The 72,089-nt window shown below is 40.1% G+C and overlaps 1 protein-coding gene across 4 annotated transcripts; it reads left to right on the top strand.

Annotated features, from left to right (window-relative positions):
- Positions 1-20,166: 20,166 nt before the first annotated feature.
- On the top strand, positions 20,167-65,697 carry Slc27a6 (solute carrier family 27 member 6). Of its 4 annotated transcripts, none has more exons than XM_087896050.1 (11): positions 20,167-20,360; positions 20,723-21,347; positions 35,327-35,530; positions 43,440-43,598; positions 46,634-46,758; positions 49,415-49,609; positions 55,735-55,825; positions 59,094-59,292; positions 60,530-60,627; positions 61,593-61,723; positions 64,807-65,697. In XM_087896050.1, the coding sequence occupies exons 2-11, from the start codon at positions 20,867-20,869 to the stop codon at positions 64,981-64,983; spliced, it is 1,860 nt and encodes a 619-aa protein (XP_087752176.1). In that variant the 5' UTR covers positions 20,167-20,360; positions 20,723-20,866; the 3' UTR covers positions 64,984-65,697. The 4 variants fall into 4 exon arrangements, with proteins under 4 accessions (XP_087752176.1, XP_087752175.1, XP_087752174.1 ...); XM_087896049.1 differs by having other exon boundaries at positions 20,167-20,473; XM_087896048.1 differs by having other exon boundaries at positions 20,167-20,473; positions 20,637-21,347.
- The last annotated feature ends 6,392 nt before the right edge of the window (positions 65,698-72,089 follow it).

Below are 72,089 nucleotides of genomic sequence, written 5' to 3'. Positions count from 1 at the left end.
CAGAGTAGAAGGGCTACTGTAGGGGATCAATGCATGCTGTGTGCATGTATGGAAACAGACTGAATATTGCTAACATGCAGTTGGCATGTTAGCAAAGACTTAAGAAGAGTAGAATTTCAGCTTCTGGCCTTGGAGAAATGACACTGGGAAGAGAGCAGGGCTCTAGAGAGTTCTGGACCACATCCTAATTACGTTTCTTACAGAGCCCTGAAAGTGGCTCACGGAGCTCCAATTCTAGCCCAAGTCAGCTCTTTTGCGGTCATGACCTGTGTCTTCTCCTCGTTTACTGCCCTGTGCCCAAGCTGGTCTCTAGACGCTGAGTATGTAGTTGTCTGGGAGAGCACTTTTCATTGTTTGTTTTACTGTGATGATTAGCAATAAAAGCATTTGATGTCATAGCTTAATGAATATTTCCCTCCACACTTGCACACTGAAATAACTACCTGATAGATACATACAGACTTTGATATTTTTTACTCCATCCCATTAAAAGTATGATAACCACAACTTATTCAGCTGATTTAATGGTTGATATATAGGTCATACACCATGGTTCATGAACGAGCCATGCTCAGAAGAAATGGGGCTGAAGAAATGGTTCAGTAGTTAAGAGCACTTGCTGCTCATGTGAGAACCATAATCTGATTCCCAGAACCCACATGCCAGCTCACAACCACTTGAAACCCAAGCACAAGGAAATCTGACTTCTTTTTCTGACCTCTGCATGCACCCGTACGTGTGCGCCCCCCCCACACACACCCCACAAAACTAAAAATAGTTTAAAGATATCACAAAGGGTATTTTGTCTTTTCTGATTAACAAATATAGTAAGACAAATTTTAAAAATAAAACAAGTCATCTTCTAAATGACCAAATGGATAGCACCTGTCAAACACACCTAATTAGCCCTAGCTATCCCTCAAATATTAAATATGTGATTCTCCTGTTTCAGCGTCCCATGTGCTGAAATTACAGGAGTCTGCCTCTGAAAGTGGGAGTATTTTGGCTTTCGTAAGCCTTCCGATTAGAAATGAAACTTGGAAAAGCATGTGCTATTTAGCCATCCATGGTTTTTACTGTCCACACCCTCTTGCTCTGGTTCCCCAGAAGTGAAGAAAGAGCAAAGTCCCTTGAAGCCTTTGTTCTGGAACAACAACCCTTTCTGGCAAAATAAGTCACTAACTGGCCGTGTTGAGAAAGATATCCAGTGTGTACTGCTCACTGCCAATGAGCCTGAGTTCCAGATGCTGCTTTCTCTCTAGCAGGCAGGGCAGTGGTACTTGCAGGCAAATGGGTTTAGTGCTGTGGACTTCAATGTATTCATTTTGTCCAACTTCTTCTAGTCTCGTCGTGCTGGGGTCTGATTCTCCAAGCTGTGTTATTTCTTTTCCCTTTTATCTGTACAGCATGAATTGGTTTCTCTTTTGTAATCAATTGCTGTCATTTTCCTTAAAGTTTTACTAAACATTAGGGATCATATCTAGTTTATGCTAAAGAAGACTATTTTGGCAATTCTTTGCAATGTCCGTCTTGAAGGTTCCTCAAGAAAGGAAAGGGAGCCTGGAGGTGCAAGGATTGGAGAACTAATGTGGATTGCTGATGAGACAGTAAGTAGAGGAATCCATGTTGGGTTTTTTCCCCACTTTCCTTCCCCTTTTTAAAGTAACTTCCTCATTAATTCAACTTCGATCATCAAAACCTCACTTTGGAAGACACAAAAGACTGAACGAGGAGACAGGAAGGCAGTTGTAGACATATAACATGATGGATATCCCTAGGGAGGCCAGCTTCATGACCCTTGCTTCATTTCTCATCTTTGACACTAGCCAGGTGGCTTTGACAGGAACAGCACATGCAGTCATGGGAAGGCCAGAGAGAAGACGTGTGTTACCATGTGTGCCAGGAGAACAAAACATGATATCTGGCTTTATTCTTCCTAATCAAAAGACAGATGTATAGTATTAATTTCACGTTGAACTACACAGAGGGTACCATTACCCTTCCGCCATTCACGATGAATAGGATGAGAACAAAGAAGATTTCAACCCAAAAGATGCAGCTCTGAGCTGCTCTTTGACGTTGCCTTTGCAATTTTATGTTTTTACATTTCAAGCATCAGCATGGCGCAGGAGAATTCAGACCAATCATAAATTCAATACAGGCATATTACAAACTCACCCTCACCCAGAATATTAGCAGTTCTCCAAATCTGCACTGAATTAGCACACATGTGTAAATGTCGTGACTTTTTGTGCCTAATAGGAAGCCAAGTGAGGACAAATGTCTCCAACAAATAAATACTTGTGAAACATTTGATGAAATAAACATGAGACAAATTAAATTTAAAAAAGGAATCAAAAACGTTTTAACGATTTTAGTTTAAGTAGCTCGAATGTAGATATAATTAAGGTAAATTTTATTTTAAAACCAAAACATCAATCTTGATCTTAAAAATCTTTGGAAAACTGGTATTTATCAACATTGACCCTGTAAATTTCCATTTATAAATAAGATTGAACAAGGAGGATGATTTCAAGGTTGTTAGCCATTTCTGTGTGACTGTGAGGACGTTCACTAGAATTCCAGGAACCGCATAAAAGTTGGGTTACACACTTGTAACCCAGTACCGTGGGCTCACAGGAGGGTCTCTGGAATTTACTGGTTGTCAGCTGGCCTCAGGTTCATTGAAAGACCCTTTGTCAAGACAATGAATATGGGTATCCAACACTCTTCTTTAACTTCTTTATATATGCACAGACACACACACCCAAATATAGGCACATATAATACACACACACACATCACAAATTAAATTGAAAACAATAAAAACAGAAATTTAGAAATTTTTAAAAAAGTGTGTGTGTGTGTGTGTTGACATGCATATCTAAGTCAGAGAATAGTTTATAGGGACCAGTTATCTCCTTCCACTCTGGGGATTTAACCCAGGTTATTGAATCTAACCTCTGTGACCCTAATTTTGTCCAGAGCAGGAATACTGCTTGTCAGGCCTGAGAAACTTCTTTAAGACAGTTGTCTGTTTTGTTTTGCATTGTGTTTTGTTTACCCAGCTTCATTGTGATCACGAGAAACCAGTATAGATTACAGAGATGGTTCTCATACAGTGGGGATTTCACACACTATCAATTCAAAATTAATAGGCATTGCCTTTGGTTTCAGACTTGAGTGGGTCAGGATCAATGTCTTTGTTAGCATTTCTATTGCTGTGATAAACACCGTGACCTAAAGCAACGTGGGAGAAAGGTTTGATTTCATCGGACAGCTCGCAGTCCATCATCCAGGGCAGCCAGGGCAGGAACTTAAGGTAAGAGCCTAGAAGCAGGAGCTGATGCAGAGGCCCTGGAGGGGTGCTGTTCACTGGCTTACTCCGCATGGTTTGCTCAGTCTGCTTTCTTAAAGCATCCAAGACCACTAACTAGAGGTTGGCACTACCAACGATGAGCTGGGTCCTTCTCCAGTGATCATCAATCAAGAAAATGTAAGACAGATGTGCCCAGAGGCCAATCTGATAGGGGCACTTTCTCAGTTGAGGTTCTCTATCCCCAAATGATTCTAGTTTGTATCAAGTAGACATAAATCTGTCCAGCACAGCCAGATCACCCTTGCTTTTGAACTGTGGAGGTACACTGTGAAGACATAGCATGGGTTGTTGATTGCTTTACCAATGACGTCTTGGGTTTTGGAAAGAGCAGTTCTTATTCATGAGTCAAGTATTAAAGTTAGCACCCAGAAGTTGAGCACCAGAAAGGGAAAAAACAAAAAACCAATTTTCCTTAAGTTTAGAGGAGATAGTTTTAATCTTTGGTCAAAGCCACGAGAAAAATAATTGAAGTCATGCATGGTAGCATGTGCTGATCATCCCATGATTTGGGAGCCAGATGGGGGAGAGCAGAGGTTCCAGGTCAACTGTAACACTCTTTCTCAAACAATAACAGCAAATTTGAAAGTTTAGCAAACACACCACGAAGGCTAAAAACGTTTTCTTTAATCAGAAATTCCCAAGCGCTTTCTTAGTTAGAAACTGTAGCTCTGGGATCCAGGCTTGTTTAGTTTTCTGGGTTTTGTTTTGTCTTTTGTCTTTTTTTTTTTGAAAGAAAATGGAAAATTGTTTCAAGAAGACTTTTAAAAAGAAACTTCATAAATTGTTTCTGGTAACTAATTACTTGTGTGACTGTGGCTGGCCAGCCTCTTCATATCTGCTTCTCTTTATCTGTGAGTCTTGAACCAAGTGTCACAAGCCTCATTTCAAATTGGCCAGAAGAAATCCTGGTATCCGGTAGAAAAGAAAGCAAGAAGAGATAGTACGGACTAACAGCTTGTCATGTGGCTCCAGGCATTGTTCTTTACGTGTGCGTTGCCTCGGTCAATGCCAGCAAGAGCTGCTGCTGAGGTAAAGGCTATTAAGGCCACCTCCTTCTGCCACACCAAAGAGGACCAGGGGATTGTCCCGTGTCTGGGGCGGCACTGCTCCTACTCACTGAAAATAGAATGAAAAACCCAAAGAAACTCGTTTTAGGCATTGCTTCCTCTAGTAAGACTGCTGAGTTTCCTGTGCAACTCAGCAATATATATTAATATTGCATATTAATAATAAAATCTATGGCATACATTAAGCAATCGCATTGCAAAAAGGAACAGAGCTCAGCATAGGTTATCAGGAAGGTACTATCATTTAAACTCAGTACTCTTTTCACTGTTTGTTTCTTGTCAAATCCTTGATTCCCTCAAAACAGAGTTTGGAATTCATCTAAAACACGAGTGTTATCTTTCTTTAGGCTTTGCTAGCTGGTCACGGCTGGAGAGCAGCATGGACGTACATCCTGAGGGTAGTCTATGTAGCTTGACACAGAAAGGATACAGCTGCATCTACTTCACTATCAGAAGGAGCTCATCCACCAGAAGCGGCCGCTTCTGCTAAAGTGGAATAAGTGGATCAATTAAACCTGTGTCTGACACTTCTTAAGAACGTCACAAACTTATGAAAAGAGCAGTATGCACCATTTGAGACAGTAAATCAGTCAACTGAGATTATTACAGACACTATCCATGACGGCGATACCAAAGCTAGCAAAGACATACAATTGTGCTCCGTGTGTTCAAGAAAGCAAAGGGCACGCTGAACATAAATAGAAACATAGGCTGGAAATATTGCTACTATCTATGCTACTATCAGACAAGGTAACAGACATAATGGGAAACCATATGAAGGTCATTTTTTAACGGTAAGGGTATCTATTCATCAAGGGGATATTAGCAGTTGTTAATACTTAGGAACCTAAAGTGTTAAAGCACATGAAGCAAAAAGTGATGGAACTGTGCAGCTGTAGTTAAAGATCCCAGCATCTCTCCCTCAATAAAATATATAGAGTATAACATATTATTATGCAATATTTTTGTAGGACAATTAACTGGCTTTAATGACACTCTCAGGAATATTAACCTGATTGAGGTTTTTATAACTTCCCCCCACCCAGAGAAGAAGACTAACACGTTCAAATGCCTTCGGAACATTTGTGGACCATAACTTGGGTCACAAAAGAACCTTGATAACTTTTTAAAAGTTCCAATTATAAAGTGTGTATATTTTGGCCACAGTAGAATTAAGTTAGATATTAATAAGAAGATAACATGGAAGCTCTTCACATTTGTAGGAACTAACAACACCTTTATAAATAAGTCAGGGGTCAAAGATACAACCAACAAGGGGTTTTAAATAATTTTGAATTGTAATGAACTTCAAAAGATACAATTTCAAAACATACAAAATGCAGTTAAAGCATTTTCTAATCAGAAAGTCAAACAGCCGGAGTTCCTCTTCAGAGAAAACCCAGGAAGGAAAAAACAAATTAGATCCAATCAGGGCTCCTAATTGCGGGCTCTCAGCCTCATTAACAAGAGAATTAAGAAACCGACTTGGAAGCGATCTGAGGCCTGTTCTACTAGGGTTGTGAATGCCTTAAATTTTTCTCTGCCTGTATGTTAAAAGAAACCACCTACCCCCTTCCAAGATACAGTCTCACTTTATAGCACAGGCTGGCCTTGGACTTGCTATGGAGCCTAGGCTGACCTCGAACTCATGACCTCCTTGCCTTAGCTTCTCAAGTACCAGGATTGTAGGCGTGCCCTGCCACACCAGCAGGGTCTTTACCTTTATCTCAGCTGTTGTCATCAAGCATGGATTTTCTGTAAAATCTTCCATAGTTTAAATCTTCATGAAAGTCAAGCAGGTTGTGAGAACATATTAAAAAAAAAAAAAAGGCATCCAGGATTGTCAAACAAGAAAACCCCCCAAAACAAGTAGTAGCATGTGTGACTATAATGAGCTTGGTGTTTTAAAGACAAACAAAACCAGAGCAGTGAAACTCAATGAAGTCATTTGCATGTTCAGACCTTTTTAATCTGTCTTCCAGAATGCACTGAACCTCTCTTCTGATCCCCAAATACATCACCAAGTAAGTAAGAAGTCTTAAGGAAGTCTTTGTGAAGGCTGCTCAATCCCTTTCTTGTGCTTTGTAAGGAATTTCAATCAGGTCTCAGCTATACCTTTGGGACCCCACGTGAAGAAATAGAGCTAGACCAAGATCTGTGTTGTTTGTTTTGCTCCAGGCTATTCTGCCCTCTGCCCAGCCATGGCTGCTCTCCCTGCTTTAATGGCTTCTGTTGCTGATATTTAAATGTGTAGCTAGCAGCAGTCTGCTCTTCTGGTCACATGACAGTTTCCCTGCTTCTGTGCAGGCTTTGCCACTCCTGTGGGTGCTTGACACGGCTGCGCCCATGTCACACAAGACACATTCACTCAGGGGTTCAGTCATTTAGGGTTTCCTCTGCATGCCAAAGCTGGCCATTGTCATACCTGAGAACAGGGTAATCAGGTCACAAATTCTGGCCCTCTACTCTAAGTACTAAGGCTCAGGAGGGAAAAGACACAATGGGATAGGGTTTTATGGGATAACCATAGGAAATAATGCTGAAACTAAATCTAAAGACATTACAGGCTGGGATTTTCCTGGTGGATTAGCTTGGACCCTGAGTATGAGCCAGGGGAACTGTTTAATATTGAATACAAGGTCCAAGCAGATTACCAAGAGATGAGAATTATATCTCATTTCTGGCCAGGATCCTTGGGATGTGTGGACATGAAGGCTGGATGATTATTGGCCATGGTTTATAGCTCTGATGTAACTTCCCTTTCAGGTGTCATGCAGCTTCTATATACCATGGTCACAACCTGCGGCAGGAGGAGTCACGACTGGTAGGAAGAAATGTTTGTGTTGATTCAATGACTGGAGAAAATTTATCTCAAAGAAGCTTGTGATATGCTAAATGACATGCCTCAGTCTGTAGTGGACTCTGGGGTAGCTATTGTTATTCCTTTGCGGTCACTTTAAGAGCTAGCCACGCCCACCCCCTAGCCACTTCTGACCTCCCTCGTCGCCATCTTTTCTCTCTCTTGTGTGTTTGTCTCTTGTCGTGTGTACGTGTCTCTGTTTTCTTTATGTTTCTCTTATGTCTCTCTGTTTTCCTCTTCTTTAAGCAATAAATGTCTCCCTCTTCTTTAAATAATACTATGTCCTGTGAGCCTTTTATCCGCCATAACCGCCCGCCTGATGGCGCTGCCACCCTGGAGATCTTGCAGGGACCCACAGCCACCCTTGTTGAACTAGCAGCTGCTCTGCGAGCCGCCCGGGGCATCCCATCATCATAATATTTTTAAAGAACAATAGCTATTAGCTAAGTCCTGGGTACTACATACTACTATGCATTTACTTGAATTTTTTGTTTGGTTTTTTGTTTGTTTGTTTGTTTTTCGAGAAAGGATTTCTTCGAGTAGCCTTGGGTGTCCTGAAACTCACTCTATAGACCAGGCTGGTCTCAAACTCACTGAGATCCACCTGTCTCTGCCTCTTAAATGCTGGGATTATAAGCGTGTGCCACCACTATCCAGTTTTGCTTGAATTTTTTTTTAAAAAAAATATCCACCAAGAAAGGAATATTACTTGAGCTTTTGGGGGTCTTATGTCATATGACCTTGGAAGTCAGAAAGGAAGAGGAACATGAAACTGAAAATGATCCATAGCAGGGTTTGATTGAGTCATCTTGCCCATTTTGAGTGTGAATGTGAACACGTAGGTCCACTGAAACCAAACCCACAGCGTTTGGTTGTCAGGAGCAAGCACATAAAACTCTTAGCCATCCTATCCAGATGAACAATGGCTCCTTATGTCCTGTGAGCATCATAGGTGGCCATGAAGCTCCAATTCTGTATGCTTGATGGTAGGGGCTCACCAGTATTATGCCAGGCAGACACGGTTCTCTGTGGCAAGATGATTTTTAAAAAAAAATAGCTCCACTTTCATGAATACTTCCTGTATCTGACCCTGACCTAATGGCTGGTCTTGTCTGAGCTTCCCCCTCCCCAGGTCAGTCTACCAGCCTGAGGCTGTAACCGCTGACAGGCACGAGTTTGTACTCTCTCCCTCTTTACTTCTGGGTCTCTCCTGCAACAGCCCCTGGCCATCTGGTTTTGACTCTGTTCCTGGAGACCCACAGCTGTGAAGCAACAGCAAGCTCGTCTTTTCTATCAGCTTTTTTTTTTTTTTTTAATCTTTTGTACATTGCTACACTGAAAAAAGTTTACAGTAGGCCTTTGGGGATACTCTCTGAGTGCGGAAGTAACTGTAGACCAGCAGGGCTGCCCTGATGTCAAACATCAGCTATCGGTCATAACTCTAGATTTTAATTTGGTGCTAACACAACACTGCTCATGTACATCGCTGATCTGCTGAGCCGCTTTCCCCATGCCTCCTGCAGCAGATCAGGAAACACACTTATTCTTATAACAGTTCAAAGAACAATGGCTCTTTGAAGTGTGTGGCCTAGATTTTTTCTTTTTATGCCATGTTGCTGTCATATCTCTCATCACTGGAAGATTTGTTTGTTTAGCTTGGTTTTTGTTTTAAACGTGTCTTTCTAATTTGGTACATAAATGCATGTAGGAAATTTAGTACTGTGAAAAGGATTAAAACATATGAATTTTGAATTGTGTAATTTCATGTCAACCAACATTTTATTCTATAGTAGAAAGCACATTAATGATGTTGTTAGAACACAGAATCACTTTGTTTTTTATATATAAGCATATATGTGTAGTATAATACAGATATATAATACATATAGAATTAACTTGACTAGATATATACATAAGAGATTGGATGGATTTGGATTCAGGCCACTGTAATAAATATAATAAATAAATACTTTGGTGAAGTGACTAACTTTTTTGTGGTTTTCCATTAAATGTAAAACTTATGATTGCTGGGAGGTGGTAGTGCACACCATTAATTCTAGCACTTGGGATGCAGAAGCGGCTGGATGTCTAGGAGTTCGAGACTAGCTGGTCTACAAAGGAGATCCAACACAGTCAGAGCTGTTACACAGAGAAACCCTTTCTCAAAAAAAAAGCTACAAAAACAAACAAAAATAAAACAAAAATCTTATAATTCCATTATATTGTAGACTACTGTGTGATCATTTTAGTAGAGAATGAACATTCTTTAATTAAAAATAATTTATTCCTAACAAATGCTGAAGTTTGGCTGATGAATGTCTTACTTTGATTCCTGATCAGGATGACTGAGGTAGACAGAAACGGAGGAAGTAGTCCGGAATTGTTTAAAATGAGACAGCAGCGATGTTTACATGGTCCATTAGCTTTCCCTCTCATGGAGAACCTTCCCGTAACAGACGAGCTACTCAACAGCGTGTTCGTCACATGGAGTCAGTTCCCTTAGACTCTGCTACGTCCTCAACTAGGCTTATATGATCATGTGACTCTCGTCCTCTGCAGAGCATCATCAATATCTCCGTTGGGGCAGATTTGATAGAAACAACTTCCATGTGTATGTTCACAAGAAGCACTGTCCCTCCACTAGCGTTTTTACTGTCGGTCATGACTTCACATTCTGCAAAAATTCAAGCTTCCCCTCACTGTGCCACAAGCAGAGTAACTTTTTGAAATGAAATCTGGAAGCTTTAAAAGTTACCCATGATGTTTAAATCATTTTTGTTGAAACTGCTTTTAACGTTGAGATTTTAACTTTAAGGAATTACAGATGCTCTTAATGTGACTTCCGATGGGGAATCTCACCCTAAAGGTCTTCAACTCTCTTGTCCCAGATAACTCACCGCCGACGACCTTACAAAATATAGTTCTTAAATAATAAGACTTAGCTGGGCGGTGGTGGTGCACACCTTTAATCCCAGCACTCGAGAGGCAGAGGCAGATGGATCTCTGTGAGTTCAAGACCAGCCTGGTGTGCAAGAACTAGTTCCAGGACTGGCTCCAAAACTACAAAAAAAAACCTTGTATTGGAAAAAACCAAAAAATAAAAATGAAAAAAAAAGACTTGAAAGTCCATAAATAAGCCTATAAAATGAAAATTTCATTACAAAATATTCTTATATTTGCAGAAAGAAACATTGAAATTATTAATTAAAAACATAGACAACTGTTAGGTGTCATAGGTTGAAAGAGTAAAATTAAATCCAAAATCTCTGAATCTCTCGTCTTATAGTATGCAAATTTTCAGACTAAATAACTTAAATATTTTAAATGTAATATATAGTTTAGGGTTTCTCAACATAACTTTAAAATGAACTGCCTGAGGACCCAACACTTCCACTCCTAGTCATATACCAGAAGGACTTCAAGACTTAAGAGATGTTTTCCTGTGCATTGCTGCTCTATTCACAATAGGTAGGAAATAATATCAATCTAGATGTCTACGGGTAAGATGTTGAACGGGTAAGGAAAATGTGGCACATATATAAAATGGAATATTACCCAACTATAAACAAGTTAAATCATTAATTTTGCAGGTAAATGGATGAAACTAAAAGAAAAGAAAAAAGACTATGCTGAGTGACATCACCCAGGTCCAGAAAGACAAGCGTTGCTGCTCTCTTTCATATAGAATCTTTTTGTGTGTGTGTTTAGCTTGAAGTATGTGTAGAATCCAGGAACCTAGAAGCACACTACTAGGGATGTATGAATTAAGGTATGTGAGACAGCGCAATGTACATAAAACGAAAATAGAAATGGTGGACCCTGGGAGAAGGAAGGTTCATAGTGGGGTGAGGGACCGGGAAAAGGATAATGGGAATAATCAAAAAATAAAAGATGTGTGAAAACGTCATATGGAAATGTACTACTGTGATCCCATTTAAGATCAAAGAGAGTGAACTATGCTCCTCCCAGAGTTATCAGTGAAAATCTCAGTGCCAAGGATAGGATGTCTCCCTGTGAATTCACAGAGGTTCCCCCAGACAATATTGGCTATGGCTATTGCTCCTGGTTGCCCACCATAGCTAGACAGTAAGAACTCTTTGTTGAAGACACCACTCACTCAGGGCACATGACATAAGGAACTCAATCATGAAATCAGCAAGAAACTCTCCAATTAGCTTTCATGATGCTGGAAAGTGATATGTGGAGTGCTATGGGGGAGAAAAGATTTCAGTGGTCTCTCTTAGCGCTGCACCTTGCACACCATAATAGCACCTCCTAGACAATATGTGCCCACTGCAATAGTGGCATGATGCTTATGAGGGTAACCAATCACTTTCTGATTGGTTCTGAGGCCTGTTCCACAGGAGGGATTTTTATGCCTGGTATTGTAAACCTGATCAAACGCCCATGCCTGAGGAGGTTCTGGGCCCCTAGGGAGAACCTACTGGTGTTGTTTAGCTAAGTGGTTATGTTTTCAAACTGCGTTCTAAGTACTTACGTTTATAAATTTAGATTTATGCTGCTTTCAACTTTGGTCAGAGAAGCTATTTTTCACAGTGGGTAGCAGTTCATGCAGAGATTTATCACTGGCTGATGTATTGAAAATAAATGACTCTGAGTGCTCAGGCATAAAAGGTTCATCCATATCAACCTTCTACCGCCCAAGATTTTGGAAACTTTGCAGAGAGCAGCAGACCCTGAAACATTGTAAGAGCTAGCTAGGAAGGATGACTAGGAAAAACTGACTTCTGGACACATATGGCAGTTAAGCCATTCAGCATTTCAGCCTGTATTGAGAAGAGGCATTGGGGGCTCCATCCCAAGCATGGGGTTCGTGACAGTTTATGACTGCTGACAGAGGGGAGTCACCTGTCATTGGGGTATGGCAGCAAGTAGGGTGTTCACGACTCAGAGGGTGGCCTCACATCCATGTACATGTGGACAGCACTAATTTGACTCATTGGATTATTATTTCTTTTTTCTTTTTTCTTTTTAAAAAAGAGGACATGAAATGGGAGAGAATCTCATTGGTGAGGAACCTTGGGGAAGCTTAAGGAAAGTAGTGGGGGGTGAATACGGTCAAGGGACAGTGCATGCATGTATGTGATTTTTTAAAAAATCAATAAAATATTATCTTTAAAATGCCATGCACAGTTTAAGACAAAAGCATATTTGTATTTTTCAATAATGAAGTTTCTGTTGCACATCGTTCCTTAACAGTTGGTTACTATAGAAAAGGAATTAAGCGTTTATCAAACATCTTTCTCAAAAATATTCAAAATGGTCATAAAGTCAACATGATTAAAATATCATCTAGCAATGCAGATGAATGAGAAAGTTAAGGGAATTCATTTAGGCAAGTATTGACTAATTGTTGATAAAATAATGGGGTGTCTGATAGAAGACTGGACATTGATGGAGAAGCAAAGGTCAGCTTGCTGGTGCTTGTGAAGCTGCACATCACAAAGACAAAAGCAAAATCAGGCATTACCACCTGAAAACATGAGGCAGTGTTGTCGTTGCCAATAGTGATTGCTAGCTGACTCACAGTGCCCAAATAGGCATAGCATCACCTATGAAGTTTTCTTATCAAAAGTTTTAATGCCAGTCCCATCAAGTTTCAAAAGACAGACGTTAAAAAAAGCAAGAAAAGCACTCTTCAAGATCTCTGATGCTCTATCAACCCATCTATCTATCTATCTATCTATCTATCTATCTATCTATCTATCTATCTATCTATTATCTATCTACCTACCTACCTACCTACCTACCTATTTTTCTGTGTCATAGAATCAGTTAGAAGCCTCAGTGAGAAGAGGGATTGCTTTCACCATACTTATATGAGCATTATCTGTGGAGTCATTCTCTTACTTGTTAAATTATGGAGGGGGCTTAGCCCACGTTGGGCAGTGTCATCCCTAAGCGCATGAGCCTGGACTATATAAGAAAAATCGCAGAGCCAGCCAGAGAAATTAAGCCAGTCAGCAGCGTTCCTCCATGCTCTCGCTTCAGTTCCTGCCTCGCGTGTCTGCCTTGGCTTCCCTGGATGATGGACTGTGAGCTAAATAAACCCCTCCCTCCTCAAGTTGCTTTGGATGAGTGCTTTATAACAGCAGCAAAGGGGAAAATTGGGGCAATTCTCTGTCTTTAATAAATTTATTTAATTTAAATTAGCAGAAAGCATTGCATTTCATTATCAATTTTTAAACAGAATGTTTTTGTTGCTTTTTCTTCCTTTCCCAATCCCTTGCATCCTTTCTTCCCTAGTAGCTTCCCTTTAACTTTTATGTTACATGTATCCTATTGCCTTTTCCTCAATACCTTTCCCCACCTCTTGTGAATGCCTTTATACTCCTACCGACTCATATTCATACATATGAAGACCGAAAGCTTAATGTGCATATAATAGGAACATGTAGTATTTGCCTTTTTGTGATGGAGTCACCTACTTTGATATAATACTTTTCAGGTCCACCCATTTTGGCAAATTTCATTATTTCGTTTTTATGTGGTTGAAAAATTCCCATTATCTATATATACTATGTTTTCATCACTCATTCATTTGCTGATGGGCAGCTGAGCTGAATCTATTTCTTTGCTCTTATGAAAAGAACTTCAATAAATATGAATGTGCAGGTGTCTCTGGTAGAATGTAGCTACAGCAGCCTTTGGATATATGCCCATTTGTGATGTAACTGGGTCATGTGGTAGCTCTACTTTTAATTTTTTGAGAACTATTCACATTTATTTCCATATGGCAGCACTAACCATATCCCACCAGCAGTAAATAAAGATTTTTGTTTTCATTTTTTATTCATCTTTGCGGACATTCAGTGTCATCTTTCTTGATGTTAACCAATATAATGTATGAGATGAACTATCAAAACAGTTCATCTTTGTGATGACTTTGAATGTTGAATACTTAAAAATCCCTATTGACAATTTGTATCTTTTCTTTTGAGGCCTTTCCCGTTCAGTTAATTGGCTCATTTGTTGATTGACAGACTTTTTAATGGCATTTGATTTTAGCAGTCATTTTTATCCTAGATACTCACCCTGCAACTGAGACAGCCAAAGTAATCCTAAGCAGAAAGAATAGTGACTGAGACATCACAAAACCTGACCTCAAATTATGCTATAGAGCCATAGTGGCAAAGGCAGCATTAAATTGAAATTAATGTAGACCAGTAAACAGAATATGAAGAAATAACACACCTAAGGTCATTCAGTTTTTGATAGGGACATATCAAAAACTATACTGAGAATAAAAACCAGCCTATTCAGCAAATGGTGCTGATAAAACTGGATATATTGACAAATACTGAAACTAGATTTGTGTTTCTGAAGCTACTTAATGAATTCCAAGTAGATCAAAGACTTTAACTTAAAAGCTGAAATGATGGAACTACAAGTAGAAAACATGAACATCAAGATATGTCTGGGCACAAACCATCTAAACAACATTCAAAAAGCACAGGGGATATCTATCAGAAATAACAAAGTGGACCAAATTAAATTAAAAAGTTTCTATATAGCAAAGGAAGTTATCAGATGATTCAATAATAGGAGAAAGTCTTAGCCTGTGTTCTTAAAAAATATAAACCTTGGGAAAAGGCAACAGAGGTTGTGACAGGGACTACAAAGTTAAATTTTTTTTTTTAAGCTTGGGTTGATTTCACAAGAAAACTAAACTATATTTTCAGAGATGTTACATGTGGTACAGAAGAAACAGTAATGAAACTCCCATGAGTTCTCAGTTAGTAATGAAACCTTACATAAATATCTTCTTCACAAAGTCGATTTTACCAATAATGAGAAAGAGAAGTGTTTCATAGAAGCATCTGAATCTAAGTAATACCATGAATAAAGCAAATGTAGAGAGAATCTTCTTAGGACTTTGATACGCATGAATTTCTAGGTTCCTTTTCAATTAGTGGTAAAATGATAGTTAAAGATTTAATTTGTTTGGGAGTTGCTCCCAGAACTATTATTATGGCATGGTTTAGTTAGTACTATAAATTTTTTTTTATATTTTAAGATGTGTTTGATGTGTCTCAGACATGTAGCAACAATAACAGGCCCCCAACTCTCTAACAGCGCTCCTTAACTTTAATGTTGTTTCATGAACCTTTGTGAGGGGGGAGTAGTATTCTGGGCAATAATTATTCATTAATGTAAATAAACATTGGATTACAGAATAAGTAAGTCTTCCACCAAAACCCAAGTTGGTGTCACAGTCTAAATGTAGGCGTTAAAAATTGTAAAACGCTACGGCTCCTGAGTGGAATTATAGAGTGGATGAGTTCCGCAGTCGGCATTTTCAACACTATTCTTCTCTCCTTTATAAAGTCACAATGAAAGAAGATAGACCGTGTCTCCTTGTTTCTGTGGAAGGGTAGGAGCTAAACTATCCATGAGCCCCTTCCTCTCAGTGGCAAACTGCTTCCTGTTCCTAAGACAGGAGACTTTCAACTTGCCTTTTGGGTGAGACCAATTAACCAACATAAATAGCCCTTCTTCCCCTGTCTTCCTCAACAACAGGCTTCCCTAGTGTTCTTGTCGTGTACACAACATGGGAGGCCTACAGGAAATGTGGCCACGGCTGAAACCTAGCTGTGAAAATTGGTCAGTCATCCATCATTAGAGACAAGAAAGAGGTGATCTGGGCAGAGCATTGTTGTGGCTCCAGTCCGTCATACTTCCTTCTCCGTGCATGATCCACAGAGACCCACTTCTGCAGGAATGTTTTCTGGAGGAGAAACTGAGAAGGCGCCATCCTTCATTTTTAGAGGCATACAACTCTTTAATATATGTGATGCCACTTCTCTCTTTTGCCCCAAGTCCTGGCAGGATTAAGTAGCCAGCCTCTGGATCCACAGCAAGTATCCATTGTGATGCTTTTCATCAATCTTGCATCCCCTGAAATCACCCTCAGGCTCTAGTTTCTCATCTCAACTTCCCAAAGTCCCAAGGCTGAATTACTCCTGCGTTACTGTATCAGAAAGCATGGGAGGAAAGTGGAGATTAGCGAGGCAGTGTCCTGGGGAAGTGCCGGTGCCCATCCCATGATGCTGTTTGTTCAGTTTGACATTCGTCATTTGCTACAGTTCATCCTCAGCAGAACTGAGTGTGCAGAAGGAACTGGAAAAAGGTTAGAGAGGAATGCCACGTCCGAAATAAGAAAGGGTTGAGAAGAGCATATGCAGACTAGGAAGACCCTTCTCTTCCTGTACTGATTTGTATTTAGTCATTTTTTTATTATTATTATTTTCAAATACCATTAGAGAAAATCATAACATTGATGTGTGTTCCAAGGGGAACCTGGGCAGTATTGCACTGTCCCTGATCAAAGGCACTCTCGGGACGGGTGTCTAAAGGAATTGCTTGCTCAGGTTTCTCTTTATTTTACTTAAGTCTTTGATCTTGTAGCCGTTGCTGTCTGCCAGCCATTGGACAAATAACTTGGTATTGTTACTTAAGTGACATTCATCTTTGGTAGCTGTCTTTGTAAATATTGAAAGTGTATACAAAACTTAGGGATGAGATAATTGATTCAGGTGCTGATAGAGAAATGCATAGGCCTCTTAAGAAGTGCTTCAAGATATTCACACAGTTCATCTTCTATGGGGAGAGTTCACATAGGAAGTTGGTGTAAGCCTGTAGAAGCTTTAATAACATAACCTTGAAGATCTTAATATGTTAGAGTTTAATAGATTAAGAGTCTAATGACGGGTTAGACTGCCTCACACTGATGGCTCTGTCCATTCTATATTCCCATTTATATTGACCATTGCTAAAAATTAGATGTTAGAAGATCAATAAGAAAAATTTAAAAAAATACATTTCCCCATGGAAAGAGACATTTACTCATATCAGTGAGCGAACCACCTGAGACACGGCCTGCTCTGTATTAACTTTGTGCCTCAAAGTGGTTTTCCAGGATGTTACTGAATCACTAAACCAAGAGGGCAAACAATGCCATTTCAGACACTCTCTTTAGGTCTAAAATGCTTACTGTTACCCGAAGAGATATCTCTGAATTGAAAAGATAAGAGCTTGTACTTCGAGTTATAAAGCATTCTATTCACCTTCGTGGGAGGATCTAGCAGTCTGTGACTCCGGGGACCGTTACTGTGGCGTCCAACAAACCAGGGCAAGAACAGCTTGTGTTTGGTTTTACCAAGGTTTTGTTATTATTTTGTTCTATTTTTTGTTTTTCCTTTTCTTTCTTTTCTTTTGTTCTTTCTTCTTTTTTCTTTCTTCCTTTCTTTCTTTCTTTCTCTCTCTTTCTTTCTTTCTTTCTATTTTTGTTCCTTAAAGAAACTGAAGTTAGCTAAGCCTGTTAATGGAGGGGGAAAAACGAGATAATGAGGCACTAATGATTATTTAAGCACACAATTAGCATTTAAAAGCAAAGAACCTGGCTGATGGTGTCTGCTAGCAACGAGTTTATGAGTAAGAGCTAGTGAGATGAGTCAAGTGCTTGCCCACCAGCATGAGGAAAAGGGTGTGGATCCCCTGCATTGATATGAAATATCAGGCTAGGTGGCACAAGGTTGTAGTCCCATTATTAGGGAACCAGATACTAGAGATCCACCTCCCCTGGGCTTATTGACCAGTCAATCTTGTTCATTTCACTAGGTTCAGTGAGAGCCCTCGTCTCAGCATCATCACCTTTACCATCATCATCATCAGAGTAATAATAAACAATAATATGGAGAATGATAAATGAAGATACCAAATATCAACCTCTGGCCCCCATAGCCAAGGTTACACACCAGTGTGTACATCTACTTGCAGTGTACATCCATGAACACATATACACACTTATAAACATGTTTTGTGCATGTAAATACATAAAAAGCCATTTAAAATACATAATTAAATGATCCTCTGTGTTTTATCTTTAGTAAAATTCTCTTTGCGTAAAAATATGTACTCTTTGAGGAAGGATGAATATGGGATCAGGGAAGAATATATTTCAAATAAGGGAGTCATTTTAGGGTTTACAGGAGACTTGATTATATATGGGATCCCAGGTCCAAGGAGAGATCCCCAGATTGTTCTCTGGACAGAGGAGAGGGTGCCTGAACCGGCCGTGGCCCATAACCATACTGATGTATATTTTGCTTATCACCATAGATCCTTCATCTGGCGAAGGACGGCGATACAGACGGAGACCCACATTGGAGCACCGGACTGAGCCCCCCAAGGTCCAAATGAGGAGCAGAAGGAGGAAGAACATGAAAAAGAAAATCAGGACTGCGAGGGATGCTATCACCCACTGATACAAGGGAACGGATCTAATGAGAGTTTACCAAGGCCAGTTGGACTGGGACTGAACGAGGACGTGATCTAACCAGATTCTCAGAATTTGGCCGGATTCTCTGAATGTGGCTGGCCCGAAGTCTTTCTGAAAAGCCATTGACTATGATACTGGGACTTGTTTCCTCTGCATATACTGGATTTTGGGGATCCAGTCTGTTTGGATACTCACCTCCCTGGACCTGGAGGGAGGGGGGAGGAACTTGAACTTCCCACAGGGCAGGAAACCCTGACTGCCCTAAGGGATGAAGAGGGAGGAGGAGAGGGAGTGGGGGGAGTGGGAGGGTGTTGGGAAGAGGGGCGGAAATGGAAACTTTTATAATTTAATAAAATTTACTCAAAAAAAATATGTACTCTTTTAATATAGTTCAATGTTTTCAACCTGTGGGTGGTAGCCCCGTTGGCAAACCTCTCTCTCTAAAAAGATTTGTACAATGACTCATAGCAGTAGCAAAAATATTGTTGTGAAATAACAGCAAAAATAATGTTATGGTTGGGGGTCACCACGACATGAGAAACTGTATTAAAGGGTCCCAGCATTGGGAAGACCGAGAACCACTGCCATAACTGCTTCCATTCCACGGCAAGCATACCTGAGAAATCCTCGGAGCTCTGACAATTGTTTAAACAACATAATTGAGAAAATTATACTGTTTTAAAATAGCTTATTGAAATTGTTCTTAGAGAATTCCATGTGCAGATTTCAAACGTTCTGATTGCTGCAACTCCCAGCTGCCTTCATGTTACCCATCCCTGTTACCCACTTCATCCCTACAAGCCCCCCTTCCAAAAATCCAGAATAGGCATCATTTCATACTTTTAAAAGTTACGGTGGTAACTTCAAATATTAAATCATTTTTTTTTGACATTGGCACACTAAGGATAGTGTTGCAACGGACAGGCCAACATTAACTTAACCATGGGCTTTAAAATTTGCCTCTTGTAAACAAAGACAACGGGAAACTTTCTTGAATGAGGTCAAGCATTCTACCTTTTCTCAGAAAATAATCATTTTGGGGCTCAACTTCTTCGTAAGTGTACACTCATCTCACGTTAACTTTTGCCAGGTTTTGCTTTGTTTATTGGGTGCTTTTACCTTAAACTCCATCAATAGTTTGCTAAATCTACTAACAACCCCCGCCTGGGGTGGCATTCTTTCACCTCACCAGGCTCTCCAGAGCTCCTCATCACCCCTGACCCAAGGCCAGTAGCTGGATCCTCCAGACACCCCCATACCGTGCTTTCCAGTATCTATGTTACTCTACATGAGACTGGGGGACATCCGGCCTGAGGTTCTTAAAGCATGATGTTGCCACCACACTCCTACGTGGAAGAGGCGGGTCATTTGCTCAGCAGGACCGCTGGCTGAGAGTCCAGGAAATCACTGCCATGCTGGCTGAGGGCTCGGGGAGGCAGGACACAGAGGGTGACTCTTCCAGTTCCAAGGACACTGGGAAGATCTTTAGCTTCTGTGGCCAGCAACTCCTTCCAGCAGACCAAACTTGTAGGGCGGGCGGGAGGGGTGGGAGAGCCTTGTCTTGGGCGGGGCTAGGGTGACTGGAGGAGAGTGACTCCGGCTGCAGCGTCTGTCTGGGGACTGCGAGGCGTGGCTGAGCCCCTGTGGGAGCACAGGCAGGAGCCCGGAACAAACCACTGCTTTTCTCTAGAATTCCAGCTCCAGTTCAGCCTCCAGATCCTGGCAATCAAAGGGGGGCATCTACCTGCGGAGGTACATACTAGCATAGCCTAGTTCTTGCAAGGACCAAGAGGTGCCAAAGACCTTCTCAGCTTGAAGCCCAGAGTTTCCTGCAACCAGCCCGCGCTTGCAGCAGTCGAGGATTGGTAACACTGGGCTGTGTGTGTGTGTGTGTGGGGGGGGGGGGGGGGTGGGAAGAAAGAGAGAAAGAGAGAGAGAGAGAGAGAGAGAGAGAGAGAGAGAGAGCGAGCGCTGTGTGTGCAGTCGCTTTTTTTTTTTTTTTTAAAAAAAAAAAAAAAGAAGACTCAGTGTTCTGCTCGACGGCGCTGCGGTGATCCAGTGTCCCAAGCCTTATCAGCAGCTTTCCTGTAGCCTTCGGGTGATTTCTTTTCCAGGATTCACACAGAAAGCCGAAGCCAGAACTGCAAGCTCCAACCCTGAGCTTTGAGGACAGGGATCTCCAGGGTAAAGGAGGTGAAGCCTTTGGAAAAGAAAGACACTAATAGGACCCATTGGGTTAGCTGGTGGCCAGGGCAGTCATGCTTCTGCCTTGGCTCACAGGGTTTGGGGCTGGTTTGCTCTTCCTGCACTTGGGGCAGAAACTTCTGTTCCCGTACTTCTGGGACGACTTGTGGTTCCTGCTGAAGGTGGTGCGCTATGGAATTCAGATGACGATATACAAAGTGAGAGGGGAGCTGGTCACCGTGCTGGATAAGTTCCTGAGCCACGCCAGGAGGCAACCCCAGAAAGCCTTCATCATTTATGAAGGAGACGTTTACACCTACGAGGACGTAGACAAGAGGAGCAACAGAGTCGCCCATGCCTTCCTGAACCACTCGTCGCTGAAAAGGGGGGATGTTGTGGCTCTGTTGATGAGCAACGAGCCTGACTTCATCCACGTGTGGTTTGGCCTGGCTAAGCTGGGCTGCGTGGTGGCCTTCCTCAACTCCAACATTCGCCTCAGTTCCCTCCTGCACTGCATCGGCACCTGTGAGCCCGCGGCTGTGGTGGTTGGCGGAGGTAGAGTATGGGCTGTGGTCTGCTGTGTACAAAGAGAACCCACCTGTTTCCCCGCCCCTTTTCTAAGTAACCATTTTTCATGTCTAATACTTTGAGGTGGGTGATAAGGTGTGTAAGTTATGCGTAGGCAAACGTTCTTCAATCCCATAGCCAGTGGCTTCCTCTCCCAGACCTCTTCAATCACGTACCTCATTGTAGGTTAGAAAATAGCAATACAATGGAAGAATTTGTTTGTGTGTGAAATCTCTGCTTCCTACCAATTTGGAAAGGGCAACTAGTACCTTCAGTCCCTGCAAGGACTCAAGAGGCGTGGGGTTGGGTCAGGTATTTTATCAGCCCTTGCAAAAGAAGTTTCATGAATAAGAAAGCTACCAATTAGTGATCTTATCAAGAATGAGGGCATTTGGATAACGGAAAATTTAAACATGAAATTCACAAATTCTTATCTTCACTCCTACATTTCCCTTGTACTCTGCAAGCTGGAGTTTGACAGAGCAAGACTAAGCTACCCTCTCAGCCAGGGGCAGAATCCTGGCAGACCATAGTCCTCTTCCTTGTTTGATCCAGCGCTGCTGTTTTCTCTCAGTTACCTTCTTCTTTCCCTGACGTGAGTTAAGATCCCTACGACTACGTACGTTCACACTGAGTGATGAAGGCAAATCTTTAGTCTAATGAGTAGTTAAAGAAGAAGCTGGGAAGAGGGTGGAGTAGCTCCATCCACTGAAATAGGAAGCAGGTTGCTTATTTGGTGTCACCTAAAGAAGGGCTTAGACAACTTCTTCTTTCACAGGGCTAAGAAGTCATAAAGGTGTCCAAAGCAAAGATCTTGGGAAAAAATACTTAAGTATTTTAGATTAATTGATGCATACTGGTTTTCATATAGAATTCCAGAATCCCGTAAGGGTGTGGAACATCATCTAATTTCTGCTTCATTGGTGACTAAAAACGTAGACGCTTCCAGTTCTCTTTTCTCCCGTACACATGACAAGAATAACTTAGACTGGGGACAGAAAGGGCTGGCCCTCAACACTGTCACTCTTCCTCTTTCTCTCGTCCTTCCAGCTTATCTTGTGGCCCAACCAAGTCAGAAGATGTTTATCTTCAAGGACTGGGTTCAGCTCATTTAGGGCCATAGAGGGTGGAGAAGCCAAAATGTGTTCCTTGGGTTCTGTCTGGTGGTTTTCTCAGTCTTGTCTTCCACTTCACTTTGTAAAGAGGCGTGTCTGTGTACTGAGTTTCCAGTGACCTAGAGTGACAAGCAGAACCCACGAAGAATGTTGACAGCATTGGTAAAACAGTGTTTATCAATGACTACAGGCTATGAATGCAGCAGAAAAATAAGCAAGGTTTATTGTCTGTGGACATAATCTGACATTTTATCCCATGGCTTCCATCGCTGCATATCATGTAGCATATTTCAACTCCCAATTATGCTAGAAAGCATTGTCTCCCTTCACAAGAGCAAACTAAGAGGGCCCCAGCGCCCCTGAAAAGATCTTTGTGGCTATGATGCTGAGGGCAATCTGAAAAGCTTCCCAGAGCAAATTGCTAAGGAGTCTCCCCCAGGGGCATAGTGCTGGGTCCTTCTCAAGTTGTTTTACAAACTTGGCTGTAGCATGAGGAGTTGCTTAATTATGTTCAATTAGTGTTACAGTTTATTTGTTCTAGCTTTGACTTTGCTCTCCCATAACTAATTGCAGTGTTTCCTTGTTTTTCTGTTTGAATGCCAACATCCCAGCATCCCCCACTTCCTATTTAGGACATGAAAGCTATGGAGACTGGGAACATTGCTAAGTCCAGTAAAGTACCATCCAGACATAAATGCCTAAATTTAATCCACAGAACCCAAGTTAGAAAAAAAAAAAGCTACATGTGGTAATCTCAGAGCTGAGAGGAAGATGAAGGTGGGTCCCTAGTGCTCCTGACTGTTTACCCTAGCTTACTAGCTGAGCTCCAGGCCAATGAGAGACTCCACTTCAAAATTAGTAAGGTGTAGCTCAGTGGAGAAATACATAAGACTGACCTCTGACCTCCACAGAAGACCATACATATGTACTTTCACAGATATTTGTACACAAAACACCACACATACTTGCAATTCACGCACATATGTGCATTCACACACATAGATGCACACATATGCATCCACACACATGCACACATATACACACAATATACATTCACACACATATATATGCATTCATACACACATATGCATTCTCACACACATAAACATACACACACACACGCAGACAACTACTTTGTCTTACTGGATGGAGTTTTAAGTCAATTCTATTGAGCAGGGTTTTCCAGCACAGTAGTTAACTGGAGAAATTAAACTTAAATCATATTAATCATTTATTTTAACATATCTCAAAACACAAACTACATGAATTTTAAGGTTGTAATAGTCATATTTTAATTAACAAATAGGTTGTTTGTTTAAGAACAGCCTAGATCTTAGTAAATTGTGTGCATGTAAAGTTCTTATCCTGGAATACTGTATCCTTGGTATTTTAGGCTGCATTGGTGAACACCATACTCATAACGATTAGGTTTATAAACTGCAGAATCTGTAGATTCCGACCAGCTATGCCTAGGGGAGATCCTTATGGTCCTAGGAGAGTGTACAGATGTGGAGAGCGGAGTGGTTTACACAGAGCAGCCAGGCAGACCTAGCTCATGGAGAGTTAGCCGCTTTGCAGCTGCTGGAATCTCTGTGAGTGTCAGTCTATTAAGCTGTGAGATGGTGATAATGCCATATACTTCACAGCGCACCTCTGAGGATGGAATGATTTGGCTTTTGTGAAGTGGCCAAGGGTCTGCTAGGTAGTAGCTCAATACTTAGTGACTGAAAGAATTTTTGCTGTGTTCATGAAGACATCCTACACCCGCAGGAATAGCACCCAGTTGGCTTGAAATGGTGTTTTAGAAAAATCGCACCTCTCTATATATCTAGTTATATCCGGATTATTGGGGTGTATGACAGTATGTGTGCAAATTTGTATATGCACATGTGTGCGAGTGTACATGCGTATGTGTGCACGTGGAGGCCACAGGACAACTTTCAAGGTCGTTCTTCACCTGTCATTCATTTTCCTTCGGAGACAGCGTATCTCTCATTGGCTGGAAATCATCAAATAGACTAGCTTGGCCAGCCACTAGACACCAGGTTTCTGCTTGTGTCTCTGTCTACCTGTGCTGGTATCAGAAATGTGCACTGTAATAATTTATTTGAAGGTGGATGCTTGAGGATAAAACTTAGACTCTGTGCTTCTAAGGTAAGCTCTTGACTAGCTCCAGAGATCTTTCTGGAATCCCAGAAGTAATCTACAATTTTAAACAAGCTTTATGGATCAGGTAAGATAAAGTCCTTGGAGATAGGTACAATTTCTGCCTTGACTTACTTATCTGGTAACCATATTCATGAGGAAGTCAGAGAAAAAATATCAATTAAACCACCATCAAGCATTATTCTTATTATTATCATAACAATGATGTCAACTGTTACCATTTCTCAAAGCCTGTAGGTATAGTTGAGGAGGTCCACGAGCACATGAAGATAGCAAGTTTATTGGGGAACACTCACAATAAGAAGGCCGTTGCATTCCTCTTCTGCTCTGTGGGTGCTGGGGGCTGCGAACCTAACTCTGACCACCAACCAAGGGAGAGATAAAAAGGGAGAGCCCGCTTCCTGGCTCCCTGTCTGTGCTTATATTGCCTCAGACCACGCTCTAATGATCTGCTATCTGAAAGGTTATTGGCTGAATGAATCCCCTCAACAAAGTCAACTCCTGTAAAGCCTGTCCCCAGGTGCTCTGAGAGGCAGATGCAGTGGTGTTAGGCAAAAAAATCAGGTAGCTTAGGTTGAGTAACTCATTTTAGTAGATTGCAGAACCATGATTCAAAACCTAACTTCCGATGTAGGATACTGACCTAATCACCATCTGGTTGTATAAGCACTGCAGTATAGTTATGAAAAAGTATGTGTTCTGGTTATGTTATAAGAAAACATTGCAAGATGGCAATGTCAACACATTAGGCTTTTAATAGACACTAATTAGAAAACTGTATATGATACTAGTCCTTCCAACAAAGCCTGAAGACTCACACGTACTTGCCAAACAGTCTCTTATCTGTGTTACAGTCTAGGGGTCTGGATCAGGTTCATGTTCTCTGACAGTCAAAGAATTAAAATTAAAAGTCAGGACAAATCTCAGACAGGAAGGTGACAGCCTAGACACTCTCCACACAGCTGACAGAATCTGTGGGTAAAGAAAATTTTTATTAGGGAAGAGGAAATACTGCTCCTAACAGAGAAGAAGTGCTCTGGGTAGACCTTGTGTCCACACGCTTACTGGAGAGTGTGCATTTTACTTTCTTAATGCACCATATATTAAATCACTAAAAACAGATAGCTTTAAAAAAAAAGTCTCATGTTATCCCAATCTCCTCTCCTTTAAGTGTGAAAGCACTTTGTGTATGAACTCATTTTAAAGGACTTCAGATTTCTCTTCAGGAGAAGGAACTGCTCGTGTTGGCAGTAAACACACTAACCTGTCCAGCCTGGCCCTGCTATTATGAGAAGTTGCCCTTAGACCGTGCAGAGTAAATGTTGAGGTTAGCAACAGAGCCTTTGCAATCTGGCAAATGCTATTTAATCATAAAAGCAACTGTTTCTTAATGCTCAACAGGAAGAGAGAAAAAAATAAAGTCCTTCTAAATTTTATTGACTGCTATATATACGGCAATACAGAAAGCAAAGGCTCCTGGGAACTTTATTACCTATCTTGTGTCCTGTGCTTCTTAATGCTCAACAGGAAGAGAGAAAAAAAATAAAGTCCTTCTAAATTTTATTGACTGTTATATGTACAGAGGCACAGAAAGCAAAGGCTCCTGGGAACTTTATTACCTACCTTGTGTCCTGTGATAGCCTCACACGGGATCCATGTCCATTTTCAGGATATTGTTTATTTTTTTCTTGTATTTATTAGAATGGTTGTATCATGTTTCCCCCATCTTAGATTTAGTAGGGTCTAGAAAGTTACCTTGTTACAGAAGAAAATAATTGATTTTATTCATTTAAAAGTAAGAGTGTAGCCAGGCAGTCATGTACACACCTTTCCTTCCAGCACTGAGGAGGCAGGCGGATCTCAGTGAGTTGGAATCTGGCCTGGTCTACAGAGCATGCTGAGTCCCAGGACAACCAGGGCTACACGGAGAAACCCTGTCTTGAAAAACAAACAAACAAACATATAAACAAAAGGTAGAGTGTAATTAAAAAATAAGAACAGCAACAAAAGCGACCTAGATAGAGAATCAATGAAACAGAATGGCTCAGACATATCACCTCTCTCGATGAAAAAGGCGAAATTACTTACCACAAGTCAAGAGAGGACTGCTGATTCTGAGAATAGTTATAATGCATAGAAATGTAGAATAGATGCTTATCAGGGGTGGGGGTGGAGATTTTGAGGTTCAGTGTGCCCGGATTAAAACAAGCCCAGTAGCTTGGGCAAGCTATTTTACCTTTTTCCCCTTGTTTTCAGATCCCTTGTGGTTCATTTTCAAGAAAGGAATAGCGCACAGTTCCTAAGTGTGCTGTGATTTGTAATAAGCAGTGTTCATAAAGTGCACATAAACAGTGTGCATAAGAGATAATACTGCGTGATAATAGTGAGCATAAATACGCAGAAATAGCACACACTTCCCAAGCGTCTGCGATTTGTAATAAACAGTGTTGACAAAAGTAGCTGCTGGAGCACTATTTATTCAGGACTGTGTTTCTGCACCTAACATGAAGCACTGGTACCATTATGTCTGAATAGTCCTTTATCACACTGCTTGCTTAAGCATCATTTCTTAAAAGCCAGAGCCTAGCCATGCCCTATAACAAGGTTATTGAGCTGTCCTACCCCGGAGAGTGTTGGCTACAAATATGTGATAAAATAGATACTTTCACCCTGACTTCTTTGTGAACATTGTTCTGCACTATAGAGAGATCAGGTTGCCTATTTGCAGTTGATTTTCATATTAGGTTCATTAATGTTTTTGGTGCTGGAAATCAAACCAAGGATCCTACAAATATCAGACAAGCATGCTACCATGGACCTATACCTTGAGTCATAAAAATTTAAAGGTAAGTGACCAATCTATTGAGAGCTATAATCAATTGACTCCTTTCCCACATATTTGATGCTACAGGTCTGTTAAATGTAGAGCAGAATGATATAGAGTTATTGAAACAAGATATAAGGCACAATTCTCATGGCATGTTAGAGGGACATGTGAAATTTTTGTTATTGATTTTGTAGTCTCAGAAAAGTGACTAAGAGGTGCAATGATGTTGTAAGAAGAATCCTTTTGTACCAAGGGTCCTGAGTGCTCACACACAGGATCATCACTTACTCATTATTACACTTGAGATTCCACCTAATGACCTGCCTGAAATTTTTTCATGTTTTTTTTCAAAGAACCACTTGGAAAAAACAAACAAATAAACAAACAAACAAACCAACCAACAAACCCAAATGCATTGAGTCTCCTTCTGCAATACAGACTTATTAAACAAGATAGGAAGCCTAGCTAACTCATGTTCTCACACACTTTACTACCAAGATCTGTACTTACTGTAGTCCCACAAATGCAGATCCTAACTCCTTTAACTAGAAATCTAGCCACAACGTGTGGTTCTAGCCTGGCAGGTGTGGTAAGCAGCAGACAGAGAAGGGCGTTGAAGTATCTGCGGCTCTGCAGAGGTCAAAGGGTTGGCACATTGCTATGAGGAGTAAATCTTAATGAGTTGAGTTTCATTAATGTATTGAAACAGCATTATTTAACAGCCTTAGCTGCTTTTCCAAAGGACCCAGGTTTGATTTCCGGCACACACATGGGGCTCGCACTTTTGTCTATAGCTCTAATTCCAGCGGATCTGAAAAGATGCCTTTTGGCCTCCGAAGGCACCAAGGGTGCACATGGTGCGAAGACAGGCATACAGGCAGAATACCCACACAAATGAAGCACCTGTAATTGAACAGTTTATTTTAAGTCATATCAATATTCTGAATTTTCTTTCAAAATGAAGGAACCCTTTTTTTATTCTTTTTCCTCCAACGGAAGACCTTTTCATGTTGTTCAAATGGATAGTGATAAGTAACTAGTGATTCTTTATCGAGTTTTTTGTTTGTTTGTTTTGGTTTTTGAGACAGGGTTTCTCTGTAGCTTTGGCGCCTGTCCTGGAGCTAGCTCTTGAAGACCAGGCTGGCCTCGGACTCACAGTGATCCGCTTGCCTCTGCCTTCCTAGTGCTGGGATTAAAGGCATACGCCACCACTGCCCAACCCTTCAGATATATTTTCTATTTCAGGCCTGGGGGTGGTGAATTCCATGTGTGTGTGAGCGTCCTCAGAGGCCAGAAAGAGGGTGTCAGACCTCTTGGAGCTGGGCATGCCATGTGGGTACTGGGTACTGAATTCTAGGCCTCTGGAGGAACAGGAAATGCTCTTACAACAGAAGCATCCTTCAGTCCCTCTTTGTTCTCGCACTGATGTGTCAACCTTTCATTACAGTACCCATGATTGTTTTCCACCACTGCTGAAAGGACTGTACCTGAGTTTCCCTCCTCAGCTAAATCAGCTGAATTTTAAGGCTATGAAATCGTGTTTCCTTTGACTTTTGCTCACTTCCTTCATTCTTGTGAACAGTACCATTCATTATAAACCCTCAGTCTTCCCTAGACTCTGCAGTTTCGGTAAAGATTCAGGCCACAGTCATATTGGAGCTTCCCGCTTGCATCCCAACTCATTAATAAGTTATAGAAGTTCAGCCGTTGGTTTATACTTAGACGGTTGATCTGAAATCATGATAACTACAATAAGTAGTTGAAAGAATTGTTAAGGTCAAAGAGTCATTTAAACAAAGTCTAGAGCTGTTGTTTTGAAAGACTAGATTCTCTGTGCTCTCTTTCTGTTTATGTCTCATCTTTCCTTCCTTCCAGCCAGTTTTCAGTTCTTGCCAAAACAGCCTGCACACAGCAGGATACCACATACCTGCATACACTCACCAGAACTGAGAACCAGAATACCACATACCTGCATACACTCACCAGAACTGAGAACCAGAATACCACATACCTGCATACACTCACCAGAACTGAGCATTCTCCTTGGATTTCCATATTTTGTTTAATTTATATTTATGGTAGAAGTAAAGATTAATAGGACATTTTAAGACCTAACCCCTAGCTCCCTGGCAATGTAATGCTTCATTATTTATGTGTTTGCTTTCAGTTTCTTACAGGTTCTATTTATGACTTATCTAGTGCCGTTTGACTCACTTATTAGTATTAATTAATTTTATTGAAAAAAGAATTTTTCATACAGTATGTTTTAATCATGGTTTTCCCCAGCCCCTCAGATCCTTCTGGCCTCCCTACTCACCCATCTTTATGTTTTTTGTTTTCCCTCGAACAACAACAACAACAGAGAAACAAAACCAAAACCAAGAAATACACACGCACACACACACACACACACACACACACACACACACATGCACACACACAGGCCCTACACACAAAAATGAAAACCAAACCAAACTAGCAAAGGACAAAAAAAAACAACAAAGTAACATTAAAAAGTCTACAAAATATTTATTATTAAGTTTGTTTATGCTGACCAGTGACTCCTGGCCTTGGGCCTGCCCTAAAGAGTGGTTGACACACCCAATGAGGCTCCATTGGAAAAAACTGACCTTCCCTTTACCAGCAGACAGCAACTGAAGATAGCTTTCCGGTTAAACATTGGATCCTATGTCTACCTAAAGTCTTAGTGCTGGGACCCCTTCTGACCCGAACCTGTGCAGGGCCAGTAGCCATCACAGTAGCCGTAAGTTCATATGTGCATCGGTCCTGTTGGGCGTGGAAGACACTTTTTGCTTGGAGTCTCCCATCACCTCTGGCTGTTACAATCTTTTCACCTGCTCCCCTCTGTGCCACTATTGCACCAGTATATCTTACAGCCAGGTCACTGTTGCTGGTCACACGGTTTGTAGCTGGGTGACATTAGTGTACCTTTCTTCACTTCTAGTACCATGAATGTTAGTCACTAGGACTGAAACATTTTAGGAAGCTTCTACAGTAGTAGGTTTCCATATAATATTTTAAATGGCCTTTAGTGTTCGTTGTCCCTTCCCATATTCCTTTGTTTACCCTGTACCCCCATCCCCTTTCTTATTTAATCTTCCTATTCTAGGTTCTGCTTGTCTCTCCATTATGCTTATTTTATTTCCTCTTCCTTGGGAGATCCTTTTCCTCCCCTCTGGTTCCATATTAGGAACCTAATCTCTATGGTTATTTGGATTAAAGCATACATTTTGAAAGCTAACATATATGAACGTTTAAAATCTAACATATACATAAAAGAGAAAACACAGAGTATTTGTCATTTGGGGCCTAGGTTACTTCACTCAGAATACTTTTGCCCTAGTTCCAGCCTTTTAAGTGAAAATTTCAGTAACCAGTTTTCCTAACAGCTGAATAGTATTCCATTCTGCAAACACACCATGTTTTCAGTATCCATTCATCAGTTGATGGACATCTAAGCTGTTTCTGATTTTTGGTTATTAGGAAAAGTCAGCAATGAGCTTGGTTAAGCTAATGCCTCTGTAATAGGACACAGAGTTCTTCCGGGATGTGCCCGAACATGGTATAGCTGGGTATTGAGGCAGATATATTTCCAGATTCTGGAGGAACTATGACATGGATTTCCCCAGTGGCTGTACAAGTTTGCACTCTCACTAGCAATAAATGAGTGTTCCCCTTATCCAACATCCTCATCAGTATGAGCTGCCATTTGTTTTATTAATCTTGGCCATTTGTTTTATTGATCTTGATCTTGGATTAAGATGAAATCTCAAAGGAGTTTTAATTTGCATTTCCCAGATGGCTAAAGATGTTGAACAATTCATTAAGTGTTTCTTTGCCTGTTGATTTTTATTTTTTAAGAACTCTCTGTGCCGGGTGGTTGTGACACACACCTTTAATTCCAGCACTCAGTAGACAAAGGTCAGTGGATCTCTATGAGTTTGAGGCCAGCCTAGTCTACAGACTGAGAGAGAGTGAGTGCCAGGACGAACTCCAAAGCTACACAGAGAGACCCTGTCTTGAAAAACAAAACAAAAAACAAAATAAAACAAACAAACAAACAAAAACTCAGCTTACTTCTATGCCCCATTTTTAACTGGGTTATTTATTTCTTGAAAAACTTGGTCAAGTTTTTATTTTAGCTCTTTATATGGTCTAGATACTAACTTCCTATCAGATGTATAATTGATAACAACCTTTTCCCATTCTGTAGACTTCTGCTTTGATGGAAAGATGTTGTCCTTTGTCATAAAGAAATTTTTTAGTTTTATGAGGTCATATTTATTAATTGTTAGTGACTGTGGTATTGAGATCCTGTGCTGCCAGTATCCTGCTCAGAAAGTTCTTTCTGTGCCAATAAGTTCAAGCTTACTTCTTACTTTCTTTTCTATCAGACTTTGGGTATCTGTTGCTCAATTTAGAGCTGATTATTTTTTCTGGGGGGGGGTGATAGAGATGGAACAATTTTCATTCTTCTACATGCCAATCATCCAGTTTGAACAGCACCCCTTGTGGATAATCCTGTTTTTTTCTCCAGTGTATTTTTGGCTTCTATGCTAAAAATCAGGTGTCCATAAGTGTGTAGATTTATCTCTGGGTCTTCAGCTTGATTCAGTTGATTATTGTGTCTATTTTTATGCCAATACTATCCTGTTTTTATTAATATAGCTCTGTCATACAATTTGAAGTCTGGAATGGTGATACCTCCAGGAGTTCCTTTATTATTCAGGATATATTAGCTCTCCTGAGTCTTTTGTGTTTCCATACAAAGTTGAAGACTGTTTTCTCAATATCTGTGAAAATTATAATGGAATTTTATTTATTAGTGTTTATTAATTTTATATATTAATGTTGGGGATTACATTGAATCTGTATGTTGCTTTTGGTAGGATGACCATTTTGACTATATTAATTCTATGGGTATATGAACATAGGCAATCTTTCCATCTTCTGGGGTCTTCTTCAATGTTTTTAATTTTTTCTTATTCAAGTCTTTTATTTGCCTGATTAGAGTTATCACAGGATATTACTTTTTATTTATTTATTGTTTGATTGAGGCTATTGTGATCTTAGGCAAGTGTGTTGGCTGCAGGCTCCTGGTAGAGGATAAATTTGTTGGTTAGTAGTTGACACAAAGGGATAAATATGGGCTAAGAGAAAAGGATGGGAGGGTTTGTTGGAAAGAGCTAAGGGGACCCTGGGTCTGCAGGAACTCCAAGAAATGCAGGTAAGGTAGGAGGAAAGGCTACTCGAGGCAGGCGCGGCAGGACTCAAAGAAAGCCTAGAGAGACAGGTATGAAATCTGACTCTTTCCTGTTGCTGCTTCTTTATGACTAATCTGAACTATAGAAACCAAATCAGAAGTCTTTCCAAATATGCTACAGGACTGGACAGTGATTGACAGGCAGCTCCTCTGAGCAATCGGGTAGCCATTCATGCTTCACAGCCTCATTCATGAGAATATGTGACAAAGTACTATAAATTCAGATTCAAAACAATATATAGTTTCGATAATGTTTCCAGTTTAATTTTAAGAATTAAATAACACACAGTTGCTTTTTATGTGCAGGCCAAATTTCATACATTCTAGAGCATTCTGGCCAGGGTCTACTGTACACTAAAAAGTATTATTAGTTTTTAGTAAATAATCACCATTTTTTAAAAGTATGTCTATTTGTGTGTATCTTTGTGGGGGTATTCGCACTTGAGCACAGGTGTCCAAAGATGCCAGAAGAGCATCTGGCCACAGGAGCTGGATTCCAGGCCATTGTGAGTGCCTGATGTAGGTGCTGGACCCTGAATTCAGGTCCTTTGCAAGAGCAATGCACATTCTTAACCTCTGAGCTGCAACTATTCGGTCCAAGTCACTGGTATCTTTTATGATGCAAACGTGGTTTGAGAATTGGTTTCATTTCCTTTTGATTACCAGTCACACTGGGCATCATGTTCAGAACTTGGTTTATTAGCCCCCTAGAGACGCTATGATAAATATCCTGCACTGGGAGTTTAAAATAGAGAAGTGTTTCTGGCCTAGTTCTGAAGGCTGCTAACGCCAAGGAGGCTTCAGGGTCATGCTCACAGGAAAGTGTAAGCAAGACTTTTTGCCTTTACTTTGGCTCTGGGGGCTACCAGTGGTCCTTGGCCAGTGGGTGTCATTGTGTAGCTGCACCTATAATGTTAGTGTTGACGTCCAGTTAACATAAGCAATACAGCAATCAGGAAGTCCCTCACGCCTGGAAAACAGAAACATCCTGGAAATACGGGAAAAAGCTAACAACTATAGCAAATGTAAAACTTGTACCCTATTCTTAGAGACCCATGTTAAACAAAGGCAAAATTCCAGCAAAAAGAATGTGACATACACAGCTCTTTCTCTATTCTGGAAAAAAGAGTTTTCAGGAAGGGTGGATTGTGTTTCTTTTCTATACTGTTGAGTGCTGGGTATCTTAATATCTAAGGCTTCCTCCTGAGGGGCTCACCACTGCCTTATCTCCTTTCTCCCCCACCAGTGACCTTCTTTACAGTATGGCATTTTATCCTACATTCGTGGCCAAATGAGAGTTTCAAATAATTTAGTCTACCCTCACCTCAGCCGTTGCCTTTGTGTATTATTACTCCTGGAAACACGGAGTTTCCTGACCCCTGACTGTTGTTCTTCCAGCCCTCAACACTCAGACCCTTGAACTAACTGCGCTCCTCAGCTTTTCAGTTGTGAATACTCAAGCTCTCGACACCAATTGCTCCTTTTTTTTTCCTGCCTCACTTTGGTTCTGTCCTTGGTCTTGAGGTCCAGCTGCTGCTGAAGGCTCTGCTGTCACTGCGCTCTCAGCTGGCCCTGTCACATCTTTTCCTGCATAGCAGATGTTTCTGGAAGGCAGTCTTTTCTTCCCCCCCTCTGCTTCAGGGGTTTGTAACTTTACTTATGTTGCCTAGAGAACAGGTCTCTCTCTGAATTCATTAACCTTTGGCTTCAAAATGGCCTGGAAACCACAATGATCTTAGGACTCCAGAGTAGCCAAGGGATTTCCTCAAGTGTGTTTCATGAAGGAGGAGCAATTTAACACCCAGGTGTTCTGGAATAATTAAAACCAAGTTGTATTTAGAAGAAAATGTCTACTGTAGTATCCTAAATTTAAATGTGAAGAGGCTCTAGGAAGTAGCTTTATTTAAAAATTGGGAAACTATAACAATTGTAGTAATGGAATCCATTAGATTATTTAAGGTAGCTGTAAAGAGATAGACGGCAGGAAGAAAGAGAAACTTGGTCTGACCTCAGGTGACGGGGCAAATGTGTGGATGACCAAGATGTCTACAGAAGAAGATGGATCTGGTCTCTTACAGCTGCAGAAACTATTACCACACCATAGCCCCTCTCTTCAGGGCCGGCTGAGCCTGGCCTGGAAGCTGGGAAGTGTAGTCTTTTAGCAGGAAGGTGTCAAAACCACCAACATTTAATGTGAATCCACCTTGTGTTGTTCAATCAGATGTGACAAAATTGTCCCTTCAGTTATTCCTGTTGAAAGAGAGACACAGAGCCCTGTTGAAACAGAGAAACGGACCTTGGAAAGGTGGCTCATGCTCACAGTTCCTGGACTTTGCAAACTGAGATGGGAAATTGCAAATTCAAGGACAAACTTGGGGCATTTGGGGTGACAAAGTTTCCCAAACCAACTATAAGTCCCAAATAACCTTGCTGCCCTTCAATCAGGCAGAGAAGATACTTTATTTCCATCTTATCTCTGTCCCAACATGTGAAAGAAACCCAACATGAAATTTGAGATTCCAGGTTTGTTTGTTTCTTTTTTAACCTATTTCTAACCGCTTGCTTTGCTTTTCAGATTTGCTTGGAAGCATAGAAGAAATCCTTCCCAGCCTCCCCAAGCACATTCGTGTCTGGGGTATGAAGGATTCTGTTCCACGAGGTGTAGTTTCTCTTACAGCAAAGATGAGCCTGGCCTCTGATGAGCCAGTGCCCACAAGCCATCACGTCGCCTCAAGCCTCAAGTCTACCTGCCTCTATATTTTTACCTCTGGAACAACAGGTATGCTCGCTCTCTCTCGCTCTCTCTCTCTCTCTCTCTCTCTCTCTCTCTTTCTCTGTGTGTGTGTGTCTGTCTGTCTGTCTGTCTGTGTATGTGTCTGTCGGTGTATGTGTGTGTGTGTATGTGTGTGTGCATCTGTATTACCAATTCTGAATCTGCACAGACATGTACATACAAATAATTAAAAATCATAAAATCTTAGGTCTGTTGTATAAGATCTCAAACTCAGGACTGATATCTAACTGAGGTGTCTATTTACATACTAGAGTGGACCTGGTCACCAGGTTCTCCCAGCATCTCTCAGTACCTGTTACAGAGTAACACCGCCCCTTTTCCTTCCCCCAGTTTCCACATAGAACCTAGCCATTTTGGCTAGGTCTCTTGGTCCTTGGCTCCTCTCTTGCCTCTCTCTCTTCTGTCTTCCTCCTTTGTTTCCCCACCCCCTTTCTCCTCTCATGGCCTGGTCCAGTCTGAACTCTTCCAGATGCCTCTGCCTACACTCTCCCTCATAGCTACAATAAACCTCCCCCTTCTGCCACTAATCTAGGAGTGTGGTTTTTTTTTTTCATTCATGATCCCAGCACTTGGGAGGCAGAGGCAGGCAGTACTCTATATTATGAGTTCAAGGCCAGCTCAGTCTACAGAATGAGTTCTAGGCCAAAGAGTGAAACATAGAGAGACAGTGAGAGCCTGTCTCAAAAACAATAATATATTTTCCAGTCATTTGTAACAAATTAATATCTGAGAAATCATGCCTGAAAGACCTATGGTTCTCAGGTCTAGAAGCTTTCGAATGCAGGGGGTGGGAGGGAGTTAGTTGCTTTGGCTTTAAAAGGTGGCTTGTTTCGATTTTGGCAGATGCCTGTGCTCATTGGCCTTAATCTCGTTTGAGATTTCCTTAGGGTGTGAAGTCGAAGGGTGCTGGCATTTCTGAGGAGGTCAACCCAGTCCCAGAGCTTAGCCAATTCCTTTCACACTATTGTTGCTCTTTTTCTGGACCTCAGACTCTGGTACCTAATAATGAAGAGAATCATTTAGGTAGCTGCTAGTTACCTTCCCTTCCCTTTCAAACCCTGGCCAAAGGCCTAGTGAGGTGCCTATTTAACACACCAAATCAGACCTGGCTGCCGGGTTCTTTGGCTGCCAGGTTCTTCAGCATCTCTCAGTTTCTGCCAGTTACAGGGTATGGCTGGCATACCCTGCCCTCTACACTCTCCACTCCAGGCCCTGGGCTGCTCTTACCCGAGAGGCTCTTCCCTCTAAAGGCAGCCATTTTGGTTACCTACCCTTTTGTACATTTGCCCTCTTAGCTGTTGCAGCTTGTCCCCCCTCCCTTTCCCTTCCCAACGTGGGGAGGTCACAGCTCCGCCACATCAAGTCTGCTCTGGACTCCCCACATGGTCCAGTCTCTGCCTACACTCTCCCTTTCATCTATAAGACGTTTTCTCCTCCTTCATACCTAGGAGTGGTCGTATTCCTTTCCTTTTCAGGTCTCTTTTTCATTCCCCTTGTGTGTTTAAGAACCTGATAATGGACTCTAAAGCAGTTCTTTCTATTCCTGACTTGTGGTGCAGGTGACAACTCTCCTAACTTTCCCAGAATAACTGAGTCTTGTGATTCCCCGCAAGTCTTGAAGGCTTAGTGAGTCCCGAGAAACACACAAAATGGGCTTAAGTGACTCAGCTTTTCTTACTGGGGGGAAAGGTTAAATGGTGCTGACCAAAAAAAGATAATGAAACTGCTTGAGAATGCACGATAATTCTTTAACTTTTAGGAAGCCCTAAAAACTGTGAACAACAAACCAGAGAGGCTCTGTTGGGATTTTGTTTCCATGTTTCAATATTGCTATTACCTATGTGTGTGCCATGCCCTAAGCAAAACTACTATTACACATGAATTAAAAAAAAAAAAACTGACCAGCCAGTAATTTGGTGCATCTTCTCCCTTTTAGTTCTTTAGGAAGCAGACTATATTTTAAAATATGATTAGAATAAACAAACTAAAAAATACTGGTATGTATATTTGTTAGTACAATTTTAGTTGGATATTGGTATTTGAAAGAGAATAGCTTTAGAAAAGAGAATTTGTTTATATTTCAGTAGAAAGTGCTTAGCCAGTTTGGTGACTTTGTGATTGTGTTCTTATGACAAGTCAGGGGAGACTTAAAGACAAGTCTCTACCTGTCCACTCCAATGACAGCAGACTGGAGCAGATTGTAACAGGCATGCATTTCATCTTCAGGGTCAAAACTGAGGCATTTTGTGCCGCTCCACAACTGGCTGAGAGAGAAAGCACCACTAATTTTACATTTATTATATGACTATTATATAGCAGAGAATTGGAAAAAAGTTGTGGATCTGTGAGAGAAAAGCTCTGTATTTATTTCTTAATTTTGCTTCAAAGGCAGAAAGTATTGGCATAATCTTTCTTTAAACAAACGTGCTTCTCTACGTCTAGCAAGAACAGGTAATTTAGCAGACACTTAGCACCCATCTACAAACATCTACAAATGGTTCTTGGTTCCCCTGCACCCGGTCCCTTCACCCACTCCTTTACAATGTAGGCGCTTCCCCTTCCTATCGTACTTAGATCAGTATCACAACAGTAGACACTTTCTGACTGAGCCATATGGAATCCAGATCACATGGTCCTCTCTTACCATTGTCGGGAAGCGAAGATGGCGGCTAGCTTCAGGGAACTGTTAGCTGGAAGGAGTGTTACTTGTGTGTAGCAGATGAGACAAGATGAAGGATGAAAACAAAAGATAGCAAAGAGACGGAATGGACTACCCACAGGTCTAGAGAGGTTAGGGATGTCAGTGGGAGGTCAAGGGGCAGTAAGGAACCCTACCTCAAGTGCTGTGTGGGAGAGGGGCCAGTAGATAAAAGCTTATTGAAGCCGAGGGGCATTATCCCTTTGGTTACTCTATAGGGATCATGTACGGGATAGTTAAAAAAAAAAAACACTCATGGGTTTCACATGGCCCTGGTATTGATCATTGTGCTTGTCATGACACGAGGAACATGTTACTGGAGCAGTCTCCTGGTGATAGAAAATTGTCAGAAGCGGAAAGAGATAACTGGGTTTCCAACAACATGGATCCTGAGATATCAATCATGTTGAACTGGTTTGCGATGCCACCTATTCCGCAATGAAAATGTAGCTGTAGATACTGAAGGAGTCCCATGCATTCTGTCAAGTCAATATATAGTCACCCCTGTTCCAGACACGCTTCTTCCCCTTCCTCTCCAGCTGCTGTGTTGTTATCGTATATTTGTTCTTCACCTTCACCTTGGGAATTCCTTCAGCGTTTTCTTTTCTTGGTTCCCTACTAACTAGAGTCTCGGTTATTTCTTCAGTCTTTCTCCCTCTGCCCTGCTCTCTGCAGCATCTTGGCAAGGGTCACGAGGATGGGAACACTTTTACAAATTTTTATACATTCCCAAAGGGTCACGAGGATGGGAACACTTTTACAAAGTTTTATACATTCCCAAACATTTGTTTTCTGTCCTTACAGATGGAAGACTGTTTTAGAAATGTATGCTGGAAAATCTTTTTGTTCGGGGTTTTGACTTTGGCCTTCCTGGGTACACATTGAGAAGTCTTATCTTTGACTCTTCAGCAGTTCCCAGGCTTCTGATGACTTACGCTGGGACTGGTCCTGTTTTCTCATTTGCTTGGATGCTAATAGTTATTTTCAATCTAGAAATTCATGTCTTAACAGTTCTATGTGCTTTCGTAATTAAGAAAAAATACACCTCTCCTCTTTGATTGTTCCTTTCTGTTATTCTCCCTCTTTCCTCTTACCTACTACTGCAGGGGCTTTGTTCATCGTTCCTCTTTGGGGCCTTTCCATTTTATACTGAGCCTCTTAAGCTAAGTCATTAATTCCCTGTTTTTTATTTGTTGCTATTATCCTTCTCTTTATTTTTGATTTACTCTCTAAGAGATTTACTTCCCCATCTTGTATTCCTTGACTATTCTATTAGAAACTTATTACTGTACTCTTGATAATTTGTTGTCTAATATCTTTCAAATTCCTTTATCTTGTCTGTTTTTCCCATCTTTTTGTGTTGTGGCTTTCATTGCTTTCTTTTACACTAGAAAATTTTCTTAAGCGTTAGATTTTCTTTGACTGCCAGTTTATACATAAAAGTTTAGGTAATAAAACCCAAAGCAAATTACCTTAGGAGAGGTCATCATGCCTGGGTTGAATTTATTTACTGGTTGGTTTCGTCATCTAAGCTTTGATTTCTCTCTCTCTCTCTCTCTCTCTCTCTCTCTCTCTCTCTGTGTGTGTGTGTGTGTGTGTGTGTGTGTGCGCGCGTGCATGCCTGTGTGTAGCTTGTCTTTATCTTCAGCTTGGGTGTGTGTGTGGAGGAGGATACCCTGACTTCTTGTCTTCATCTTGACCTTGTGAGTGTTTGGAGCACGCTGCTTGTTTTTATCTGAGATCTATTAAAATGTCTCAGAAAAGAATTTCCAAAAAAGAAAAATAACAGTGTTAAAGGTGGAGTGGGAAGTTAGCAATGTTTCTACACTTCCTCTTATCTCCCTGATTTAGCCTCTATTTTTTTTTAAAGAAAAAAGAAACCTCTTCTCTCTACAGAGTTGACGGGCAGCTCATGACTAGAACTTTCACAAACAGCTTTCCACACCGTCGCCCATTTATGGTCACACCTTTATCTTCTACTCCCTATTTGTGAGCCTTTCTGGGCCTTGGAAGAGACAAACCAGCTTTCTTCTGACTTCTCCTTAAGTTTGGCTTTCATAGATGCATGCCATGACTCAGTACACACTCATCTCTTTAATGAAACTCTGCGGCTGTTATCTTCGGTCTGTCTCCTTTGTGTGTAGGGCCTGCAGATGATTTCGGTCTAGTCCTGCCGTTACTAGATGGACTTGAAAGAGAGGGATTGGGAACCACGAACAAGACCACCTTAGTCTGAATAGGGCAGCAATAATTCAATATATTGCTATATATTCCAATATATAGCAATATATTCAAATAAGTCTCAGGAGGAAACCAAGCCTCAGCCCTCAGCTGGTTTTCTGTGTCTGGAACAAGGTATTGTTACCATATAGAGAGTTCTGCATTTACATACTTCTTTGTGGGTCCCTGCTCATTTTGTCCAACATCATAATCAAGCTTCACAGACAATTCCCAAGCTGTACTTCCCTTGAAAGTGACTTTTTTTTTTTCATGCATGCGCTAGCCTTTCTTACCTTTCTCTTAACTCTACAATCACCAAACAGATGAGCAGAATTACTCCTTTCCTTCCTGGGCTCTGCCTCAATCGTCCTTTCACTCAGATTACATTTGAAGAGTTCCAGTGTCAGGATTCAGAAAAGCTTAAAAGTGTCAAGAAGTGTGGCGCCCACCTACGTAACCTTTCTCAAGAATAAGTTCACCAAGACAGATGCAAACAGGGTCTTTACACTATATTAGTTTGAGAAATACCAGTGCTGTCTTTTCCAAAGTTTCTATGCTTCTTGAATCTTAAGCTCTTTAATGTGTTAATATTTTTGCATTAGCATAGTGTGTTAACAAGAGCTAATCAGGTTTGATTTAGTCTCCTGTTTATTTTCATCATTTGTAGCCAAACCTCATAAATATTTGAACTTTTTTTCCTATAAGTTCCTATCTCTTGTCTCCTTTATCCAATAATGTACTTCCATCTTTTCAGGTAAGCAAATGAGTTTATTACTAAACTAGTAAGGGCAGCAAGCTCAAAAAGTACATTAAAGTTGACAGGAGCATGGGTTGTAGTGTTGCTGGTTCTGGACCACTCTCTCCATGACAGGCATTTAATTTGAGAGCTGTTTTCAGTGTGGTGACAAAGGCATAGAACGTCTCTGTTGAAGAAAAAGTAAGAATATTTGCTCCTCCAGATGAGGAACAAAAAGCTGTTCTTTAGAATCATGACTGAGGAGGAAGTCTGGAGGGATTCTCGGTAGAGGATGTAAAAGTCCAAGCTATTGGGAGCAGTTGCAAAGGATTCTTTTTAAGAAAGACCACGACTTTAAGATAGTAGTGAATATTATCCCAACTTCACACATGAGGGCAAGTCTAATCCCATTAGTGAAATAGAGCACAAAGTCTGTCAGGATTTTCAGAGCTGGTACAGAACGAGGCAGGCTTGAGACTTTCTGGAGGGCACTTGAAGTCTCTGTGGACTGTGACCCTTCCTTTGATGTCTTCCGTGGTCCCCTGTCACCTCCGACTTTGCCTCTCTGCCTGCATCCAGGAAAAGCCCCCATTTGGCCTCATCCCCTTAGCATTTAATAATGCGAACAAGTTTATTAATGAGATTGGTCCGTTAGTTTCTGTTGCTCAGGGGATGGAATTCAGTGCCGCATGCTCTTTTATGCTGACAGGGTGAGCCCTTTACCACCAAGCCCCACCTCAAGCCACAGTGAGAGAGATTCAAAATGGCCGCCTGTGCAGGAACTCATTTGAAAAACTAAAACCCTTTAAACTCTAAGAATAGGATGCAAAAGATCTAAGGAATTAATTGAAGTGGTGACTGTTATCATAAGGAAGACAGGTTGTGTTCCATGATACAGACATATTGCTGGAAAGACACAGAAGTGCTAATGGTCAACCATGATCTTACAATGTCAGATGGTTTAACCGATCAGATATTTTTTAATGGATGAATTTCTTACACTGACATTATTATTTTCTATAACAATAGCAAATTCCAAAACAGTAAGGAAAATATCTACCTGTAGATGCCAGTACCAAGCCTCTATGCAAAATGCAGACATTTTCTGTATTACTGACAACTGTATATTTTCATAAGAAACTAATTATGTGTGAAAGAAGACTAGACAGAGAAGGAATGTGTTTGGCTCATGAAATGTGTGGAACCATTGCAACATATTTCATGAACCTTGCATTTTTAAAGGATCATATGAGAAGACATGGCTAAATATGACAAAAGGATCATATACAAGACGTGGCTAATCACGACAAAGTAAGCCTTCCACAGTGCGAGTCCTACTTGGAGAAGTAGTCCTCTGAAAAGCTTCTACTTTATGTGCAATTTAGATGCATATTATACTTCCTCACATTTGGAGGCATGTATTTGCAGACGTTAGCATTTCTTTCATTAGTTTTTAACAGGCACTGCACTCTGATTTTGTGTGGTTTTGACTTCCTTTACATAGATTAAAGACTGCAGAACCTCATGATAGCAGCAATTCACACCGCACATTTCCTGGAGGGCATCTAGAAAAATTTGAGGTCTTTTGGTCTTAATTCACTGTGTTGTTAGTATCAGGATAATCTTTCCTACATAAATCGATATGTAATGGGACATATATATTTGCACAGAGACAGACAGACAGACAGACAGACAGACACACACACACACACACATTTGACATATAACAGTGACTATGACATGCATAGCAGGTTCAAGTTACTCTAGAAACATGTTCCACCATTGAAGGGGTTTAATGAATTTCTATAGCTATGGAACAGGAAATTATAAATCAGTCCATTCTGAGAATACACTGGGGACATTAGATAAGCTGGCTACAGCAAGGTGGGAAGTTTTTTCCAATATATTTTTGATATTACTTTAAAGCATTCTTAGCTATAGGTTGGTGGAAGCGAGACTCTTGCAAAGCTTACCAGCATGTTCCAAAAAGCTTACCCAATGGTCATGAGAAAATTAGCTCACATGCAAAGGCAAACACAAATAGCCATTTTCTAAAGCATGTAAGCTGTCTGAAGATACTTTTGGCTCTCCAACTACATTTCACCTTTCTTAATTAGAACACTGTACCTCGCTGCCATCAATTTGCATGATCTCTAATGTGGACGGGAGTCCTCCAGAGAACTCAGAGCCCCTCAGAGAATGTGTGGGGGTTAATTTTTCTTTCTTTTCTTCTCTTCCAGGTCTACCCAAAGCAGCTGTGATTAGTCAGTTGCAGGTGTTGAAGGGGTCTGTTGGGCTGTGGGCTTTCGGCTGCACAGCTGACGACATTATTTATATAACCCTCCCTCTGTACCATAGCTCAGGGGCTCTCCTTGGAATTGGTGGGTGTGTTGAGTTGGGTAAGTTTGTTTTTTCTTTTTGATGGGTCATCAAAATGTTTAGTCTGAGCTTTTGTTTATAAGAACTTACAAATAGTCATAGAGCTTCAAGGAACTGCATAGTGCATAAATACATTGTAATATCTGAGACAAGGGCGACGTTTTTGTAATGTAGCACATTGCTAAACTACAAAAGTCAAATCTTGGGCATTTGCTCTTGTGATTTCAGTCATGTATAGACTCCCTTTTTCTTGTGGTTGTTCATTCTCTGGCAGACCAGCCCCAGGATCCCCAGGCAGTCAGTCACAGTCAGTTGCATAGTTATTCAGAGCAAGCTCCCAAAACTCAAGGGTCACTTCAGCAGCATTCTGCTGAGCAAAACAAGCCAAAGCTCAGACAAGCGTCTAGATTAGAACAGTGGGAAAATAGACTCCACCTCTTTCAGGCAAGAAGAACAAATTTGTATTACACAGGTAAGTGAGGGGAATTGGAAAGGTCAGTGTCTTTTCTTCCCAGTCTGTCCCAAACACCCAAGAACATTTGGGATAGAGTGTATGACTCAGGAGGTTCCATTTGAAGACATGCAAAAGGATGCTTCATTCACTAGCTCTGAAATAATAGAGCTCATTCATTACCGATTGTGCATGCCTGGCACTCAGTTGCAGCTTATTCGGAGTGCGGTCAAGATTCACAGGAAATGAGCATCCATCATTAAAAGTATCTGTAAGAATCTGGACAAAGATTCTTACATTCCTGTCACAAGTGGATTGTTAGACATGAGTGTAGGGTTACAGTCACCTCTCCACAGACACCACAAGATGATCATTCAGGCACACACATCAAGATCACCTTGTAGGAATTAAGGAAACTGAATGACAGACGAGAGCACTCAATTTTAATACAGTAAAAAGAAAGGGCATGCTGAGCAAGCCACAGGGGAAGGAACTGACACCCTGTCGCCCCATAAGCAACTTTAAGTAGCTTATTAGAGGGAAGGAGAAAAGAGAGAGAGGGGAAAAGGAAGAGAGGGAGAAGAAGGAGGAGGAGGAGAAGGAGGAAGAGGAGGAGGAGGAGGAGAAGAAGAAGAAGAAGAAGAAGAAGAAGAAGAAGAAGAAGAAGAAGAAGAAGAAGAAGAAGAAGAAGAAGAAGAAGAGAGAATGAGCCTGCCTTTGTGGAAGAGAGAGATATTTGATCTATCTCTATTATTGAAACCCAGTACCAGACCTACCACGGTGGAATCCACTGCTAGCCAGAGCCCCAAGGACACCAAACTTGTTGTGGCCTGAGCTGTAGAAATGCCTTAAGCTGATTTGCTAACTGACCCAAGCACCTCTTCTTGAACAGCCAAGGGCAGAGTTGGTAGTAAGATTCCATCACTATGAGGGTCTGTGTTAGGCTCCAGGCTTTTCTGTGAATACCCAGGCCCGATTCAGGCGCGCGCTTTCCTGAACTCGAGTGCACGAGAATGGACGATTGTCCTAAGGGTTTAAACAGACACACAAAGAGACCTGTTCACTTACCAAAGAGTAAATGGCCAGTTTATTAAACTCAAGTTGGGTATTTTTACCAGTGGGCAAGAGGGTTCAAAAGGGCACGGCCCCCTCCCCCTCCCAACAGGAGCAGGAGAAGGAGATTACAGGTGCCTCAGGCAGAATCATCTGGGGGAGGCAGGCGTATGGGGCCTACTGCTAGAACCTTGATTACAGGTGGAATCACCATAACAAAAGAGAGCCAAATTCTTCCTAAGCTATACCCTCAAGCCAGTGCTAGTGCAGAATCTCCAGGGAGCCAGAGGTCAAATGGCCCTGCAAATCGCCGAGGAAGAAAAGGGAAAAAGACCTGGGTACCTACAGGTCTGTGTGTATGTGTTAGATCTCAGAGCCAGTAAAACACTGAGTAGTCATATGATCAAGTGATTCTACTCATGGATACATGTCCAAGGGAACTGAAATCATGCAAGCACACTTGACCATGCGTGCGCGTGTTACCATTAGTGTTGATGGCCAAAAGAAGGAGTAACCCAAATATGTATTACTAATGAATTAACAAATAGAACATTGCATATCCATGGATATATTCAACCATAAGGAGGATGAAATACTGATGCATGTTACAAGATAAACAGGCCCAAATCACATTTTATCGTAAATGAAAGGACCAGGCACAATATGTCACATTAGTCAATAACAAGCAAATTTAAGATAGATGGACATAAAAGATTGTCGATGGTAAGGGAAGCTGGGAACTGGAATGGCTGTTAAGGCGGTAAAGTTCCTTTGGGGTAATAAAAACAAAGGCCCTAGACTTAGATGGTGACACTGACGGCACCTTCGTGACTGTATGACAAACCACTGGGTTGTATGTGTAAAATTGGAATTAGATCCCAATTAAAAACAAAGCACCATGTTAAAATATGTTATTAAAACTCGACATTGGTGAACTTTTAACATAGCTCCTTAAATCTCTGCTTCGGGGTATGACAGATATAAAGTCTTCAGAACAAACTGCATGTTTTTGTGCAAGGATAAAATGAGTCAATATCACTCATCTCTGAGAAGAAGGATGGATGGCTCTCCCAGTGCTTGTGGAAGTAGACATGAACTTCCAATGGCTTGTGGAAGTAGACATGAACTTCCAATGGCTGTGGTAGTTAGTATACCTGCACTTCCAGTGCTTGGGGTAATATACATGGACTTCCAGTGCTTGGGGTAATATACATGGACTTCTGATCTTGTGGTAGTATGCATAAACTTCCAATGATTGTGGTAGTATGCAGGTATTTCCAATGCTAGTGGTAGTATACATGTAATTCTTACTGATTTTGAAGGTGGGTCCATTCCACAAACTGCAAAATGCACCTTTTGCAGTCAGAACTCATAGCTACTGCATGACTAGAGTAAAAGATTTCTGGGCTGTAAAGGTAATGTTTCCAAATCAACTTGCTAGCAATCACTGAAGATGAATTATCAAAACCCTGGAAGTGAGTGAACCTGTTAAGACAACAGAATCATTTGAGCTTCATGGTAGTTACTGTCTGTTTTTACCTCTTCCTACAGGTGCCACGTGTGTGTTAAAGAAGAAATTCTCCGCGAGCCAGTTTTGGAATGATTGCAAGAAGTACAATGTGACAGTGTTTCAGTACATTGGAGAACTTTGCCGTTATCTGTGCAAACAGCCTCAGGTTAGAAGAAACCAGTCCAGCAGGTGCTGAGGATTTCAGACGGAAAACGTGCTGGGGGAACAGGGCAGGAGGCAAATTTGGTTTCTTTGCTTTCATTCCACAGGCCTCCAGAACATAATTTATCAAAGACCCAGAGGTGCTTACAGTGTACAAGATGAAATAAATACGAAAGTTCCAGAAAATAAGAGACAGACTACTCAGTAAAGTGTTAATGGTGTGCTTTGTTCTGTAGCAGGACAGGACAGATCCATGTGCTAGCGTACTGCAAGTCCAGACTAATTCAATTTTATTATGAAATTTATTATGAAATTAGATGCATATGATGCTTACCGAAAATACTCCAAGCTTAAAATTGGCAATGCTTTTAAACTCTGAATTTTTAACATAGCAATTGTACTTTACTATTTTTTGAATAAATGATTATATTGAGTATAGTCCTGTTAATGTTTTTAGCATTAAAAGGAAACTTTATTTGTATTCATCCCCCAACCCCTAAAGCAGTGGATCTGACATTCTTTTGATCAGCTGTCACTGCCTGAGAAATAGGTCAGCGTAGACATTTGTCAAAGCCTGGAGTGTGTCTTTGTGGCTTATTTGCTTTCTCTGTCCTTGCCTTTGTTCTGCTCTCATTTATCTTTCCAATGCTTTTAAAAAAGAAAGGAAAAAAAGCTTCCTGACTTCCTAAACACTCTTGACAGCAAAGATGTGATTTTTTTTTTCTCTAATGAAATCAACATCAACCAGAGAAATTGTGAAGCATACTACCCTTCCTGAGGACGGACAGTGGAGCTGTAACTGAGCTATACCTCCTGGCCTGCGATCCCTCACTCAGCAGGTCTGCCAAGGATGGTGGGGCATCTCCTCTGTTTTTACTGGTTAAAATATTAACACTGCTTCCGTTAATTATCTCCAATGCTGATGAGACGAGGCATTTCTGAAGATATGTTTTGTTTTAAAAGTTCTAAATTGATCTCTCACTATGTCTCTCTCTCTGTCTCTATTGCTCTCTCCCCTCTCTCTGTCTCCTTTTCTCTTTTTGTTTCTTCTCACTTTATCCGAAGATGTAGAAGCACCATCCTTATATTTATCATTTTAATTTTCTTTTGACCTTGAGTACATAGTTCGATAGTCTCCCACCCCTTTTAGAACTGCTGTTAAATTTAATGGTTTTTGTTTTGTTTTCTCGCTGTTCTGCAGATATAGACATTTTTCTCCAGGGCAGTTTTCATGGCAGCCCATACATCTTAGATGTCCTTTCATAGGCTTCATCCCATAAAAATCGATGCTCTAATAATATTTCAGAATGGCGTCAAAATCTAATTACAGATGGATGGTACTTGGGAGCCAAAGGTTCAGATTCTAAGATGCCTGGGAAGAGATCAAGCCGTTTTATTGAGGCACTTCTAAAAATTGATGTGTTTTCTCTTAAGTCATTTATCTGATAACTCAGGAGTTTACTTCTTTTGTTCAGAATCAGTGTTAGAGAATTGCAGTCAGGGCAGGGTACTTCCCCAATCTGAAATGAACTGCCATTGAATGTTCCTGTTTCACTAATGTCTCAACCCCAACTGATTTCTCTAGATCTGGAATTCAGAGAGTAGCTTCCCTCATATCTAGGCAATAAAGAGCAAGCAAGGGGAGACAGCCAAGCAAGCTTTATAGCTCCCTCGTTCTCGGGATCACTTGACATTGAGGAACATTGGTTGACTCCCCCATATAGGCTTGTGCATCTACCTCACCGATTCCTAGTCATGTCTTTTTACCTGTTTACCTTTTAGGCTCCCAATCACATCTCGTTCCTTTCCATTTATTCTTGAGCATTCAATAGATTGAAACATTTTATATAAAACCCTTTGGTGGGGCTTAGAGAAGAGGTAGAAACATACTGTGATCAATTGATCATATGTTACCCAGAGGTAGTTCTGAGCAAATCAATTTACTAAAATTATAATGATAATATAGCCTTACTTGAACTTAAATGTGCATTAGCCACATTAATTGACATTTTTCTTGAACGTGGAACAAAATACATTTCTTCTTTAACTCAAAACACAAAAAAGTGTGTGAAGATTGTGCGTTCTAAACTATGAGTTGCATCCCATTGTCTCATTTAAGTTAACTATTTCATTGGTTCTAAGGATTTAATTTACTGTTATTGTCTATGTTGGTCTATAGCCTTTTATATATATATATATACATATATATGCATACATATATGTATGTGTGGATGCATATATATGTGCAGAATCCACTTTATCTTTAAAAGAGTTATAAATAAGCAGAATCAGAGTGGCAGTCAATATCAACATTATACAAGTAATAAATGATAGGCCTAGGAAATAAGCTTAAATGTTTCATAATCCTTTTAAAGTTTTACACATCCTGAAATGTACTTCCTTTTAAGTATCTACCCTCCCAAAAAGGGTCTTCATAATTTATAATTTGGAAAAAACATCCCCTCCCACATATGAAAAGGAACCAGATATAAGCCAGTGTTTCTCCAACAGAACTCGGTGACTTTCTTGTCGTGTTTGCGGCTCTTCTCCTATTGCGCATGCCCTGTTTACTTTTAGGAGCGTTGCCGTACAAATAGCAGAAATAAAAGAGAGAGAGAGGGAAACGAGTTATTTACCAGTGAAATCTTTTCTTCTAACAGAGAGAAGGGGAAAGGGACCATCAGGTGCGTCTGGCAGTTGGAAATGGTATGAGCAGCGATGTGTGGAGACAGTTTTTGGACAGATTTGGAGATATTAAAATGTGCGAATTCTATGGCGCTACAGAAGGAAACATCTGCTTCATGAACCACACAGGGAAGATTGGGTCAGTCGGGAGGACAAACTTCTTTTACAAGGTAAATACAGTGCTTTCTCTTTAGGAAATATTTCGCGTTCTACAAACCCTTGTCTGGAGCTTAAACTTCTACATCGTGAACATTTTTTTAAATTATTATTCACGATTTTGAAACTCAGGTAAGCATCTGCAAAGGTGGCAGTGGGTAAGCCGCAATGCTGTGGATTCTGCAGACTCCAGTCATCTGCCATGCGCTCCCTCTGCAGCAGGAGGATGACAGTTTACTTTTGCTGCGTTTTCAAGTTCAATGTTTAAGAGTCCTGGCCAAGTCTCTTTTCTTTCCTCCTGAGTTTTTTTCTCCCACTACTTCTCACCTCTGATCATGTATACCAATGTGAGTTATAAAAGCTCCCTCCTAGTACACAGCAATAATATATTTTTTTAAGAATGAAAATTAAAGCAAGGACACAGAACGTGAGCACCATTTCAGGCAGCTTCTGGTGGTGCAAACTCCAGCTCCGTGGAATCTGATGCCCTCTCCTGGCTGCTTCGGACACCTGCACACCCAGGACAATCACTCTCAAACACGTACACATACAGATTCACAGAAATAAAGACAATTTAAAAAGGTTCTTAAGAAAGGTGAATTTTTTTGTTAAAACAACCTTAAAATTTGTTTTAAAAAACACCTCAAGAAGAAATAAACAAAATTGTAATGATGTAGGATATTTGAATAATGCAATAAACAAGCTGCTTAAATTAAGTGATATTTGTGGGGCCTGCATCTATTAGATGTACAATACCCTTTCTTTTTAAGCACTTGGGAAAGAAATTACCGGATCACTTGGGAAATCAAGAAAAAAATTGCGATCATATGAAGACACCAAGCATGTAATAAAGATAACTTGTATTTTACGTTGCTGGCTCAGCTTCCTTCTAGTTTCCTCCTGAGAAACCTTCATGATGTCAGTAATACAAGACATCCATTTGTTTTTGAAAAATACTGATTTTTCAATTAATTTTAGTTCAGTTGTTCATAGTATTTTTTAAAGTTATTCTGGACTATATAGATTCTACCCTGTCTTTTTACCTTTTCAGATACATGTTGTCTGCTTATAGTACAAGTAATAAAAACATCAATGATTATTACATAAGTAGGTAAGGAGATTTTTTTAAGTATGTCTCTTAAAACTTCAAACCTTGCCAGGCATGGTGGCACTTGCGTTTAATCTGAGCATTTGGGCACAGAGGCAGGAGGATCTCTGTGATTTTGAGAGCAGCCTGCTCTACATAGGGAGTCAGAGTCCTGTAAAGAGAACGTCTTTCACAACAAACAAACATACAGAGAAAAATGAAAGCTTGTGAGCTTCCTGTTTCGAGGGGAATCAGCTTCCAACTAGAGAGATAATGTTATGAGTGAAGGAGAATATACATAGCAGTGTGGGGTTCCTGTAACCCTGACATACTTATAACTATAATCCATGCCCTTTGAAGAGATGACATCAAATAAATATGCCCAATGTAAACAAAATGTCTGTAAACAATATATGTGTAAAACAAACTCAAAGTTATGGGCAGCTATCACTTTTCCAATGCTAACCTGGAGAAATAATTTTGTTGTTGTTGTTGTTACAGATCGAGTATCTTTTATTTAAAAGGCTTTTCAGTGACAGGATTTCATATTTAACAGTTGTTGAGATTTTAGAGTCCTTGCATATACACAATGTTGGATTTGGGGATTGGAATACTTGTCTGCATATATAAATTTACCTGCTTCACATATACATCATACATGCAGCCTAAAAATAACTCAGTACAATAGCTTTAGTGGGCTTGCATTTTTCTCTCTCTCTCTCTTTCTTTCTTTCTTTCTTTCTTTTTTTTTTTTTTTTTGAGCTACACAGTTTTCTCTGCTCCCCTTTCTTCCTCTACCTTCCCCTTCAACCCTCTCCCCTGGTCCCCATGCTCCCAATTTATTCAGGAGATCTTGTCTTTTTCTACTTCTCATGTAGATTAGATCCATGTATGTCCCTCTAAGGGTCCTCATTGTTGTCTAGATTCTCTGGGGTTGTGATTTATAGGCTGGTTTTCTTCACTTTATGTTTAAAAAACGTTTATGAGTGAGCATATTATATTTGTCTTTCTGGGTCTGGGTTACCTCACACAATATGATATTTTCTAGCTCCATCCATTTGCCTGCAAATTTCAAGATGTTCTTATTTTTTTTTTATGCTGTGTAGTACTCCATTGTGTAAATGTACCACATTTTCCTTATCCATTCTTGGGTTGTGGGGCATTAAGGTTGTTTCCAGGTTCTGGCTTTGACAAACAATGCTGCTATGAACATAGTTGAGCACAACCCCACATCAGACAGAGGTCTTATCTCCAAAATATACAAAGAACTCAAGAAATTGGTCATCAAAAGAACAAATAACCCAATTTAAAAAAAAAAGGAGTACAGACCTAAACAGAGAACTCTCAACAGAGGAATCTAAAATGGCTGAAAGATACTTAAGGAAATGCTCAACATCCTTAGTCATCAGAGAAATGCAAATCAAAACAACTCTGAGATTCCATCTTACACCTGTAAGAATGGCCAAGATCAAAAACACTGATGACAACTTATACTTTTGGAGAAATAATTTGTAAAGACTAAACATGAAATCTATGGAAGGCAGAAGCCTTGAAACAAAGGAAGCAATAAGTATAGACAAAAGGGAGCTGATGAAATACAAATCACATCAAAATAGTAAGTGCTTCAAAGTGACCAAGAAATGCCTACACAAATATTTTTTCCATCAACTCAGGAAAAGATCATAACAGTTTTCTCTTTAAATAAATCAGAGCTGTGATAGGAGGAGATCTCAGGGGCAACATCGATCAACAAAGGATTTAGAAATGAAACAAACTCATCTCAAAGAAATAAATGAAGAAAAATAAACATGTAATAGAAATTAATATCACATAAAAGTTTAAAAACAAAACAGATTGTAAACATTGTTGGAGAGAAGATGAACACTATTAAAGATTTGTGCACACAAGTAAAAAGATAACTCTTAAATGTAGACAATTCTGGCAACATGCTTAACTGTTCTTGCACAAAAGAACTGTTCACAGAGAAATAATTCTTTCAACTATATTATTAATAATTAGTATAGTTATACTAGAAAGAATTATAACCATACTAACATTAATTCTCTTAACTGTACTAGAAGAAAATGCTCATGAAGATTGAATCTTTAGCCAAAGAAGGCACTATGTTCCAGGAAATGAAGTATGGTACAGAAAAACAAACAGGAAAAGACACACTAGTGAAGTGAATGAACGAAATGGAAGAAACCGGTGATGCTGAGTTATTTAAAAAAAAAAAAAAGGATGGGATGTACAAAACATAGCTTTGTTGACAACAGAACTTGGCATAGGAAGCTCTAAAATATGCAAACAGAATGCCAAAGGCCAGACCAAAAAAAGAAATACCTTCATCTAGGGATTTTAGTATAGGTTAAATTGCTCTCCCAGTATAAGAGCAACAAAGGAGTTTTCTAAAAGTTTTACACACAAATAGAGAATAAAATATATGTGTGCTATAAGAATATTGTACTTCTCTGAGAAAATGAATCGAATGGAAACATCTGGTAAGTCTGAAAATAAAACAAAACTTAGAAGATGGCACCTTCAATTTAAAAAGTTTGATGGCCAGTATTAAATCAATTTAAACACAGAAAATTAAACGGATCCACTTTATGCCTCTGTATGGAATGAAAACAAAATCTGAACATATAAAATGTATGTATTACGAGCATATACAATATACAGGAGATAGCAGGGAGGAAGCTTAGGTGGTCTTTCTCCCATAGCAGTAAATCCAAGGATATACTAATGAAGATAAAATGTGAGGTTGTTAAAAAGTTTGTTTCCTAACATTTTTACAAGCTGTTTAATCATCTTAAATGTAATCATCTCTCCACCGTGAGCAAAGTTCACCAAATGCAAAGTCAGAGCACATTCGCCTTAAGACTTCCTGCATTTCTGACATCACCAGCAATTCCAGGAGCCTCCAGGACCACCCTTGGGATGGAAACTGACAAGGAATCAGCTGGCTGGAAGCTGATACACTCCAGGTGACAGTCTCAATCCAGCCAAGGGAACCGATCACGGGTGGAACCCAGGAGAGTATCAAGGGCAAGTCTTTGTGTCTTCTCTTCTAGACTCAGAACAGCTCTCCAGTCCACAAGACTGACCTCCATTTCCTCCTGCCCTTGGGATACAGCAGCTGTGTGACCCAAAGTCCAGCCACACTGTTTTTGGCATGGCTTAGAGACACCATTTAAAAACCCCATTGCTACTATTGGCCTAAATATCTGAGACAAATGAATGCATTTGTAACAAGGACAACATTGCAAGCTCCTGGCGACAATGAATAAGAAATTGAGGGTGAAACCAGACATCATTTCCAAGGCAAACTTCTCAGACACAGAAACAGATAGCCCAGTTCCAGTGTCTGCTCTGCTGCTGTTGGACTTTTCTCTGGGTAAAAGTTCCTCATGTATTAATTGAGGAAAAGATTTTTGGGTTCCTTAACAATATAGACATCTATGCATCTGTATTTAGAAAGGCGTGTAGGTATAGCAGGGACTTCCAGAGCCATTGTACAATCATGTAATCATTTGGAGGAAAACACTTAGCAATATTGTTGTGAGCAGGACCCCGCACAGCTGTGCTCTGCACATGGACACAGACACACATGCCTATGACTGGATGTGAGACTTTAAAGTGCGGTGACTATTTTTATTTGCGTTACTCTAGCACAGCCATTGCTGTAATCTCACCGGGGCCTCAAAGATAGAGAAGGGAGCCACTTCGAGCTGAACACTGATGCTTTGATTCTGCCTGCTTTTCAAAGATCTGCCACCAATTCCTATTCATTTTATAATAGATGCACTTAGAGTATCACTCATTCTGAAATGATTCTCGCCAGTGTACACTGTTACCAAATTAATTGGAAAGAAATAACAGCAAAACTGATATCCGAAGTGGTGGGGAAAGTGTTTCACAATATGAAATAAGGGAGAAAAGGAAGAGTGATGGGAAAAACTCTCGTTTTTCCTGTTGCATATAGGCTAGACTGAATGTCTGGAATCTTTCCACCAGCTATTAATGCCATGTTATCAAAGTAACAAATGCCAGGATGATATAAATATGTACGTTAATCTTTATGTAAATAAGAATGGTATATTTTCATGGCAGCCTCTTGGATTGGCCCTAGTCTTCAAATGGAATGACATTAATCACCTCCACACACAGTGTCACCACACTTAAATGAGAGCTCTTACAGGGAACCACTTCCTAAATAGAACCCCAGCAGCACAGACACTGAGAGAAACAATTAATAAATGGGACCTCCTGAAACTGAAAAGCTTCTTTAAAGCAAAGGACATGGTCAACAAGACAAATGACAGCCTACAGAATGGGAAAAGATCTTCACTAACCGCACATCAGACAGAGGTCTGATCTCCAAAAAAATACAAAGAACTCAAGACATTGGACACCAAAAGAACACATAATTCAATAAAAAATGGAGTACAGACCTAAGCAGAGAACTCTCAACAGAGGAATCTAAAATGGCTGAAAGACATTTAAGGAAATGTTCAACATCCTTAGTCATCAGAGAAATGCAAATCAAAACAACTCTGAGATCTTACACCTGTAAGAATGGCCAAGATCAGAAACACTGATGACAGCTTATGCTGGAGAGGTTGTGGGGAGAAGGGAACACTTCTGCATTGCTGGTGGGAATGCAAGCTGGTACAGCCCCTTTGGGTGTCAGTGTAGTGATTTCTCAGAAAATTAGAAAACAACCTTCCTCAAGACCCAGTAACACCACTTTTGGGTATATATCCAAAGGATGCTCAATCGTGCCAATAGGACATGTGCTCAACTATGTTCGTAGCACCTAGCAGTGCTAAGGTGAAACAAAACAGAAGGGAAACAAAATGGACGCCAAGTAGGGAGACCTGCATTGCCTTCCATTTCGGTTTTCAAATCTCTGTTTCTTTTTATCTTTTTTTTTTTTTTTTTGTCAGTTAAATTTCCTCATTTCAGTTGAGCATAGAGTCTACTGGCAGTTCCTGTGGTTGCATAAATAGCCAAATGTTCACGTGGTTTTGCTTTGTTTTGGATTCGCAGCTCTTTTTTGCTTTTGAGTTGATAAAGTATGACTTTCAAAAAGATGAACCAATGAGGAATGAACAAGGCTGGTGCCACCGGGTGAGAGAAGGTAAGACGGATGCCCTTTTAATCAAAGAGCCTGAACCACACATAACTGGTGCTGAGTGCAGGAAAGGAAGAACCCCAGTACAGAATGCGATATACCCTGGATTGTACTGCAGGTGGATTGGTTTAACTGCTGGCTGTTGAGCCCTGTTTAGGTTGTTTAAGTGACCAGTGGTTAACTGGTTAAGCGGCATCTCTTTGGCTTTTATTTATCTGTATGTACATATCTAGTTTGTAATCTGTTGTTTTAATTTTGGCACAGTGACCACGTCTTAATCTAATGCTATTTCAGTCAACAGTTGCGACTTTGCAGTTATGGGTCTGCATCTCTAGCAGCAGCCCAGCTGCTCAGACTACAGCCTGGCGGGAATTCTGTTCCCACAGGCATAGGCCCTGTCACTGTCACTAAAGGTAGCTTTAACTAAATCTCTATCGTTCTATTTATAAATAAGACTCAAGATTCAAAGGCTGGGGTGAAAACCTGCCAGCTCAGAGAGGTGGAGGAGTGTCAACTAGCTAGCCCTCTCTCCTTGCTGTCTTCCACTCCACCAAACTAGAAAAAGCCGTACCACCCCAGATCCCTCCTTGCCACTTCCTGTGTCTCTCTGTCTCCCAGATGCCCTCTGATGCTCTGTGATTTCTGTCAACTAGTTGCTAACTCAGTCTCCTGATCCAAGGTTAACTGTATGTAGTCAATGCAAATACAAACTCAGGGTTCACAGTGTGATCAATGTTTGCCAACAGTAATCACGATAAATGTCTACATCACATATTACCAATAATATTAAATTAATTTGTTGTCCTAGATACAAGGAGAAGTCAGGCCACCTTTGATTTAAATTTGAGTATTGACATTTAGAAAACATGAAACTTTAGTCAGATAAGCTGATCTGAGACTCTTTTCCTTCTTATGTAAATCAGAGGTGATATTATTTATTTCCCGAGTCTCATGTTGACAATTAAATGTTGTAAATAAATCTTCATGACTTCTTGCCTTCTTCTCTTCTCCATTTTACTCCTCTCCCAAGGTAGACTATAGAAAAGTTTCAGTTTAGAAATTTGGACGAAAACAAAGATCTTGATAACCTCTATATCAACATTGAAAATCGACTATCTAGATGTGCACTTAGCATTGGTTAGAGATACTATCCGTGTAAATATGACCCGAATTCCAGTATGCAGTGCCTCATGCTGCCTCGCACTACACGAGAGGTGACTTCCTAGATCTTGACTTCAGTGTGGTAAGGCAAGTTGTAAATCTGCTTTGCTGTTGTTCTTATTGTTCTGTTTCTTACTGAACAGGTAACTGGAGATATTGCAAAAGAAAGTATTATTTATTTTAAAAATAATCTCCCAAGCCTCTGCATATCAGATCAGGGTCTTGGTGGCTGAAGAATAACACAGACAGAGGTGTTGCTCTTACAAAGAACCTGAGTTCAATTCCCAGCACCCATGTCAGCCAGCTCGCAACTGTCTGTAACTCCAGTTCTGGAGAGCTGAGTCTTTGGATTGTGAGGGCATCTGCACTCAATTGCACTGGTACACACACACACACACACACACACACACACACACACACAGAGAGACATGTACACACAGACACACACAGACATACACATACATACACACACACAGACATGCACACACAGACAGACACACACACACACAGAGACATGCACACACAGATACACAGACTTAATAAAAATAAAATAAACATTTTCAAAAAAATTTTAATTCAACTCCAGACACTGTTCAAGAGAAAAAGATCAACTTTGGAAGATTTAGAGAACTTGATATCTTTTCTAACATGTTTGCTCATAACCACCATGATATCTGAAACTCAAACTTGAACCTTGGAATCATGTTTATGTAATTTCAGCATTTCTAAAACTACTGCCTGACTCCACTTCAGAATCCTCATGATGAGCTATTGCATTTTATTTTGTATTGTAGCTTTGTGTCTTCATTATGTAAATTGTGAGGAAGATAAGAGGTTTTTTTTAATTCTGGAATATTAAATGCAGCTTGACAGACTACACAATATATATGAGGCTTTGGAGGAATGTGGACCAAGTCCTAAAATGCATACCCGAACTTCTGTGTGTACGACTCTTATGGCTGTATGACATTGGGCAGATTACTTTGTCTGCCTCCCTTTCTGCATTGGTAAAATCAAAATGCAGCCAAGACCTTTCTCAGAGGTTTGTGATAAGAATGAGGTGAATAGATGGGTTGTGCTCTACGAACAGTGACGCTACGATTAAGTGTGCCATAGGACTGTGGCGATGATGTCATAGGGGTGGTGCTAGTGGGGATGGAATGGATGAGAAAAAATCAGTGGGGCTCTGTGGGAGCAGAGCCTGCATCTCTGTCCAGAGAGGTAAGGTGCAGCCCTTGCTAAGAGCCCTGTGAATACTCATCCCATCTCTGCAGTTAATCCAGGAGGTAAACAGTGGCCTTGGAGGCGGCTGCTGTGAAAGCCGCTTCCCTTTATTCTAAATGTAATCCTGTCTTGCAGACCGTCAAGCCCAACCTTGATTAAGTAGTCTTGACTAGAATAATGATTTCAGAGAAGTGTCTAAACGTGAGTGGCACTCATAAGTGTCATGAGATGGGAGATCTCTCTAATGCCCTCCATTTCCCTGTCAAGTGTTTCCAGAAAAACATCCTAGAGGACAAAACACTCTGCTACTATGTTAACTGGGTCAACCTCCATTACAGATTCTTTCATCCAAAATTGCAAAAGCTTCATTGTGAATTCTACATCCATTTCTTTTTCTGATTTTGACAGCTGACTTCATTCCTCTGGACATTCGTTTTTTGTTTGTTTGCTTTTCTATGAAATAAGAATTGTTAATACTAGTTTCAAACAATTGCTAATCAAATTAAATGCAATTATATTTGCAGAGCAGGCATGGTCCCTAATATGTCCCGCTCTTATTAGAAATATTGAGTTACTTGTTCTTAGTGTTACCTGAGTCAAAAATCTATGCACTTCCAAGAGACATACCCCTTAGTCTGTCAACCTAGAGTATAAAAGAAATTAAATTCACATTTCCTTTGCATACAATTCTTTTGCCATTGATTTTTGCAAAGCTGTCTGTGAAAGGATATTCTAGATGTAGGCATCAAGAATAAATGCCATTAAGTGGGAGGGAAACAAACACAAAGGGAAATAAGAGCCTACAGTAGCCTGGCCCGTCTGCTGTAACTAGGTCCAGGTACCCTGTCTGTTAAGATACTTGTCAGCTCAGATGGCTGCTGTCTTGCAGGAGAACCCGGACTTCTCATCTCTCGTGTCAATAGGAAGAATCCTTTCTTTGGCTACGCTGGCTCTTACAGGCACACGCAAAGCAAGCTGCTTTTTGACGTTTTTAAGAAGGGAGATGTTTACTTCAATACAGGAGACCTCATGGTCCAAGATCACGAGAACTTCCTTTATTTTTGGGACCGTATTGGAGACACTTTCAGGTAGGAATGGCGCTGGATACCCAGCTGGCCCATGCCTGTGAACCCCCTCTTCTGAGGACCCCCTCTTCTGTGAACCCCCCCCTTCTGTGAACCCCCTCTTCTGAGGAAAGCAGAGACGCTGCTGCTGCTGTGATTTCGGGACAGGAAGGGTCCTCTCATTTCCATGATGATTCCCCGCTCAAAGATTCACTCAGGAGTCATTTCTAGGATGAACTATGAATCCTGATGTTAAACTCCATAAATGTTTTTAAAAACTATATAGAAGTTTGTACCCAATCAGTAGGATACAAAAGCAGAAGCGATGTGAGAAGCTAGTATTAGGGTAAAAAATAAGTACTGTGTGAAGTTGCGAGTTAGGGTTAAACGGAAGTGCCATAAATTCATTCATTCATTCATTCATTTCTTATCTCTTATTTCTCTATTTAGTTTTGGGGGAGAGAGTACTTGACACACATGCATGTGGCTTTGGGGAGTTGTTTCCCTTCTCCCACCTTGTCTGTTCATGGGACTGAACTCTGGTTTGATGACAGAGGTCTCCATTCATTGAGCTATCTCACCAGTCCTGAGATTATTTATGATGTAATGAAAGTATTTTGAAACTGAGATTGCTCCCTCGTGTTAACATTTTATTTTCTAATTTCTAAAACTTGTTTTAGCCTACCTAAAAGTTTATTTTATTTTGTTATTCAATGACTATGGGCCAGTCAGGAGCATAGAGTAAGTATTTAACAAGGGCTTGATGAATAGACAAACGGAATAAATTAGTCGTATGTCAAATTCTCATCTTATAGAATTGTTATTCTTTAAAATAACAGAATTGAAGGAGTCAATACCTAGAGATTAAAGTGGGTTAAGGTACTGAGGTAAGTGTAGTATTTCTTTCAATTCCTACTACCAAAGATAAAGTTTTAAACTTAATTTTTACTGTTGCACAAAGTAGTGATTTTGTACTAATATACCCTCCTTATCACGATTTATTTTTATGACTCTAGTAAAAATATTTAACACTGAATGATTTATACCAATAGAACTCTAAGTTATTTTAACCAAACCACAGCTGCTGCTGTTATTGAACTCTGAACAAAATGCTTTTGGAGACATACATGGCTTTCGCTTGGCAACTAGTTATTTTTGGCCACTAGGTGCTTCACAGAGCCAAACTCAAGTCACAAAAACAGCAAGCAGGAGTCGGCTCTTCAAATGCTTACACGCTCACTCGGATCTGTCTGCCGTTTAGGTGGAAAGGAGAAAATGTTGCGACCACAGAGGTTGCTGACGTGATCGGGAAGCTGGACTTCATACAGGAAGTAAATGTGTATGGTGTGCCTGTGCCGGGTATGTGGATGTTGACGACTCTGAGATTTGTAGAAGAGAATGTGCTTGTCCACGTTAGGTCCCATCCCTTTCTTATTCAATATTTAAAATTCTACATCTTAAAATTAATAGTTTACAAGTTCTCATCTTGCCTTGGCAAACAATGCCCTTGGATAAGTTAAGAAACTTGACGGACGCATTAGAGGAAACGCACATATGAACTTTTACATCCTGTATGTTTTTAGGCAGGAGCGAGAAAATTTGGCCAGGGACTTACTGCTTGGAAATCATTAAAACCAATCTTTCCAATTGTCTCAGTTTTCTTGTTATGACATGTGTTGGTGCATCCCACTAGACAGGAACACATTCTAGTTTAAATGTGAAATAACACCACTTGTGATAGAAGTGTGTCCTTTTATGCAAGTGACAGTGTTCTCTGCTAATGCTGTGGGTGGAGGGGAGGCCAGGGATGCAGCAGAGGGAGAAGGGACAGATTCAGAAACTGTCGCTAAGGAAGGGAGAAATGCATCAGTCCTCTGAGGGCTGAGGATGGCACAGAACGGGGTAAGCAATGTGGCCTTAGTCAAAATACCCATTCCTGGTTTTCTTAACTTCAAATATTCCCTTTATTTCCTTTTTTTTCATTAGTGATTAAAATGTACATTTTTGCTGGACTATAGTTACCTCTAAATAAATATTTTCATTCTTAATATTTGTCCCGATGGGATACAAATTATACATAATTTATTTTGTTTACCGTCTCACCAGTTTCATTTTTGAAGTCCAATCAAAAACAAAGTGTGGTCTTCCCCATTGTTCAGTTATTTCTAATGATTACATCATACATCTGGGAAAGACACAGACTCAGTTGCTGCACTGTAACCTCTGGAATAGACCGAGTGTCTCTGTAGCAAGGACTGTGTGACAAGACTGATCTTGAAAATTCCTCTAGTAATACACTGCTTTTATTCCAACCCTTCCCCCAGGTTATGAAGGAAAAGCAGGGATGGCTTCTATTATTCTAAAACCAAACAAGTCTTTAGACTTAGAGAAAATGTACGACCAAGTTGTAACATCTCTACCGGCTTATGCCTGCCCTCGGTTTTTAAGAATTCAGGTAATTTTAAAACTTCAAACTTTGTTGTTAAATGTAAGAACCAGAACGAAGAGGTGGCTCAGTCGCAAAATACTGCTGTCTCGTTTAGATAATGTGTGAATTTTATTTATATTAGTAAATTTTAAGAATAAAAAGCAGAAAGATACAGAGTTGATGCTATCCAATGCTGTGCTTGGAGTTGCGGGAGAAGGAAGCAAGGTGAAGTGCTGTTTGTCTTTGTCCTTCCTATGGAGTTGTTCTCCTCTTCAGCAAGGATCTCTGGGCCAAGTGATGCTCTTAGTGAGGTGGCAAGCCAAAACTGTACCTTGCACATATCTTCTGAAGACAGTTGAAGCTATTTGCCTAAAATTAGGTTTGGCCGGGTCAACATCAAAATGGTTGCAGAGTGTAAACAGAACCTGGAGCAATTTATCTTTAAGCAAGTTTCCTCCCGCCCCTTTGTATAGTCCTTAGGTTAGGTCTTCTCCCTCTTGCATTGTGGGAAATCCTGAGCTCATTTATGATAGGCTCTCTTTTTGTTGGATTGCTGGGAAAGAGTGGTTTGAAAATAAATTACTCAGCTACTGATAACTTTACCTGCTCAGTTCCTCAGTTGCTTAGTTATTTAATACTGTGGCTCAAATGCAGTTTCCTAAACTTGGTAGTTTTCCATTTTAGCATTAGAGCACACAGACTTTTACAGGATAGATTTGTTATGTTGCTATCAAGTAATAAGTGGAACAGAAATTGCACTCATTTTCAGAGCATTTGTAATCAATACTCATAGCCAAGCCACTTCTTATCTACGGTGCACTTCATCTAAATTTCTTTATATTTCATTTGCATAATATATATATAGTTTCAGATAATTTTCAGAAAAATTCTCTCAAGTTATAAAGGCAAATAAATATTAAAAATAAGTGACTTATATTAGTTGGAACTTGAATTGATGAAGTTGAGGACTAGCATTTAGTTTTAAGTATTAACATGTACATATATCCTGTACATATTTTATTCACATTAACACAGGCACATGTAGCACTAACAATCCAAGTTTACTATCAATTCGCCCATATTATTTGTGTATTTACATGTCATATGCACGTTTTTCCTATACATCATTTTTTGAATAGCTTCTATATATCCTCTTTATATATAATGTTTGTGTATATATATCCCTAATGTGTATATATATATTTCTAAATATAATAAATACAGCCTGCTCCATCCCCATAATGTTTTACTTGTATATACATTATTTCAGGGCTGACCATTTGGTGTTGGTTAATCAATTCAGGGGTTCTTCCTTGGGGAAGATTATTTCATCCCACTGCCAGCATTCTTTAGTTGTTTCTAGTTCTTAGTCTAGGTTGAACACCCTGTGAGATTTCTTCTTCTGTGTTAGCATGTCTGCTGGTGTCATCCATGTTCAAATCTTACTTAGGCAGCCATGTCGTTGAGATGTCGTAAGTTTAACTTTTCTGGCATTTCTAGGAAATGTAATCTCACAGCAGAAATTCTGTTCTTCTGGCTCTTTCAATCTTCTGTCTCCTCTTCTGAAAATATTCTCTGAACCTTAGGTGCAGGAGTTGTGTTGTAGGTATGTCAGTTGAAGTTGTAGTTTTCTGTAATAGTCTTCATTTCTTGCAAAAAAAAAAGTTTTCTTTGTTGAGAAACTCTTCTTGTTTGTTATCTGTGGCTATAACTAAATATTTAGAATACAGTTAGGAATTACACTGGTTTAGTAATATGGAGGTTGTAGGGTCTCCTCCAAGATCCATGACCTCATTAGCTAGCTGTATTCTCTAGGGTAGTTGAATACATTGCTAGTACAAGGCATGATTTTCTCATTATTGAGAAGTTCTTAAGTCCGGTTAGAGAACCTTTGGTTACCACTAAGATTTAAGTCCTTATGACTTAAGACACAGTGGCCAGAGGATCTGAACTTCATGTGGCCTGAAATGCTCCTCTCTGAGGATTAACTTTTATGGTACTAAAAGGTGCCATGGAAGCTTCCAAGGGAGGGAAGCACCCAATACTGCTACCTTGGCCTTATATAGCCGCTCCCACTCTTCCCTTTATCCCCTCTGTTATCCCACAATAAATATATCTTCACAAAATAGAACTCAGATTTAGAAGGTAATATTTTACCCTTTATTTCTAGCATAGCTTAAAATTTACTCGCAGAAGGAGAAGCCACATTTTATCATTGAACTATTGTAGACTAGTTCAACATCACAAGCATTTAGAAAATCTTTTAATATCATTAATTTTCCAAACAGAACATTCACTATTACAGTAACGATTATTATTTCATTTGCTACAATTAACAGAAAGCATATCATTTAAAGCTTCATACAAAGATCTCAAAATATTTATGCAGCAGAACTTTGTATAATCCTAGAACTCCACAGACGCAAGTGGACTTCTTTGAGTTTGAGACCAACCTGGTCTACATAGTGAGTTCAAGACTAGGAAGGCTATGTAGTGAGACCCTGTCTCAGAAAATATATATAACAAATTAATTATAGCAATAAGTAACCTGAGAAAATACAGAACTAAAACTTACTTTTGACCATATGAATAAAGCAACTTCTTTGTGAAAAATTTAAGTCACATTCCTAACAGGGTAGTCTTGCTCATAACAGAACTCCTAAATGTAATAGCACTCGGTATGGATGAATAAAACTAACTCTGTCCTTTTGTTCTTCTCCAGAGACACAAATTACTAGACCCTCCTGAGAAACTGTCTATCATAAATTTTGTCTTTTATAACTCTCTTATGACAACATTGTATATTTATAATATTTTGTTGGTATTGTCATGAGTTAGGGTATGTCTAAGTCTTTCAAACATGCTTTGTTTATTGATTCTACTAATAATTATTATGCATTCAGTAAGCTAGTATTTCAATAAAGTTTGCAGATGAATTTAATCGTTATATTTCTAATGCTAAATTAATACTAAATGTAAAGAAGTTAACTGGATATAAAATGTGATAAGGAGATATGGCCTACCTTGTTAAGCACTGTACTCATACGTAGCAGCTACCACACATACCATACTAATAACTCGTTCCACTCAGATCTGTAATTGTTCCGTAGGAGAAAATGGCAACAACGGGGACATTCAAGCTACAGAAGATACAATTGGTGGAAGAAGGGTTTCATCCCCTGAAGATTTCTGACCCACTTTACTTTATGAATAACTTGAATAAAGCTTACGTTCCACTGACCGAAGAAATTTATAATCAGATAATGTTAGAGGAGCTTAAACTTTGAAATCCTTTTTTATGGGACTTTGATGCCTTCCTGGGAAAGAAGGAGTAGAACAAATGGGCTCCTTGATTGACAGTCGGGGAGGGTTCCTGCCGTAAGTCCACCATATTGGAAATCTTGTACATGAAGAATGCATTTGCTACACCTACGCTTTCAAGGTCCGTACTTCCCAGCGCCATGAGCCGGGAGGGAGGCGAGGCTCAGCCCGTCCATGGTCATGCAGCTAAGGAGAGATGCTGCTCACAGCAGCTGCCCAGCATCACCAGAAAGTGGCTTACTGCATAGAATGGGCCCAGGGGGAGATCACAGTTCAAAGTACAGTATTTTCTGGGTACATTTAGGAAGTAAAACCAAACAAGACATAGTATTAGCCCATGACTCTGAGGCTATAGGAAATGTGGTGATTTCCTCTGAAGAGATGGGGAAGTTGTGTTTCCTTCACTGGCAAAAGTTCCTTGAGTTTAATAAGACTTGAATTTGCTTCATCTGATACAAACTTTAACTGATTGTTTTTTAAATTTGAAGGGTCAGTTCGTAGGTAAATACTTGCCTTAATAGTGAAGATTTTAAATAATACATAAGTAGTTAACAGTTTAGCCACTTAAATACTTTCTAATATGTGAAGATTCTAGTTTTCAATGAACAGTAAACTTTTTACTCAGCTTATTTTTATGTGCTCTACCTTGCAACTCAATAAAAATCATCCTTAATAATGTGTGATTTGGGTGTTTCTTTTTTATTATTTTGTGTGTGGAGGGTGCTTTGCCTGCATGTATGTCTGTGCACAAAAGAACCTCTACCTGAAACCCACTTCATCAAGTGAAAGCGCTAGCCACTGAGCAAACCTGCCTTTCATCCCAACCACCGCAAACCTCTTCAGACTGTGGGCAACAGGACACTGAGGAATTGACTGCCTCATATTGCCCAGGGCAAGGTCGTCTGGTATTCCTACAAACTCCCAATCCACAGAATCTTCTAAAGCTTGTCAGGCCCTGTGCTGCCAGTCAGAAAAAGGATGTTGCACTAAGACCTGCCTTTAACCATCGTGAAGGACCCCGGGGTGACTGTCTAGGTAGCCAGCTAAGTAAGTCTCTGTCATTTTTAATCATTAACCGAGGTAAAGATTTATTCTTTTCTCAAGCTCTCTGATACAGTTTGACAACTGATAGCTTTGCCAGTTTAGTAGTGGGAACCAAGGCTAAATCTAGACACAATTTACCTTGTTACCAAGCCGAGATAAGACATAAACCCACAGAACGTATTTCTCCCGAATGTTAAGGTGGTGTCATCATAACAGAAAGGGAACAGGTACTTTAAGGGTCACATGTAAAACTGCAAAGCTCAAGATGTGAGGATCTAAGATGCTTTCAGGTCTGAGAAGGTGCTTTATGGTGTGTAAATGCAAAGTAGGAAGGTCTGAGGGCAAAAACTTAAGTAATGACAAAGGCAAGCGATTTGAGATGTTTGAAAGAATAAAACATGTTCCAGATCTCTCTCTTTCATTATGCTACTGTTATATGAGGACTCCCAGGGTCCATGGTCTCAACATTAATCAATAAGATTCTAATAAGCTGTTAATCTAGCTCTGGCAGAGTACTGCCACTATCATAACTGCGAGGTCAGGATTCTAAATTCTCTTTGGTCATTTCCCAACTATAGCCCTAACAGGTATTTTGTTGTTGTTGTTGTTGTCCAAAAACATGTGTCACCGTCATTTCTGACGTGAGTATACTGTCGCTTCTACATAACAAATGTCAGTACAGATTATAAACAGTGGAAATGTGAATGTGTCTAAAACTTATGTTTTCACAAACTCAAAGAATTCTTGTGAGTTCCAGGGAGCCGACTCAGAGGATTCACCTTGAACAGGTCAGATGTACCCTTCCCTCAATTACCAGCCCCTAAGAGTCTAGACCTCCTCACCTTCCCCCTGTCCTGACACCCTCCCTCTCAAGCACAAGGACCTCAAGAAAAAAAAATGTTTTTCTAAACTTAACCTTATCCTCTGCTCTGCCAGCACCTCGCCAGGTCCAAGAGATGTTAGACAGTTCTACAGAACCTGGATAGCAATAAAACAACTGGCTACCCTAGCCAGCACCCCAGCTTTCTCAGTTCCCCTCACACAAGATTTCAATGCTCACAAATCAGTAGGAAGTCTTAAGAACCTGGTGCCCCATCCATGTCCCATCTGCTATCCTCTATAATCTCCCCATCCTTTTACAATAAGAAAAAGATGGGAATGTCAGGCATTATGCTGACCCCTGTCACCCGGCAGGATGAACCCAGGCAGTACGTTAGCCAGCCCAGGGTCCTAGTCTGCACAAGTGTGCAAAAGGTCCCCTTAAGCTCCTCCCACTCCCCATCGCTCTCTTTCCCACTGCTCTTCTGAAGAAGCAGGCAGATCTTCGCCTGCCCTCCCCCTTCTCTCTCCCTCCCCATCTCCCTCTTTCTCTCTCTTTCTCCTCCTTCCTTCCCTTCTACCCTCCTCTCAATAAACTCCACACTCAAACTCTGTTTGGCGTATTTGTCACCCGCTGTGGTTTGGACCCATTTGCTCCCTCAGGTGGTCCTCACCAGCCATGGTACCCACAAATGGTCCCAATTCGCGCAGAAATTATAACACAGGGCTTCTCTGTGTAGCCCTGACTGTCCTGGAACTCACTCTGTAAACCAATCTGACTTTGAACTCACAGAGCTCTGCCTGCCTCTGCCTTCCCAAGTGCTGTTACTAAAGACATTTGATTCCACCCTGGGCTCCAGTGTTGATCTTTGAAGTAGGATCTCTCATTGGCCTGGAGCTCTAGGCTGGCTAGCCAGGGAACTATGGGAATCTACCTGCCTTCCACGTCTCCAGAGCTGGGATTACAAACACTGTGTCACCTGGCTTTTTCACATGAGTTCTGGAAATTGAACCTATCCCTCCCTATTGAGCGGCAAGCATTTCACTGACTAGGAAATCTCACCAGCCCTGAAGCAGCACCGTGAACATGACAAAATCACATTAAAAATTTACTAATACTGGAGGAAAATTACACTAGAAGGGCGCCTTTCCTCAAGAAAGTGATGCTGACGCTTAATATTTACTTAAAAGCCAGATCTTAAAATCTCATCCCTTTGGTGCTCTTAATTCTTGAATAGGTCAAAATCTGACGAATCTGTGGGTACATAAAATACATTGAGAAAATTAATGACAATCTAAACTTTATGTCTTAAAATTATCTCCTATAATGTCACTTGTTCAACTTCTTGTGTTTTCCCTAAGGAAAATGATGTGCTTTGACAATGGTATTGAAGACAAGGAGCTCCTTAAGCAGTTAGAAAATTCAAACAGTACATAAGGCTTAAAATAGGAGAGTAAAAAAATTCACCTCTCAAAAGAAATATAATTCTATAATATATATATATATGTATATATTTGTCATCAAAAGTGTAAGATCAATTTAATGCAAAACAACATGGCCTCCTTTCTTAATTCCTATTCTAACCATATAGAAGTTTGAGATATACAGACTTTGGGTCTGGTAAATTTTGGTGTGTGATATTTTTATTTATTTGCAGGGACTTTTAAATATAAAGTTTATAAAATAAAAAACTTACCTTTTTTCCATCCAATGTTATACTTGCTTTTCATTTAACTAAATTTTTTTTAAAAACTTCCAAATGTTTGCATTGTCAATATATTTTTTAAAAATGATATACTCTTTTATTATTATTTTGTTAATTATTTGTCAGTGGGGATTTGTGCCAATCGGTTTTCACTGCTATAACAAAATACCTGAGACAAACCAACTTAAAGGAGGAAAAGCTTATTTGGGGCTTACTCTTCCTGTGGTTTTTGTTCACTAGAACCATGGTCCACTGACTCTTGCTTTTGGGCCTGTTGCTGGGCAGAGCCCCATGGCTGGGCAAACGTTCTTAAATCATGGCAGCTGGGAAGCAAAGAGAGAGAGAAAGAAGCTGGAGTCTAACTAACCGTCCAAAGGCCTTACTCCATTGACCCACCTTCCTTCCACTTCAGCCACCTTCTAGAGGTTTCACAGTTTTCACCACATGCTTCAGGTCACAGCATTAACATATGAGCCTTCAAGAAAAGCTTAATACCTAAACCTGGCAATATCACTCAATGCCAGGCCATGTTAGCATGTCAATTGTTCTTTATAACCCCACGGAGTCCAAATAAGTATAAATTATATCAATATTTGTACAGTTGTTTCTCATTTGAGCCTATCTACAATATTCAGTGCTCTTAATAATGTTATCTGAAACAGAACATTGCTATGGGATAATTCTTCGATATGATGTGAATATGCTCTCATTGATTGAAAATAAAATCTGAATTTTCCTATGGCCAGGCAAAATACAGCTAGGCAAGAAAGTCAAAGAGACAAAAAGGAGAAGGGCGGAGTCAGAGAGAGATGCAATCCAGCCTCCAGGTGAGCAAGATGTATTAGAGGACAGATAAAGCCAGGAAGCCACATGGCAAAATATAGATGAATAAAAATGGTTAATTTAAGTTGTAAGAGCTAGTGAGTAATAAGCCTGAGATATAGGCCAAATATTTTATAATTAATATTAAGTCTTTAAGTAATTATTTAAAAACAGCTGTGGGATGGAATGGAGAAACATCCATTTACAGAAAATACTGATACATAAATTCTGGCTCATTACCATTTTCCTTTATCCTTAGAAATAAAATTTCTGAGTCAATTCTTCCCATGCATTGAAAGGTCTGACAGACAGACGAAGACCTTGAGAAGGTTGCAGCCATCTTGTGCCATTCACAGTTCCGGTAGAGCTGTGCTTTCTAACTTAGAGTCAAGGAAATACAGTTCATTCTTATTTTACATTCTCCCAAATTATTAACAACTTTCAGATATATTCTTCAATGCTTATTCAACATCTACATTCTTCTTCAAGTCTCTTATTTTTTATGCTAGCTGACATTTTATTCTACCTGCATTAAGTGTAAACTGACTTTGTTTTGTACACTTTGTTGTAGATACTTTTAGGCCACTTTTAAATTGAGAGAAATAAAATTTTCCCTTATATCTACCCAAATAAGTGTTTTTCCAAAAATCTTCATTTTTTTTCTTCCTGAAGAAAGAGATTTGCTTTTAGCACATTTTAGTATGTCTAAAAAAAAATTTAAAAATATAGAAAACTCTGCTTTAGCATTCCCTGTGGGTAAACCTTCCTGACTGTTTATAAGACACCGTAGCTGAGACTGTACTTCACCTTCATTCCTAGAAAACTCTTTCATTGGGCATGGAATTCTGATTTGACACTTAGAGTGTTTAAAATATAATGATTTTCCAGCTTCATCTGGGCTTCTTAGTTTTGATAAATGAGATATATTTTCACTATTATTATTTCATGTGACCAATATAAATTTCTTGAGATATTTTCTTGTTGCCTAGCATCCAGTAATTTGATAACTAGTAGAGATTCGAAATCACTAGATCCTAAATAGCATCTACCCTCTCTTCCTCTCCCTTTACCCTCTCTCATCCACCCATTTCTATATAAATATACGAAGACATATTTACATTCATAACAGAAATTGCCTGAAACATTTTTCTGAAAGTCTATATTTATGCAGTATAACTGTGAATAAATTTAATGCAATTATCTATTCGTACACTATAAGGAGTATCCTATTTATTTTCTCCTAGTGTACAGCACTTTAAAAATATTAGCCCTTCTTGGGATTTGCTTTTGTTCTGAGTAAACTTGTCCATTCATGTGATCGTGATTCCCACTGCTTTGCTCAGTCAGGAATAAAACTGCCTGTTCATGGATGTTTTCCACCAGCAACAGGAATGCAGAAGCATCCGATGCAACATTCTGCGATTTACTGTCCTGATTTCACATGGCTCCGCCTAGGTTTTCATGTGTTTACTGCATAATTGGCTTATTTTGCCTGTGAAGTATTTCAGCTGTGTAATGTCATTTGTCTTTTCTCCCACCGTTTCTTAGAACACATGATCTCATCTGCTGTGTTTCCCAGCAGCTTCTCACAAAGCTCTACCCACTTGTGACACTTTCTATTCCTACCCCATTTCTGGAATGCATTGTTCTCTTCCAAACATCTGCCCCTAACATCTGTGGATTTGGCAAATTGAAGTAGCAGTACAGGGTACTATAAAAATGTGTTGTTTATTATGGTTCAGTCTCCCTGGATTTTAAGGAGTTAGAAATTAGTGGAAACATGCTAGCACAATGTTAGTCTTAAAGGACAGCTACAAACTGAAAAGCACATACTTGAAGCAGAATCTTTATGGTAAAGACAAATACTAATGTGAGTGTTAATAGAGGCTTATACATTCACTTATCATTTTAAATAAAGGAAATCCATCCATTTTCATTCATATATTGGTATGCAAAATTTCTTAGACAACATAAATAGTCAAACTTTCTTTTTGGAGAGCTAGGTTAACAGGTTCAGGGTCATCTGGTTGGACCCTATCCCACTTCTTAATCTTGTTCTATAAGGTCTTCTAATTTAATGGGTTTTCTGCTGTTATTACAAGATGCATGAAATTGGGTGGGTACTTACACACACAGACACACACAAATGTTTACTTAGCTAACATTTTGAGAGGATGACAGTGATCTATAGATCACGTGGCCATATCCGTTTGACTTCTAGTGAGGTCCCCTTAGGCTGTGTGACAACCGTGACAACAAAAATAGGCATGCTCAGAAGAAGCCAAGCACAGCTACTCATTCTCTCAAGAATGAACTGGAGTGGGAGGGAACTCTAAATTCTCACTAATCCCTCCCAAGGATGGCCACCCCAATAGCGGAAATCTTTCCCAGGAGACTGTGCCTTTGAAACATTCTATCACCTCACCATTGTTCACTGGTGTTGTGCAATATTAGTTGAAGATGTGTTACATTCGTTTACCCTGTGGAACATTTGTTTAATGATGCAAAGATATGTTGACTTCTTTTATGTCACATTTATTTAACTCCGTGAAGCTCTGTTACTTTCCCTGTCTGAAACACCTGATTGGTATAATTAGAGAGCTGAACGGCCAATAGTGAGGCAGAAGAAAGGATAGGCAGGGTTGGCAGGCAGAGAGAATAAATAGGAGGAGGAATCTGGG

Source organism: Myodes glareolus, chromosome 13 (assembly GCF_982192425.1).
Source record: "Myodes glareolus chromosome 13, mMyoGla1.1, whole genome shotgun sequence".
Classification (NCBI taxonomy): Eukaryota; Metazoa; Chordata; class Mammalia; order Rodentia; family Cricetidae; genus Myodes; species Myodes glareolus.
The sequence above is the reverse complement of the archived record's forward strand: the minus strand, read 5'-3'. Positions and strand labels throughout refer to the sequence as shown.

What these genes read in the sequence shown, in the direction of transcription:
- Slc27a6 (XM_087896050.1), top strand. Translation starts at nt 20,867, where the DNA reads ATGCTTCTGCCTTGGCTCACAGGGTTTGGGGCTGGTTTGCTCTTCCTG. An exon ending in GGACAAACTTCTTTTACAAG is followed by an intron (nt 49,610 to 55,734) that starts GTAAATACAGTG and finishes TTGGATTCGCAG; the next exon opens with CTCTTTTTTGCTTTTGAGTT. An exon ending in CTCGGTTTTTAAGAATTCAG is followed by an intron (nt 61,724 to 64,806) that starts GTAATTTTAAAA and finishes ATTGTTCCGTAG; the next exon opens with GAGAAAATGGCAACAACGGG.